General features: G+C 41.8%; 2 protein-coding genes across 3 annotated transcripts; one reads left to right on the top strand and one right to left on the bottom strand.

The window, feature by feature from the left end:
* Nucleotides 1–25,298: 25,298 nt before the first annotated feature.
* Nucleotides 25,299–43,191, bottom strand: FASTKD2 (FAST kinase domains 2). Its single transcript, XM_040476008.1, has 12 exons — nucleotides 43,033–43,191; nucleotides 41,418–42,239; nucleotides 37,905–38,008; nucleotides 37,102–37,210; nucleotides 36,682–36,805; nucleotides 36,272–36,411; nucleotides 34,962–35,134; nucleotides 30,609–30,772; nucleotides 29,173–29,382; nucleotides 28,686–28,773; nucleotides 26,860–26,974; nucleotides 25,299–25,500 (listed from the first exon to the last, which is right to left on the bottom strand). Exons 2-12 carry the CDS (start codon nucleotides 42,138–42,140, stop codon nucleotides 25,381–25,383), a joined length of 2,070 nt encoding a protein of 689 aa, XP_040331942.1. The 5' UTR covers nucleotides 42,141–42,239; nucleotides 43,033–43,191; the 3' UTR covers nucleotides 25,299–25,380.
* Nucleotides 43,192–43,277: 86 nt separating this feature from the next.
* On the top strand, nucleotides 43,278–68,411 carry MDH1B (malate dehydrogenase 1B). Of its 2 annotated transcripts, XM_040476009.1 has the most exons (11): nucleotides 43,278–43,417; nucleotides 47,237–47,349; nucleotides 50,608–50,742; nucleotides 50,938–51,080; nucleotides 52,682–53,178; nucleotides 56,480–56,621; nucleotides 57,938–58,101; nucleotides 60,531–60,670; nucleotides 61,212–61,263; nucleotides 63,809–63,889; nucleotides 67,710–68,411. In XM_040476009.1, exons 1-11 carry the CDS (start codon nucleotides 43,396–43,398, stop codon nucleotides 67,739–67,741), a joined length of 1,521 nt encoding a protein of 506 aa, XP_040331943.1. In that variant the 5' UTR covers nucleotides 43,278–43,395; the 3' UTR covers nucleotides 67,742–68,411. The 2 variants fall into 2 exon arrangements, with proteins under 2 accessions (XP_040331943.1, XP_040331944.1); XM_040476010.1 differs by lacking the exon at nucleotides 47,237–47,349 and having other exon boundaries at nucleotides 43,320–43,417.
* Nucleotides 68,412–72,089: the final 3,678 nt, after the last annotated feature.

The following is a 72,089-nucleotide window of genomic DNA, read 5'->3' as shown; positions in this document are numbered from 1 at the left end:
ACTTTATTCATTTTTGAGATGAAAAAACCAAACTGGCTAACTGATTTGGTGAGTCACACAACCAATGAGTTGTACCGCTGAGGAGAGAACTCAGGTCCCCAGGCCTTCATTATTTCTAGGCTCTCTTCTTCTGTGGCACCGCTCGGCTTTCCCAAATTTTGCAGCCAGTGGTCTAAGCCCTCTGCCACACCCTGATAACTTTTACTTGATGGAACTATTTTTACTGAGTAGATACAAGTCAGAGATTTTCAAAGCCCATTCTAAATTCCCTGGCATCCTTAAGGCGCTCCATGATTCTCCTAATGAGAATTCATTGTTCTTTGCTTTCCACTTAACTTACACTTCGAACCTCCATGTTAGCACTTAATTCCTTCTGATTTATATTAATTATTTATGCTGGTCCCCCATTCTGTATTATACACCCTTTAAGGACATGTTTTTTATGGCCTTTAAGCCGTTGGTTACTCTTTTGTCTATACTAGACGTTCAACGTGTTTTTATTGAATGAATGAATGAATGAATGAATGGAGTGAATGAATAATATAATCATTTTAACATTTATTTTTAGTTCTTATTTTCATTTATTTTTAAATTTTTTTTAATATTTATTTATTTTTGAGAGAGACAGAGACAGAGCACAAATGGTGGGAGGGGTGGAGAGGAAGGGAGACACAGAATCCGAGGCAGGTTCCAGGCTCTGAGCTGTCAGCACAGAGCCCAACATGCGGCTTGAACTCACAAACCCTGAAATCATGACCTTGAAATCAGATGCTTAACGGACTGAGCCACCCAGGCGCACACCACCCCCCTCCTTTTTTGTTAATTGAAGTATAGTTGATATCATGTTACCTTTGTTTCAGGTGTACAACATAGTGATTCAACAACTCTATACGTTATGCTACACTCACCAACTGTAGCTACCGTCTATCGCCATAGACTCTACCATAATATCATCGACAGATGCTCTAGGCTGTACCTTTCATCCCTGTGAATTATTCATTCTATAACTGGAAACCTGGTTTAGTAGGCTTAGTAGGGTGAGTATTTCTTTAAGTGTTTCTGTTTAAATGTGTGTCTCTCTAGATTTAAAAATAAACTAAGCTGCGCTCATTCCTCTATATTAATACTTTCCATGTTGAGCTCTTTGTTGTCCACTTACTTGTTTGGCGTATCCTCTAGCAGAACCAAGGTCTGCACAAATAGGCTTATTTACATGTGCTTCCCCACATTCCCTAATGCCCAGCACTGTGTGTGACAGAGCCAGCACTCAAGCGTCCAATAAATGGGAGATAAAGTGAGTGAATCTCTTCCATTTCACAGACACTCCTAGGATTTTTGCAGCTTCAGTCCAAATCTTTCTGAAGCATAGCCCCACAGAAGTAAATACCTCAAAACAGCTATGTTGTTCTTCCAAAGAAATTATTGTAGAATGTGTGAGAACATTCCGTGGGCAAACATGCAATGTGTCTCAGGAAAAATGGAAGTGTGGCTGTCAAGGAGAAAAGACATAAGGACAAAAGTCTTTGGCACTGTATCATTAAATATTCCCAGTAATGCCAGCTACTCACCAACCACAGTACTTTGGTGCCCACAGAACAATGAGAAATTCTTGCTCATGTCTCTGGGATGTCTGATTAGGCAGCTCTGCTAATCTTGGCTGGGCTTGGCTGGGTGGTTCTTCTGGTCTCAGTTAAACTATTTCACAAGTACAAGGAGACTTACCAACGTGTGGGGGGATCAGCTGGCTTGAAGCTGAGATAGAATACTCTTGGCTGGAATGATGAGGCTAACTCATCTCATTTCCAAGTATTTCTAATCACCTAACAGGTTAGCACAGATGTTCTCATGGTAAGGAAGAAGGCAAGAATGAGATTAAGCCTGACCGCACCAAGTGCTTTCAAGCCTCTGCTTACGTCGTGCTTGCCAACAACTCATTGGCCAAAGTGAGTTTCACGTCTGAGACCAGAGCCAAAATGGAAGATCACTATAAAGTTGTGTAGCCAACAGGGAGGGGTGGAGAAATGGAGCCAGTTTTGCAAACCTACCACAGAATAAAGACTGAATGTTGCTTGCTGAAATCTTTTGCCCCTAGCATGTAATAGTAGACTCCAGAAATATTTGTAAAATAGATGTGCAGATCAACGGATGGATAGGTGAATGGATAAATTAATGAAGCTAGTCTATGGGGTTCTGAACACAGACTAGTCATCCATAATTCTACTATTAACTAGATTATGCCAGCAAGAAAATATTTGTCCTGAGATTTCCACAAGATCCAATATAATATCTTACAAAAGTAGAAACAAGCACACACTTACTGGGTCCATCAAGCAGCTCCAGGGATGTGTTCTTCAGAATATGATGAGCATGAAGTACTTGTCCAAGGTATCTACCCTTCTTTAGTTATCACAAATCTTCCTGTGCAACTGTTTATCACAATCACTTTAAAGGCATTCTGATATCTCCAATTCTCGCTTTCTTACTACACAAAACGAAAGCATCGGAAAAGTATCTTTGGTCTCAATTACAAGTTTTTTATTGCAAGGGCAGCAACACTAAAAGCCTCCTGAACCACAGCTAACCTCTGACAAAGCCATGCAAAAATTCATGGAGTTTTTAAGTAGATCTCTACTCGGGAATGTTTAGTAGGGGAGAGAAATCTCCACTGGTGATTAGATTGCGATAGAAAAATTCTCCACTGAAACAGAGAGCTCCTATAGCCTCCTCCTTTATCTAAACCCTCAAACCGCATATAGCATTCTAGTAAAATGGATTTAATAGAAAATTGATTTACCAAGTCCAAGGGTTAGGATGATGAGACTTCTATGTCACAGGAAGAACAACATGCCAAGAAAAAAACTTAAATCTTTTGGGGAGTTCTGTATAATACACAAGTGACAAATATTAATTGTTGATAGTATTTAATGCTTTGGATTGCTCTGAGGAACATGAAAACTTGGGTATGTATAGTTAGCTCAATAACTAACATTTGTTGACCCTTAGTATAGGACAGTCTCTGTGCTAAGCACTCTTTATTCATCGTCTCATTTAATCCTTACAATATCCTATAACAGGGGTATTTTTCAAATGTTTACATTTTCCTGTACATATTACATTTCCTGTGCACATGTTGTCCTGGCACAATTTTGGATGACATTCTCTTTCACTCTTAACAAGTGACCTGGTTTGGATGATTGCTATGACCATCCTGGTTGAAAAAAAAAAAAAAAAACCCCACAACAACAAAAACAACAACTGCCTGCACAGCTAGTGAATGGCTGATCTAGGACTATCAAGTGGGTTAGTCTTATACCAGAGGCATCAGTTTTGCCTCATTGTCCTACAAGTTCAACCATAACGACAACTGACACTAGGCCACTCTTCTGGTATCTGTCAACCTAAGTACGGAAACCAAGAGTGTAGAGATCCTCAAGTGTAATAAGACTAGAACGTAGAACTTCAGTAAGTTCTAGTTATATTTCCAAAAGACGGGAAAACTGAATAGCCCCTGGAGTTGGAAAACAAGAAGGGAATAGATGCTTTCCAAAGCAAAGCCCCTGGGTAGAAATTAATTAATCCTTTGGATAGAAATTAAAACATTCTTTTATATGCTTACATATCAATTAATGTATTGGATTCCTATTGCATTTATTGAATATGCACATTGAAGAGACCACGATTTTGTCCTAGTTCTCAAGTAAAAGAGAAGACAAGTTTGCAGTTGGAATATCCTTCCTCTTTCCCATTTATCTTGCTACTGGTAAATAGCAACATTTATCTCCTTTTTTTTTTTTCCAGCAGGACAGATAATTTGTATTTTCAAAGAGGGTCAATTTGGGTAAAATGTAAATCAACAAAATCAAAATGCATTCTTTCAAAGTCCCACCCCTTCCCCCAGTAGTAAGGATTATGTACAGTAGCAGCACAGAAATGTAAAAGAACTAAGGAGGAAAACGGTAGAGGAAATGCAAATAAGTGCATTTCTTGTATTTATTCATGATACAAATAAATACATTCTTGTATTTATTCTTTCCTGCACAAAGAGACAATCACCCAGGTTCCTTAGATTACATTGACTGTTCTTTGCTAATGCATAACGCTAGGAATTCGTTCATAACACGTGTCCTGTAAGCAAGTCAAACTGGAAAAAAAGTTAACTTGGAGGAGTGGTTGTTTGCCCTTATAAAAGAACCCCCCCCCCCGAATTCTCTTGAGAAAATATATAGACCAAATCAAAGGAGGAGGAAATAATAAGTCCAGAAAATTGACAGGGGTAGAAGTCAGCCCAACTTACAAGAACAGAGACGAAATAAGGGTCAAGGAATTAAAAAAGCAACTAGGATAAACACCTAGAGATGTGAGAGGAGAGGAAGTATAGAAATAAGGCCTTCTTACAGAAGAATTAGAAAGCGTGGCGGTGGCTAAGAGATCGCTCCCCCAAACTACAATCTGCGTAGTGAAGCCAGAACACCTCTAACTCATGGGAAATAAACCCATTTTGACAGTGAGAACAGATGTTCCAGTGGCTTGATGGCTCTGGAGAGATCTGTGAGGCAGTCATGCAAACGCCACCTAGAAGACGCGCAGAGAGGGAAAGCAAGAGGAAGGAAAGGCACTGACTCATAAGGGAAGAAAGGAGCTGGGCAGTCGCTCTGCCAGCTGCCTGACCCTACCTAGAGCCCCACCTAAACCGTCCCAAGCTCATGAGACTGCCAGCCCTGTAGCTCCACGATCTCCCTTAGTCGCAGTGCTCTGGGTGGCACATGGGTCAAAATGATTTCCTTCTTACTAATATTGACACCCCTGCGCATGGAATTATTCTTCCATTCTGTTTGCAGGGCAGAGAGAGCGAGCAAGTGAGCCCCTCATCACTTGTTTTCTTGTAGGGCCAACAGGCGCTGACGTTACTTTCTAGTGTGGAGACCCTGTCTCCTGGAAGACTATTACCGAGAGCTCTCATTGTCTCCTCCAGACACGGTCATCCAGGTCCTCGAAGCCTTTCCTCCTGAGAGGCAATGACCAGGTTTTAAGAATTAGTGCAGTTGGAGAAGACAATTTTTTAAAAAATCGGTGTTAAGGAAATAAAGCTGCTCGTGATGAGAAACACGTAAAGGCAAGGCACTTGGGAAAGGAGACTCTGTCCCTCTGGCGGCTCTCCGGAGATGGGTTCCAAATGCAAGGACCCGCCCAAATCCATTAAAGGGTGATTATCAGAAAACAGAGAGGCCACAAAGAGCTCCACACAGGCCAACGTCTGATCCCGGCAGCTCTGGATTTTGACAGCTGTCTCTGTTCTACCAACTCTTGTTTGGGCCCTCTTTCATGTGCTAAGTGTTCTACTATCACTAACACTACAAATAGTAACAATGACACAAAAGTATGTAGTTGACACTTATTTGTGCTTGCTGTGTATGGTAAGCAGCATAATGGCCCCTGCCTCCACCCTCAAAGGTGTCCTCAGAGACCATGAATATTGAATGTGTTATGTGACATGGCAAGGGAGAATTAAGGTTGTTAATCAACTGACCTTTAAATAGGCAGATTATCCTGGATTACCTGGTGGGCATAATGTCATCACAAAGATACAAGGAGAAGGGGTCACAGTCAGTGTCAGAGCAAAGAGACGTGAGAAAGACCGGCCGTTGTTGACTTCGAAGACAGAGGAAGGGGCCGCGAGCCAAAGAATGCAGACAGGCCCCTAAAGCTGGAAGCACATCAAGGACAGCGAAAACCAGATTCGATTCCAGAGCGAGAAGAAAGGAAGGCGGTCCTGCCGACGCCTTGAATTGATCCTCCTAAGTCCCATTTTGGACTTGGAGCTCCAGCAATATAAGGTGCTAAATGTGTGCTGTTTTAAGACACCGGGTTTGCCCAAATGTGTCACAGCAACAATAGGCAACTAATACACTCTGCCAGACTTGGGGCCAAGCGTTTCCTGTCCAATGATCTCCGATTCTTACAACACTGCAATAAAAACATGATCATCGCATTCACGCAAATGAGGAAACTGAAGCTCCCAATGTTAAGTGACTTGCCTTAGGTGTTGGCTAGCAAGATGCTGAGCTAGAACGCCACGCGGGTCTGTTTGACTCCAAGGCCCATATCTCTTCTCTATTCAACACTAACCCACAGGAAAACACACCCGAAACGACCTTAGCACCACGTCCAGATAGGCACCACTCCACCCCAGCTGTTACACTGGCTCCCTCGAAGCTGAACAAAGCATGCGCGCGCGCTCATACACACACACACACACACACACACACACACACACACAGTCAATTACCATTTAAAAATAGCTCCCTATCCAAATGGCCACATGAAAGTAGTATTTTGGTCTAATTGGTCCTCATTTATTCACTGTATAGGACTCTTCTGAAAAAAAAAAAGATAGAAAGGGCAAGGGGAGACTTGTGAACGTAGCCTGAAAGCTTGGCTGAAAGCACTTTGAATCAATAAGCAAGCCAATGCTCTGGTCTGGGAAATTTACTATAGTCAAGTTTGAAATGCTTTTCACTTTTATAATTAATTACTGTGGGTAATGCTTCTTGTTATTATTTTTATAATTAATTACCAAGCATTGCTAGTAGCCAGCAACTTTTCACACATTGCTTAAGCATGCGGAGATAAAAAATCAGAACCGTAACTATAGTGCGTGTTCATGGATTACTAAAATACTCACATAAGAATTACACACTAATTCAACCACAATAAAAAAAATTACACTTGAAGAGCTTATTATATACTATTCCTTCCCCTTCTGAGAAACATTTGAGCAGAAGCCTAGCATGGTTACCATGGCAACTATAATGCAAAATTGTCAGTAACTTTATGAATTGCAAATTCCTCTAAGGGTGTTGGGGAATTTTTTTTTCCGACTTCCATTTTTAACCATCTCATATGCATTATTCCAGCAATATGTTAAACAAGGTTTTTGGGAACTCATGCATCATTTCAAAACAAGCCATGTTCTAAATGCTCAAATTCCATTATTCTAACAAGAGAAAGCTAAACAGGGAACACCCAATTTGCTGAATATTAAATCGTCCATTGTTTTTAACTGAGTTCTGAACACATTTACTACCCTCACCTTTCCTGAAGAGGATCCTATTAGTCAAATAAAAGGAATCACTATATTCTCCATCATTGTCTGCATCTCTCTGAGAATGGAAAAAGGGATAGTCCCAGTTTAAAACAAAACAAAACAAAAACGCACAATCCCATAATCCGCTTTTCCCTCCAAATAATTTCAGTTACATTGTATCTGGAACCTTTAATCAAGTGAATGGTCAATGTCCACTGTTGTCCCCTCTCAATCCTGTCTTCTGTGTTCTCAATAGACTATGAAAATGACCCAGAGAAGTTCCTTGAGTAGCCAGTTCCCCAACATGGATTGTTTGCGCTGGGAGGTTAGAGACATGGAAGGTAGCCAAAAACATTGTGTGACAATGTGAGTGCTTTCTCATTTACAAATACTGGTAATGAGGTGGGGGGCGGGTACACACAGAATCATAATTGGTTCTGGTGTTAGCACTGCCATTTCCTCGGTATCTGGCTTCGGACAAGGCATTTATGCTCTACGAGCTTCAGCTTCCTCGTCTTTAAAACAAGGATTTTAATTTTTGCCCTGTCCATTTCACAGGTCTGTTATAAGGATCACATGAGATCATGTATTTGAAAGCTACCATGCCCTTTTAAAATACTGGTAGCAATTCTTGTGAATTTTTATTTCACATAACCAGGACTAAGAATCTCTAAAATACGAATATTCTTTATTTTCAGAACCTGATCTCAAGAAGATAAATGCTGATTCATGTCTTGGGGGGGGGGGGCCTCAGGGCTTAGAAAATAGATGGAAATAAAGGTAAAAAAAAATATCAGAATGAAATCCTATTTTATACAGGAAGACCTAAATTATTGCCTCTGATGAGTTTCCAAGTTGCAAGACCTATTTGTTTGCAAGACTATACACAGAAAATGGCTGCATTCAAGGCACATCTCTAAGACAAGTGTGCGTCCATATGCTCACTGAGCTCAGGGAGCAACAGCATTTTGTGAAGACAAGTGAGTCTACTGATTTGTTCCTCTCTGTGCTGTTTGGCAGCGACTTCTCGAGGTCAGAGGAATGTTAGTTGTTTTCCTATTCTTGAACAGTAGCCTTCAAAAAAGATGTAAGTACGGCATAACCCCTGTCAGATATGAATTATTATATACAAGACGGAGAAATATGGTGGAGAGGTTTTAAAAGACTGAGACCCTGTTGGTTTCCGAGGACTTTGTGTTCATTCCTTCCTTTGTTCATTAAGCAGACACTTCCTGAGAGCCAATTCTACTCTATTGTAGACAATAAAGGGAAAAACCAAACATGTTTGCTCTCATGAAGAGCTCTCCAACTTATTGGTGGGGGGAGATTATACACTTCTTTTTCCTAGCCCTAACTGCATCTAAGGGCTATCAGGACCCAGAAATGACAAAGCCTACTGCACATGGGGCAGGAACGAATGAGGAGAGACATCACAGAGAATGTGTGTTTGAGCGGCATTGATATAGGAGTTTGCCAGGTGGAGAAGAGATAGCAGGGATTTTGAAGAGTAGGAGGCATATGGAAATGCTTGGAAAGATGAGATTGGAAAGTCAAAGACCCCCGTGGCTAGAGCACAGGATGCGAAGGGTGGAGAATAATGACCAAAGAATCTCAAATAGCAGGTTCAGCATGCATACAGCATGCACTGTGTGCATAAGCAAGGAGAAGTCCTGAAGATTTCATTTTGTTTATTTTATTTTATTATTTTATTTTATTTTATTTTATTTTATTTTATTTTATTTTATTTTATTTTCTGAAGATTTTAAATAAGAAAGAGGAACACACTGTCAGACCTGGGTTCTCAGCAGGGCTCTTTAGGAGTAGCAGAGTCAACCAAGGTAAGTACAAGTGGTCAAAGTCACTGCCATGTCCAACAGGAGAGTCTGCGTTCCTCAGAGCAGACTTAAAACCCAATGGCCCCGGGGACACGAAAAGCCTGGGAAAACTGCAGGAAGGAAGTCAGGAGTCACTCAACTCCCCAACTTCCCGAAGAGTGAGAAAAAGTTTGGAAGACTGTCGGCATTATCTCAGAAGGTGAGCATACAAACTACACAGTATCTCTGCCTTCCCGAGTTTGGCAATAATACAAAAATGCGGTCGATTCCCTTCACTTCAAGTAACTCACACCAGATGCTGATGCCCTTCGACTCCTCCACAGCGATGGTTCCCAAAATCATTTCTTTCCAGAGGTCAGGCATCTGGAGCTCATTAAATCCCACACGCCAACATTTTAACTGTGTAAAACTTTTTATGTGCAGTGCAATTTAGTGTTGAATTTGATTTACAAAGCACTGTGTATTCTTAGTTCTGGGATGACAGTTTGCTTGCCTAAGAGCTTAAATCGTGGTTTGGGGCAATGGGAAAGACCTTTGGCCAAAGCTGGAATTGGAAATCTAGGCTTATGCTCATCATTGGTAAAGAATGGAGAGCTTCGTGTCTTAGAGAAGATCTGTATGACCTCCTTGTTATACAGGTAAGGAAACCAAGACCCAAAGAATTAAATGACAGAGGTAGAGGCTGAAACTCAGGCCTCTTGATTATCAGCCCAATGGCCTTTCCTCTCATTCCCCTGCCTTTTTACAGTTCAACACATACACACACACACACACACACACACACACACACACACGGGAGAGAGAGAGAGAGAGAGAGAGAGAGGGAGGGAGAGAGAGAGAAAAGAGAAGAGGAAAAGAAAGAAAAGAATTGAAAAGAAAAGAAAAAAGAAAAAAGGAGGGGGTCCTATTCGTGATGAAATTTATTAAAAAATGAAAAAAAAAATTACCTATGTATAATGTACCGGCACTTTTGTATCTTAGTATAAAACTGAGAGAAAATTGATGAGATTTGTTTGAAAATGACCTGTCCTCTGATTGTATAAAGTTATGTAATACATGACATATGGTTCCTGAATCGAATCTGAAATGTTCAATAACTTGCTCAAAGTCACATGGCTCATGAATCTAGGTCTGGGTTTTTTCATCTGTAAAATGGGCATAATAACATATACATCAATGTTGGATTGTTTTATTTAATTACTTTTTGAGAAAAATGCTTAAAAGACAGTGGCTATTATTCTATTTTGTATATCATATATGTGGGTTTGAGTCTAAAATAGTTTCCCTGGGAACTCACCATATATTCATTCCCATGATGCTGTCATTGTTCAAAATATTTGGTACGTTTTTCCCTTGGGACTGCTGCCAGAGCTAGTTTTTACATCTTAAGAGAGAATTATCCCTTTAAGCCTACATTTTGGCCAAAAAGAGTTCTACTCAGTTTTATCAACTTCATTCAGCAATGTTAGCTGTGAAGGAGTTTTAACCATTTGTGAAAACCACAGCCAAATACAAAAGATGAAGATTCGCCACGACTGAAGATTCTCAAAAGAATCTGCTTCCTGAAGGGGAGGGGATGCATTTTGTATTTGCTGGGCCAGGTCCAGAAACCCCGGGAAAGTCACAAGCCGTGGAACCAAACCCTGTTCCAGAGTTGAGAAGGTGGGAAATGGGGGTGTTGATGATTCAAGGTCAGCCCTTGGGAAGCTGGAACTTTTGAGATAGAAATATTGCCTCTCAGAAACAATTACATGTGGATCTTCACAAGCAGGAAAGATCATTGTAGCTCTGGGAATGATTAATTCCAATTCTGTATGAGGGATAGAGGGAAGGAGAAGGCTTGTGAGGGCCACTCGTGACCTTGAATGCAAAGCGGCCTGTGGAAGACACAAAAGAACACCCAAGCCGCTCCTACCACATCCTTACTCAGGGTAAACTTATCCCCTCCCCTCTCCACTGAGACAGACAGACAGACAGACACACACACACACGTACACGCATGCGTGTGCCCACACATATACACGTGTGCACCTATACATGCGTGCACATGCATGCACGCACACGTAGGCACACATACATGCACATGCGTACTACATACGTGTACATACATGCGTGCGTGCATGCGTGCGCGCACACATGCACACATACACACGGTTACAAATAGACTCCCTGTCTCTGGTTAGGTTCTAGGGTTAGCATCTTGCCTGCAAATTGCACCTCAAACATTTTCATTCTTCATGTTGTTATCATTATAACCCTATCATTACACTGCTGGTTAATCATGAATAAAACAATAAACATAGAAAAAATCCTTTCCCTGGTGAGCATAAATAATTGCAGACGAATACCTCTCGTTTGGGCCCCGCACCATGGAACGTCATATGCAATTACAAGCAATATCAGAGGATGTTTTGTTGCAAGGAATAATTTTTTCTAATTGTAATGTTTATTCCCTTCAGATTCCAGCCTCCTCCTGAAGGCCCTACAAAGTTACTGAGAGGGAGTTTGCAGCTCTTGCCTGCAATTTATGGAAATATCCTTTCTCTCTGATAATAATCCTCATGTGAAAATGTGAAACCAAGCTGAAGAGGGCAGAAAATTTTTCTTTAACCAGAAGTTAAAAGGAAAAACACGTAGGATATGGATTCTAGAGTGAGCTTAGCTGCTGGGGGCGAAGGAGCAAGGAAAGGAAATCCAGCATTTCCTTTGAAAATATATCATGCACTTGAAAGGCTTTCCCAAGGTGAAACCAGCCTATCGTATGGGTGGATCGTAGTTAGGCTGGAAGCAGCTCAATTTTCTTCCCTCCCCTGCCCATTGTTCCCTCCCGGCCACCTCTCCCTCCTCGCCCAGCAAGGATACCTCGGACATACACTGGAGCATTTGGGGCCCCCTTGGATGTTAGAACAGCCTCATGTTCAAGTATTAAAAGTTATCTACTGACCTATTCTCTAAACATTCTAATCTCTCACGCACTTAAGCTTCCTCTTCTGAGCTTAGTAATGAGCAAGTCTCTGCTTCTGCTGTTGTCCATCTTGCTCTCTCTCCCAGTCCCACTGGCCCCCTGGCTGTGCTGCCAGAGTCAGGATCCTATCTCCGGCCTCCTCAACGTTCGAAAGACTCACATCAAGCTCTCCAGAGAATCCTGAGTCAAGATTTCGGGAGTGTCACTCCATGAGTCATGGCTGTCCCTCACCGAGTGAACAATGAGTCCAGGCACCAGACATGCCCTCCAGGACGAGAGCCATCCCCTCCCCCTTCCTCTCCGTACACTCAGCTCCCTGTGTGGCAGGTGGCTCTAGCTAGGATTACAGATCATGTTTCTCCGGAGGACGTATCAGCTTTTGACTTAACCAAACGTTTTAAGCATAATATCCTTCTCTATTATCATTTGAGGCAATGTATAGAGATAAATATGATTTCAAAGCTCTAACACATGAAGTATGGATTTTTAGATTAATTAGAGTATACAACCCTGACATATAAAAGTTCATACTCATAAATAGTATTTCCACAAGACTCAGGTCAAGGATGGTCTCATATTGATAGTAAAAATCATCCCTGATCAATTAGAAGTGAACCCAGAAAACCTTGCCAAACATACATAAGACGCTTAATTCCTTCATAAACTCCTATGAAATGGATGAATAGGTGGATGGATGGATAGATGGATCGATGAAATATTTCTAAAGCACCAAATCTAGGAGGTCAACATGGAATTAGAGATGAATTTGGTTTCTTATTCTTCAATAATAGTTGTGACCTTGGGAAATGCCATTTAACCTCTTCACATCTCAATGTCCTTGTCTGTAAATAGATACAAATGCTGTAATCATCACAAAGACTTACTATGAGCGCCAGATAAGATAACCTTGGGAGCTGGAAAGCTTCATGTGACAGAAAGGTATTAGTGAGATGGATGCAGAAGTTCTACAGCTGTTGCCTTGAACAATTTCCATGTTTCTGTGACTCACTTTGACTACCTGCAAAATAGACACGGAAAGACTTCTCTCCAGCTTTCCTTACGAGGCAGCGCACGTGGGGCCTATGGGAGGCCCTTGGATTTCAGGCCCCAGTAGATCTAACTAGCTGTACAGCCATGGACCAGACATCCAAATCTCTGTGCTACTGTTCTCTCAGCTGTTTGAAAGGATAATGTTGACTACGTCGGAGAGCGGCTGTGGGAGTCACGTCTTAAAGCAGCACAGTGGCTAGAACACAGACAACAGTACTCAGCCTATGCAACTATTAGAATCAACATTGTCCTGTGAATCTCTGGTGAAAATACCATGGGGTTGCCTCTCCCTTTATTGCCTAGATTCAGTCATTTCTGAATAAGCTCCGTTGCTATGGTTACCTTCCAAAGACACCACATTTGAAAATGTGTTGGGAGATAGGGATTGATGGCAGAAGGCTTCAGTGGAGGACACAAAGCAACTTCAGCAACTGAGACATGTTAATACACGTGAACCCTTTCTCTCGGAAACCGAAGTCACATTTTGCCAAAATGGAAATGAACTCAGGAAGTGGAGTTTCAGAAGTTCCGAATTTGGCCAGCCTCCTTCCCCCATCACCGGGACCTCAAGGACAGGTATATCTGGCCCTGAACCAACTCCTCAGCCTCTCAGTTTTCTCCCCCAGGATCTGGCAGTCTGAAGGATGTTGGTTGCCAGACAGAATTCATCAGATTCACTTCCCAGATGCTATCGCTTCTGATGCCGAATAAAAAATAGGTTGCCCAGAAATCGAGGTTGGAAAGGACAAGTGCGGCTGAGAAATGCACAGTGATATATATGCACAGAACGATAAAGGGCTACTCTCATTGAAAATTCATTAGCGTATATATTTGAATATTCCAGGGGTCTTCACATCCCTCGAATCCCATACTCAGTCCCTGCAGGGGCCAGCGCTAACCTCCTAGGCTAAACTATCTCCCACAGCAGTGTTATAAATGGTTTTCGATCTGTCAAAATCAGTCACGGCTCCAACAGGGAATGAATAAAAGTTGGCCTGACCGCGCTTCCTGTTTCTAACTACAGAACCCAAGACCTGATGGGCAAGAGTATTGTACACTCGGTCCTACTAAAAAGACTCTTTCTTCCTGGTCATTTTTCCCCAGACCTCCTAGGGAGCTGTCCTGCTCTTATTTGAAATTCAAACCAGAAGGAAGTCACCTCTAAAAATACCAAGTTTCCCCGCTTTCCTTTTCACGATGATGCAGCACCACCTAGGGGACATTTCCATTCATTTCTTGCTATTTGCACTATAAAATTCCTTTTAAAATGTTACAGTCCTCCTTATCTACATGAGAAACGCACAGGAGCTTCTCTGAACACAGTTTTCTAGATTCAGCTCCAGACTTAGGTCAGGTGGAAACCCTCGTGGACTAATTTATTACACGATGATCACTGCCACGGGTTGTGGTTCACATTTATAATCACCGAGGAAAATTGGCTTTATTATTACATAAACTACCAATTAGTAAGCACCTACCACATGAGAAGGTATATATATATTTATTTCTAATATACACAGTAGTTCTTCAAATTCGCCATTAGCATCCCCATTTTACATAGGAAGAAATCAAGGCTTGGAGAAGTTTTGAGAAACTTCCCCAGGATCCGAGACCAGGGTTGTCTTACTCTTTCCACTACAAAATGCTATCCCTTTATCTTAACGTGAGTTGCGCCTACATGGCAGTGAGGCTGCTCATTTTAATGATTATAAGGCAGAACATTCAAATAACTATTGTCTTCCAAAGGAGTCACCTTGAAGCCTGTACTGTCATTCTAACGACTAACACTCATAACACTGCTGAGTGTCTGTTGTGGAAACTGCCTACAGAGCTGTGAGTTGCACCACACAATCTCCTGTTATATGATGTCACATGTTTAATGAAAACCTGGCAGAGATTCCCTGAGGTCAAGTAGTGTACGTTTTTCAGGCCCATCCTCTGAAGATTTTGATTCAGTACATGTGGGAAATAGTCCAGGAGTTGGTATTTTCATGAGGAATTGAAGTAAATGTCATCTTCAGGAAAGTCTTAGAAATACAAGTGCAATACCTAATACCTGCACGAGCTTTGGGGTGACACGGACTTGGGTTGTGGATCTAGGTCAGTCTTTTTTCTAGTTGGGTACCCCTAAGAAAGTCACTAAAGTCCTGAAGTATCAAGTTCCTCATCTGTAAGATGATATTAATATTTATTAATAGCCACGAAACAGAGTGGTGGTATGGAATGAATGAGATTATGGATGTGAAGTGCTCATATGGCTTATAGGAGGCACTTCGTAAATGGTCATTGCTATTGTAACGTAAGCATCCTCTCGGCCATCAAATTTGTTCTATGTGACAAATATTTCCAAATATTAAATCCACGGTGAAAGGATATCAGGACGCATAAAATATACTACAGCAACATGTGCCTAGTTCTAAAATTAACAACTAAAGACTCATAGGAGAGAAGATGAAAGATAATAGATCGATAGGGACAGAAATATGTAATCTTTGGGGTATGCAAATGCTTAGGAAATGAGAAACCGACATTTAAAACAGTTTGACATTCAAGAGAATAACACGTTTCTGGGAAAAAAAGAAAAAGCCCACACACATTATACAAGAGATGGAAGCAACCCAAGTGTCCACGGATGGATGAATGAGTAAGTAAAATGTGGTACATACATACAATAGGATACCATTCAGACTTAAGCAGGAAGGAAATTCTGACTTATGCTACAGCCTAGATAAATGTGAAGGATGCTATGCTGAATGAAATAAGCCATCACCCAAAAGGACAAATACTGTATGATTCCACTCATGTGGGTGCATTTAAAAAATGGTTCCAGGGGTTGGCACAAAAACAGACACTCGGATCGATGGAACAGAATAGAGAACCCAGAAATGGACCCACAAACATAGGGCCAACTAATCTTTGGCAAAGCAGGAAAAGAATATCCAATGGAATCAAGACGGTCTCTTCAGCAAGTGGTGCTGGAAAACTGGACAGCGACATGCAAAATGAACCTGGACCACTTTCTTACACCAGACACAAAAATAAACTCAAAATGGATGAAAGACCTCAATGTAAGACAGGAAACCATCAAAATCCTCAAGGAGAAAGCAGGTGGAAACCTCTTCAGCCTTGCCCGCAGCAACTTCTTACTCAACACGTCTCTGGAGGCAAGGGAAACAAAAGCAAAAATGAACTGTTGGGACCTCATCAAAATAAAAAGCTTCTGCACAGCGAAGGAAACAATCAGAAAACCTAAAAGGCAACCGACAGAATGGGAGAAGATATTTACAAATGACCTATCAGATAAAGGGTTAGTATCCTAAATCTAGAAAGAACATATCAAACACCCAAAAAGCAAATAATCCAGTGAAGAAATGGGCAAAACACATGAATAGACACTTCCCAAAGAAGACATCCAGATGGCCAACCGACACATGAAAAAATGCTCAGCATCACACATCATCAGGGAAATACAAATCAAAACCACAATGAGATACCACCTCACACCTGTCAGAATGGCTAACATTAACAACTCAGGCAACAACAGATGTTGGCAAGGATGTGGAGAAAGAGGATCTCTTGCACTGTTGGTGGGAATGCAAGCTGGTGCAGCCACTCTGGAAAACAGTATGGAGGTTCCTCAAAAACACTAAAAATAGAACTACCCTACGACCCAGCAATTGCACTACTAGGCATTTATCCACGGGATACAGGTGTGCTGTTTCAAAGGGACACATGCACCCGCATATTTATAGCAGCACTATTAACAATAGCCAAAGTATGGAAAGAGCCCAAATGTCCATCGATGGATGAATGGATAAAGAAGATGTGGTATATATACAATGGAGTATTACTCAGCAGTCAAAAAGAATGAAATCTTGCCATTTGCAACTATGTGGATGGAAGTAGAGGGTATTACACTAAGCGAAATTAGTCAGAGAATGACAAATTATCATATACTTCACTCATATGAGGACTTTAAGAGACAAAACAGATGAACATAAGGGAAGGGAAGCAAAAATAATATAAAAACAGGGAGGGGGACAAAACATAAGAGACTCTTAAATATGGAGAACAAACCGAAGGTTACTGGAGGGGTTGTGGGAGGGAGGATGGGCTAAATGGGTAAGGGGCATTAAGGAATCTACTCCTGAAATCATTGTTGCACTATATGCTAACTAATTTGGATGTAAATTTAAAAAAATTTTTTTAAATTATAAAAAAATAAATGAAAAAAAAAAAAACAGTTTCAGGGGCGCCTGGGTGGCTCAGTTCATTAAGCATCCAACTTCAGCTCAGGTCATGATCTCACGGTTCATGAGTTTGAGCCCTGCATCAGGCTCTGTGCTGATGGTGCAGAGCCTGTTTGGGATTCTCTCTCTCTCTCTCCCTGTCTCTGGCTAACTCTCCCTCTCTCTCTCTCTCTCTCAAAATAAATAAACTTAAAAAAAAATTGGTTCCAAAATATGTGTATTCTACCACAATTAAGAATATTTTTAAATTTTAAAAAAACCACATGGGTGTCAAAATCAAAATTAAATGTGGCTTCTAGATTGTCTTGCTGGGTTTGTGTTTCTTTCAAGAGTGCCACGTGAGACACTCTGGCTTAGAAATGCATAGAGCACATTTATTTTTTTTTAAATGAGCAAGTAAATTCACAAGTACTTTTACGTCCACATTCTCCAAACTGTGACCAGCACCGCCTTGCTCGCCTCTGTTTTTCTTTAAAGCTACATGGTTACCCACGATCACCCAAGAAATATTACTGGGCAAGGTGGGAGGCTGAGCCTGGAAAACCTGTTCTGAGTTCACTGCCCTGGCTTGAGTCGGGGCTTCGAGAAAAATGGCTGAGGAGCGTGGTTCTCCCAGAGAACATTGAGGGAGTGTGCTCTCTTACAACACTGCAGCGTGCGCAGAGTCCTGCCCAGGGGCAGCTGGGTGAAGAGGAGGCACATCAAAGGCACAGCCCATCCAGGACTGGACTGTGTGAGCCCCTCTCGACTGCAGCCTGCAGCGGCAGAGTGGATGCAACTTGATTTGCACCGCAAGCTGGTGAAGAGGGCATTGCCTCATTTCAATTAACTGTGCTTTTCCTTGAGACCAGCATTTAATAAGATAGATGGGGTCTTTTCTGATGAGTCTACGTGACACCGAAGCTCTTCAAAGGTCCCCAAACTATGATGGCGTTGGCTTTTTGTCTAATTTAACTTAAAAGTCATGACTTTTAAGATGAAAGTACATATTTATCAAATTCCACGTCTTTCCCCATTTGTGGCACTTTTCACAAAAAAGACGAATGGATTTCCTGAAATAAGTGGGCAAAAGTTAGATGCCATTCTTTCCCTCTTCAGGGTGACGTGGGTCCTGGCGTACAGAGGTCACCTGAGATGGAACCGGTGGGCTTCCGGAGTTGAAAACCGGAGAAGTATGGTGACAGCTGGGTGCACGAGTAGAACATAAAGGCAGGAGGGCTGGTTTCACCTTTCAACTGCCAGGGAAAATTTATTGCTGTCTAAAAGAACCCCCTGAGGGTGAGGGACGTGTAAAACCAGCTGGCAGCATCCATGGATGGCCCTGGTGGCTCTTAGGAACGTAATGGATGTCTCTAGCCTTGAGTGAGATTCTTGAGAGCAAAATTCAGAAAGTGTTTTTAAAAGGTATCCCATTTTTGGCTCTGGGATAGATAGATAGGTAGATAGATAAGATAGATAGATAGATAGATAGATAGATAGATAGATAGATAGATAGATAGATATGTTATAGTACCTTTATCCATCAACACTCCGTAGCTGATAACAGAAAGCCCTCCATCTAGCTCCATCTAAGCTTAAACACCATGTGATTGGATGTTAACTTCTGGCCATCCACAGAGTTTGCTTCCTCTTTCTTACAAGATGATTGGGAGAGCTAACAGAGCAGCCTTTAGTCTGACTTCCGGGTGTGACTCTTGGACCACCAGCCCGGAGCTGGCTGTCCAGAAGAGCTCCTAGCCCTGCCCGACAGCACGGACATCGGAAAATCACGGTGCCGCTGCCTGCTTGTTAGTTCTAAGGCCACAGAACCTACCGGCAGAACGCTGCCCCACATCCCGCTGGAGCATGCCCTATTTGCTGTCCAGAAAAATCAAATGCTCCACAGTCGTGGCCAAAGAGAGCAGACATAATGGTTTCCATCTCATCTGGGCTTCCTAATCTCAAACAGGAACATCTGTTTGGAGGAAACCAGGTCACATCTGGAATTCAAGCCGTAAGGGGGTGCTTGGGAAATGTACAGACTTCAGTTCCCTGGGCCCCTCCGCGAGCCGTGGCGCATCCATGTGCCGCAAGTGGGTTAAAAGTGTATCACACACACGCGTTCAGAACTTCATCATTACTTGGAAATACCTGGTGTGAAAAAAATTCAATTGCAATTCAAACCCATTTGTATTAGCACACACACACAAAAAAACCCACTTCTCATTTGTCAATGGCAGAAGGAGAAGAGCTATTAGGCTTTAAATAGAATTTTCAATTTTTGAATGGATTTTAAAAAATGGTTTCAAATTGTTTCAGCAGCTACTTACATAAACCAAGTTTCTCGTCAATGGTGATTGCCAAGAATTCAAAGAGCTCGTCATGAAAATATCTTGATCAAGAATTGGATATAGCCATTTCAAGCATACAACTTGATATTTAACAGTCTGGAAAGCAAAATCAAGTTTCTCATTAAGGCGTTTTAAAAAATGTATTTGGGAATTTTGCACAAAATCAATATTCCTCTCAAATACTTTGGATTTTACTGATTTTAGTTCTTATAGCGTATGGAGAAAATACAATATTTTGTTCTACTAAACTCCAAATAAAAATCTCAAAATAATCTTTAGCTTTGTGCTATGAAAACACTATCAATTTCTTTTTTTTTTTAAGTTTCTTGTTTACCAAATCTCATTCTTTTTTAAATATATTTTAATGTTTATTTTTGAGAGAGAGAGAGAGAGAGAGAGAGAGACAGAGTGTGAGAGGGGCAGAGAGAGAGACACACACAGAATCCGAAGCAAGTTCGGGGATCTGAGCTGTCAGCACAGAGCCCAACACAGGGCTCGAACTCACGGACTGCGAGATCGTGACCTGAGCCGAAGTGGGACGCTCAACCCACTGAGCCACCCAGGTGCCCTGAGGATCCCCGTCTTAACTTCTTTATATCCCCCCATTATTCTAGGTATACACTAAGTAAGCTCTTGGTGGTTATCACTAATTGCTAAAATGCTGTTTGGAGAATCAAACATTAAGAACGGATGGAGATGAACTCATGATTTGTTTTCTGATTTTAAGTGTAATACATATTCATTCTTGCAAATATGAAAAATAAGGTATGAAGAAAATAAAAATCACAATTCTGTTTTTAATTTTTTTAAATGTTTATTTTTAAAGTTTAATTATTTATTTGGAGAGAGAGGCAGCACAAGTAGGGGAAGAGCAGAGAGAGAAGGAGGGAGAGAGAGAATCCCAAGCAGGCTCCGTGCTGTCAATGCAGAGCCTGACGCAGGGCTTGAACCCACAAAACTATGAGATCATGACCCGAGGCAAAGCCAAGAGTCAGACACTCAACTGACTGAGCCACCCAGGTGCCCCAAATGTTTATTTTCTAGAGAAAGAGATACAACGTGGGTGTCACGTTGGAGAGGGAGACAGGATCGGAAATGGGCTCTGCACTGACAGCAGAGAGCCTGATGTGGGGCTTCAACCCACAAACTGTGAGATCATGACTCCAGCTGAAGTAGGACACTCAACCTACTGAGCCACCTAGGCGCCCCCCATAATCACAATTCTATTCAGAACTATCATTCTCTCCAACTTTATCTCTTTCCTTCCTATCTTTTTTCTGTACTACTATGCATTATATAAGCTGCTAAGAAAAAATTTTTTTTTGTTTATTTATTTATTTAGAGAGAGAGAGAGGCAGAGTGAGAAGAAGAGAGAATCCCAAGCAGGCTCTGGACTGTCAATGAAGAGCCCGATGAAGGGCTCGAACTCATGAACTGTGAGATTATGATCTGGGCTGAAATCAAGAGTTGGACCCTGAACTGACTGAGCCACCCAGGCACCCCTAAGCTGCATGTTTTAAAAATAATATTTGGATCCCAATATGGAGTTGGTGTTTGCTTTTCCATTTAATATCATTGTAAACTTTCCCCGTCAAGTAAATTGCAGCACATCTAGATATTTTACAACTATTAAAATGATGTCTTAGAACAGTGCTTCTCAAATTTTAATGAGCATACATTAACCTGGGATATTGTCAAAATATGGGTTCTGGTTAGTAGGTCTTGAGATGGGTCCCAAGATTCTGCATTTCTATCAACCTTCCAGATGACGCCAACACCATGGGTCCATGGACCACACTGAGTAGCAAGAGCTTAGAGAGTATATATATTCCAGTAATGATGAACACACATAATTTTCAATGTCTGGCTCATATGTGGTGAAATATCACATCAATGGAGCGATAAGAATCCTTACACACAATGCAGGAGTAATACAAATATTTATCACGTATATACTCTGTATGATATAGGCACAAAGATCATTAAAAATCTAATGCTGGTCAATTTCAATCCATATCAATATTTCTAAGACTCTGGATGCATGCACCCAAAGGACATTCCACAGAGACAGAAAGCAGATCAGTGGTTTGCAGGGAACAAAGGGAAAGGCAAAGAAGGAAGAAGTTTTTAGGGGTGGTGGATATGTTCACGATCTTGATTGTGGTGATATTTCATATGTAAAATCTGATACAACTGATCAAATTGTACACTGTAAACATATGCAGTTCATCGTCAATTATGCTTCAATAAAGCTATTTCTTTTTTTAAATCCAGGAGGGAAGCCACAAAATGCATTCCACAAAGGTATTTACATTCCTCCAGCAGTATACGCAAGCGCGTGCCTCATTACACCTATGGCAGCATTGTAATTCTTAAGAGGAAAAAAAAAAAAACCACTGCTAATTTGAAAGGCAAACATACCTCATTTGTTTGAATGTGCATGTTCTTGATTAGTAGTCGACTGAAATTTGTTCATGTTGATCAGCTCTTTGCTCATTTTTCTTTTGTTATGTTAGTGTTTCTTACCAACTTACAGGAGCTCTTTCTTTAGCTAGCTGTCAAAAATATGTCATCTATATTTTCCCCTCAGCTTGATGTTCACCTTTGTGTATACTTGATAGAATGTAATATAAGTAGACATTTTAAAGAAGCCCAAGAATAAAATAATCATAATAATCATCTTGACACTGCTCCAAATACACAAAGCTCAGAGTCTGAACACAGAATCAGGTATAAAGAACATGGAAGTCTTTTCTAATCACCTAATTTCTTTCACGAGGTGAAAGACTGATTACCAGAGACTACATCAGAAGCAAGCCGTGTATATTAACACATCAACTTCTAACTTTCACATTCATGCTTTGGTTGGTTGTTACAGTAAAATAGGTTGGTTCATCCTTTCTAGAGTGGAGTTAGTGGTACTAAGATACAAAATGTTTTGTGACTTGATCAAGAGCAGTCAGAATTTGAATGTATAAACTCCCACCTTTTATTGAAACCTCTCAGTGTATGAGAAATGAGTCCATGAAATCAAACCGGGGTTGTGTGGTTTGGGTTTTTTCGCTTGTTTTGTTTTCTTTTGTTTTGATCAACTGAATACCAGAAAAGGAGAATATGTAAATATCCTCCTGGAATGGGAAGTAAATGTTTCTATCCTGAGAAGACTTATATATTATTACTTAAACGTATGACTTATACCTGGAGTCTCACAAGATTGTTTTTAGACCAAAAACCAATGAAGAATGCCGACACTGGTAATACCTATTTAAAGCGAAATGCCTTTTTATGTACCACGACAACTGGTACAAATGCAAGAAGACTACTTCCCCAAAAGGTAATTACAAGTATTCATAAAACTGTCCCATCCTGGGCACCTGGGTGACTCAAGTCAGTTGAGCGTCCAACTTTGGCTCAGGTCATGAGCTCGAGCTCCGCATTGGGCTCTCGGCTGTCAGCACAGAGCCCACTTCGGATCCTCTGTCCCCCTCTCTCTCAAAAAAAAAAAAAAAAAAATTGTCCAATCCTTTGACTATGAGCCATAATTACGCCACTAGAAGCAACAGATACACACAAAACATTTAAAGAATGCATTTTCGTTTCTTTAGTCAAAGATTTTCAAACTTCATTCTGAAGCTTATAAGGGTTAAAATCATTTGGCCGAGGCCACAAAGCTAAGTGCTGTCCAATCGGAAGCCAGAATCCAGATCTGCTGAGACCCAAGCTAAAGGGCAGTAGAGGATGAAATGAAGCAGCAATCAATGATGGGGCTTAGACTCCAGGAAAATCAAGTTCCTGGAGCTTTAACCCCCTCATCCATAAAATGAGGTGAGTTAAATGATTGCTAAACTTCCTTTCACCCCGAACCTTTTCTAAATGCTGGATAAGCAGGTAAAACCTCAAGAGTTGCAGTCCTGTGCTGGACCTTTATTGCCACTCCAGGGTTCCTCGACTCTCTCTTAAGCCCATGTCACCTCAGGCTCACACTCCAGCCCTGCCCTATGATCTGCATCGCCGTGGCAAATAATCTATCTTCGTTTTAGAGATAAGGAAACAGGGGCCCCAGGAGGATCATAAAGAGAGTTACGATACTGGGAAAGAATACATCTGAATACTTGGCCGGGTCTGGCAGAGAATAAGGTGTCCAATAATTGCATGTCTGTGTATTTGGGGTATCTTAGTCCATCCGGGCTGATATTAACAGAATGCCATTAGTTGCGTGGTTTATAAACAACAAAAATTCTCAACAGATCTGGAGGCTGAGAAGTCTTGAGATCAAGTCTCTGGCAGACTGTGTCTGGTGGAGGCCCTCTTCCTGGCTCACAGATGGTCATCTTCTGTGTCCTCAAATGGCAGAAGCACCAAGGGAGCTCTCTGGGGTCTCTTTAGGAGGACCAACACCACTCATGAGGGCTCCACCACATGGATTAATCACCTCCCAATGCTCTACCTCAAACACCATCATGCTTGGGTTAGGTTTCGACATAAGAATTAGGAGGGATGACAGAAACATCCAGTCTTTTGCATTGGGATAAAATACTTATCAAATTACATGGCACTCGGGTTTCATAAATGAAATTCACTATATCCACAGTGAGTCAAACACTAGGTAGACAGCTATACTGCAAATTTGAACAAATGTCGTTTGGTTGTGTTTTTTTTTTTTTTAACATTTATTCATTTTTGAGAAAGAGAGACAGAGCACAAGCAGGGGTGGGGCAGAGAGAGAGAGAGACACACACAGAATCTGAAGCAGGCCTTTAAGCTGTCAGCACAGAGCCCGATGAGGGGCTCGAATTCTACAACTGTGAGATCATGACCCGAGCCAAAGTTGGACACTTAACTGACTGAGCCACCCAGGCACCCCTTGAACAAATGTTTCAATGAAGGAATAAACAAGAAAAAGACAGGGGGGAGTGCACCTCCAGGTGGCTCAGCCGGTTAAGCATCCAACTCTTGATTTCGGCTCAGGTCATGTTCTCACAGTTGTGAGACTGAGCCCGTTGGGCTTCATGCTGATTGTGCAGCCTGCTTGGGATTCTCTCTCTTCCTCTCTGTCCCTCTCCGGCTCACACTCTCTCTCTGAGGGGGAAAAAAAAAAAGGAACAAACATAACTGAAAAATAGTCCTCAGCTCTGACTCACAACATAGCTCAGCTATATATTTAATTTAAAAGACTTCCTGAAATGGGTGGGGAGAGGGGAAGAAAGGGAAAAGGAACGACCTCAATAATGGCAACAGCAGTTACATGTCAGCAACCCACAGCCTAGCAGTTTTAATAAATTTGGACTCGTTGCCATGTCTGTACTATCTTCGCTGTGCAGTTCTTAGTGTGGCTCACGAGCCACTTCCACCTAGAATGCCTGTTACAAAAGCAGACGCCTGGCCTGCAGGTATTTGTCGCATCATTTCTTAAATTCTGTGATTTGAGCACCGGGTCCAATGGCCACGAAAAAGGCAATCCGTGCCTGAATTCTAGAACAGCGTATGCAGTAAGAGTGCAAATATGCAGGTCTCGAACGCAAGGACTGCCCGTGCCACCTTAGCTGCTGCCCTTCACAACTAAGAAGCCAGTGTTCAATGCATCAAAGCTCACAAGCCAAAATAAAACCTCATGAATCTGTCACATATCTGTGCACTGGAGGAAACAGGTTGGGTTGGAAAAGTGATCCCCGGAGTTTTCTTAGCACCTTCTAAAATGCCAATAACAACACTCTCCCACTCTTCAAATTAATTTTAACAGTGAACTGAAGTGATACTTTTTGTTATAGTGACTAGTCAGGTAGATTCCACTGACAACTGAATTGCAGTCTTTATTAAAGTTATTTTACAAATTTACGTCTCCCAATATGAAAAGGCGGCTTCCATTTTAACACGTGCTTTGCAGATTTACATCAGCAGTAGGAAAGGCTTCAGCTGAATAGAGTTCAGTCTTCAAAAACGTGACTACATCCTTCATCTGCAGTCTTTCTATCTCCCAGTTATGGACCTTACCAAAGAAAGGAGAAAATAATCAGTTTGCAAGAAGACAACACGTAAAATAAAAGCTAGTTTCGAGATCCAAGCATATCAACGTGATATCAAGCCAACTGCTCCTCAAAAGCAAGTGCTGGGGTGCCTGGGTGGCTCAGTCCAGAGTCCAACTTCGGCTCAGGTCATGATCTCACAGCTCGTGAGTTCAAGCCCTGCGTCGGGCACTGTGCTGACAGCTCAGAGCCTGGAGCCTGCTTCGGATTCTGTGTCTCCCTCTCTCTCTGCCCCTAACCCACTCGCATTCTGTCTCTGTCTCTCTCAAAAATAAATAAAAACATTAACAAGAAAAAATTTTAAAGCAAGTGCTATCTTATGATTACTCATATTTTAAAGGGTTAGTAAGAGAATGTGCTAGGTAGGGTTGAAGAAAGCTCTATCAGTGAAAATTCTAAAAAGTTTAAAGGTCTCTGGGGCACGTGGGTGGCCCAAATGGTTAAGCATCCAACTCTGGATTTAGGCTCAAGTCATGATCTCATGGTTTGTGGGATAGAGCCCCATGTCGGGGGCCCTGCTTGGGATTGTCTGTCTCCCTCTCTCTCTGCACCCCCCTCTCAAAAATAAATAAACATTTAAAAAACTAAGGTCCTCTAAAGGGTGAAAAAATCCCTTTCTTGGGATAATCTTCCTTAGAATACATAAAATATCCCTTATGGGGAAAAAGCTTAAACAGTAGCCCATTAAGAGAAATGTGGCATCTTAACCTCAGTAATATACATGTAATCCATTTTTGGATAGGAAAGTATCATAACGTAAATGTGAATGTTTACATTTCACATAATATGCAGGACCAAATGAGTGGCAATTAGATAGATCCCAATGCTAGCATACATATAAACTCATTCACAAGGTTCTTGCTCCATACAGAGACATCTGGAAAGGCTGGTCACGCAAAGCTGTGGAGTTGGAATCAAGATGAGATGTGAGCTCCCCTCTTACAAGCAGCTAGCTTTTCCTGGAGACATACTTTCTACAGAAGCCTCACAGCAGCCCATGAAACAAAGCTTAAATTCTCATCTTTCTTTCCCTTAAGGAACTGTGCGAAATGAATATGATGTCATGGGTCTTAAATAAGAAATTTTTCCTCTTACCAAAAAGGATTAAAGTTGACCAAATGTAGCATTTATAAAACTCCTAGTAAATGACAGCTATCAGCTGAGTAAAAACCAAATCCCATACAGAAATGTTCTTTTCCAAAGAATTACTGCAATACTGCTGATGATTCCCCTAGAGTCCTTGTGACCACCCTCAACCACAATATCCCCAGCAGAACAGACATCAGTCACTGAAGAGTATCTCGTGTGCATTTTCTTCTTACCAAGATTACACGAAAACCCATTACTTTCAAATGCCGCATTTTCATAGCAAGGAATCCTCTGGGGTGGGTTAAATCCAAACAGTAAGTAGATCTAGGAACACACAGCACAGCTACTCTGAAGACAAAAATGCACAAAAGGAGACCCGTTATTAATGAGATTGCACGTACAATCTGCTGTGCTCCTGTTCTTTGCAGATTTCATGGCTGAGCTCTCTGCCAACCATAGGCCTCACCGTTCCCCACTGCCCCTCCCGTCCTCCACCTCCTTGTTACTCGGCCTTTACAAACACTCCAGCACATGAAGGCTGCTTTAGAAACCAAAAGCTTGCAATAATGCTTTACGCAGCTATCCCTCAACCACCTTCAAGGATGGCTACATTCTTGATGAGGAAAATATCCAGATAGGAAAGCATTTCAAGGCTTTTCTGTGCAGTGTTCAATCTCTGACCCGAATATAATTATTTATGCTACTAGAAGTACTGATGTAGAAAAACGAAATGGCAAATGTTCTCCTTGTATACACATGGTCCAGAGAGAGCAGCATCTGAAAATCAGAGAGACCAAATACAAAACAGGAAGAGCTAAGAGAAAGGCCAAACTGTTAAAAAGATAAAATCTGTATGTGTAACAAAATATGGAAGGCGTAATTTGTTTTTTCATTGTTCTTGGCCTTTTGGAAAGATTAAGTTGGCTGGGGGGAAAATAAGACATTTGTATCCTTTCTCTCTTCTGTTATACTTTGGCTGTTATCTGAGATAACATAAGAGAAATTTTATCTTTTAAAGGAAGGCTCACATTCCTTACTTCTCCTCAGGACTTTAGGCTGAAAGCTTGTATATTATTAGGCCGAACAATGGAGTACCTGAAAAAGAACAATTAGCTTTCACAGAGGTCACAGAGAAAGCTATTCCTTCAGGGGAGATGGGTGACAGTACAGGGAAGATCACAGTGAAACAGATGGACAAGGAACAAGCTAGATGGATTCAGAAAAGGGTAAAGTTAAAGAGTCGTATGAGAATGGAGAGGGATGAGCAGGTTAAGAGTCTGAACGCCTACAGATCTGTTTCTATACCTCTCCCTACTGTATTTACGTGCATGTCCTATAAAGCAATCGAGAGACAGGTTCCTTGGGGTCGGGATCCACGTCTGCCTCTACTTCGTGCACCCCGCAGGGCCTAGCAGAGCCTTTGTACGAAGGCTGACCGAACACAGGGTGTCGCAACATGACCGGAAGCACCTGCTTCACTGGCTCGGCAGGACATCCTCTGGGGCACAGTATCACAATTCTCCAGAGACACACGGTTTGTAGTATGCGAGTCAAGGAAACGGCTTATGATTAACTTCAATACAGTCTGACCCATACACAATACAACTTCATTAAAAAGCTAAAGTTTCTCTATCTTTGGAAAGATCCTGGTGGTAGCACAAAATATTTACTGGGTATTTAATTTTCATAGATGCCTTCATTTTTTATGATGACTATTACACTATCTTGTCAAAAGTTTATATTGCACTGATAGTTTCAATTATGTTGACATTGTTTTATTGTAGTATTCAGCTTTAAAACCTGATTTTTAAAAACTTCTATTAAAACACACACACACACACACACACACACACACACACACACACTGCCTATTTAACAGCTCAACTCCAGTCCACTGTCTTTAATCAATGTCCACATTTACACCTAAGGAGTAGATTAATGGATGAGAAGTCTCTTGGTACATTATAAGTTCTACACAAATATAAGGTCTTAGTATTGTTACTGCTACTTATTATGAAGTCTTTGAGAATTAAGATTTAAATGAACATATGCAAGCAACCTTTGAATATCTGCAGCAGAAGTTACCGCATCCATATGGGAAAATGGAAGCACTTGTCTCCTGTTAATATCCATTCTGACTTCAAAATCTGAAAGAAAAGAATTAATTTTTCAAACATTGCTCAAAGTGATTTTCTGTTTCAAAATGTATACTACCACTACTAATAACGATAACGGCATCAGACAAAAACTATGTTGAGCTTACCACGTGCCAGACTCTAGTCTGGATTTCACACGTATAATCTCATTTATTCACCACAGGAACCCTAGGAGGTGGGCACCACGTTTATTGCCGCTTCACGGACAAGGGGCCGGGGGCTGGGGAGGGCCCGAAAACGCAGCACGAGTACGCACAGAGCAAGAGCCCAAATCAGGCATCCCAGTCTGGTGCCAACGCCGCACTAACCTGCTGCGGAAAACCCATCTTTGTCCAAAATAAAGGAAAATAAACAAAATACGATAGAGGAAAATCTCATAAAGCCCCATACCGATATGGTAATTATGTGGCAACTGTACATTTCTTAAGAAGTATCCTTCTCCCAGAAGGCTACTTAGTGCGTCTGCCACCTTCGCGTTTGGAGATAGCGGTGTGGAAGGCAGCGGCGGCAGCGCTAAGTCTACGGCCCTGGGACAAGAAGTATCAAGTTTTAGGCAAGCGGCCAAAATACGAAGCTTGTGAACGTTCCTCTCTATGTCACCTAAAAAAAAAGAGAAAGAAAATCTAGAGTTAAGAAAAAATATTTAGTTACCAAAAAACACTAGTGCCAGAGTTAAGACATTTGATTCACGTACGTATGTTTCTGATTATTTGTTTCCTATCGAGAGGAGTCTTTGTGTCTCCCTAGTTCCCAGAGTCTAGATCAGTGCCCCATATTTGATGACCTCTTACAGTTTAAAATCTCTCTCAAGGTGATTTAGTCTAAACTCTTCACTGAGTGATGAGGGAATGCCCGGGAATGTTCAAGTGCCTCATGATTACCGAAAGGCAAAGTCGGGATTAGAATCCAGGTTTCCTGGGTTCAAGGCTGCTTCCCCAACAGTAACCGCTTAAAAAAATCAGCATGTGGTGTTCCTCCTTCACAATTCAACTTCAGAATTTCCTAACATTGTTTTTTCAAAGAATTTAAACTTCTCTGTTCTCAGACACATGATCAAATTTTGTACATCCGGCCAGATATTGCTTTTCTTTGCTTAATATAAAAGACCAAAAGTCAACAATTAATTTCGTTTCAAGAGTAAATAAATTCACTACTTTGGGAACTATTTGATTGCTTGACCTAGGGGGTGTATCCTCGTTGTAGGCCACGAGTGACAAAGTGTTTAGAGCTGCAGAAGCTGACTGAACTTGGCTTCAAAAGTGACACCTAAGGATTGGGAATTACAAACATCTCCGATCAAGGCATAGAGAACACCTTGAACACTCGGCCTTTGTACAGGTGCAGACAGCGTAAATAAAAGGAACAAAGGGGGCGCCTGGGTGGTTCAGTCGGTTGAACGTCCGACTTCGGCTCAGGTCATGATCTCACGGTCTGTGAGTTCGAGCCCCGCATTGGGCTCTGTGCTGATGGCTCAGAGCCTGGAGCCTGCTTCCGATTCTGTGTCTCCCTGTCTCTCTGCCCCTTCCCTGCTCATGCTCTGTCTCTCTCTCTCTCTCAAAAATAAATAAAAAAATAAAAAAAAAAAACATTAAGAAAAAAAAATTAAAAAAAAAGGAACAACGATGATGTGTTTCTTATCCTTGCCTTCTGTATCTGGGATCTGTCATTAACGGAGGCTGGTTTGCTGGTTTAAAGCATTGGCCTTCAACTTCATCATTTGTGGTTCTGTCCTCAGTAGCATCTGCTCCACCTATGACCCCGTTCGGAATCACAAGGCAGCCAGGGTATTGCCTTATTTTAGTCACCATTGTACACCGACGCCATACCTGATGTCAGCAGCTCATTGATGATGTCCTTTTGGAGAAGCTGATTAATAAGGGCCAGGGGAAAATGGTTCATCAAGCAAAATGAAGACACAGCTTTCAAGAGGTTTTCAGAAGAGATGTGGTGAAGGTAACCAGTCAGAGAACGAGCCATAGCTTCCTGGAACCTTCAGGGGAACAAAGAAAAGTCAGCTTTCAAACATGAACAGAACACCAGGTCACGGTGAGGCGAGTTAGGTGCCAGAGAACCGATGGCTTTAAGGAGTCCAAAGGAAGGAAGTAAGAAAATCAGACTGGCAGGAAGTATTCACATGTCCCTCAGGTCAGGTGGCTACCTCATAATAAATATAGATTCTCAATAAATGCTAGGGAACTACTGTCATATGTCTTACATAGAGCAAATACTTCCTAGGCTTTAACACATTTAATCACTACTAAAGCTTTATGGAGTAGGTATTCTTATTATCCTCTTAAGAAAAGACAAGTAAACAGGTTCAATGAGGTTGAAGAACTTGTCCAAGAAAAAACAGCCAGGAAGTAGCAGAGACAGTGTTGGAACCCAAGTTGTCAGGCTCCAGAGCCTTTTAACCATGATACTGGATTTGTACGATGAGTATGTCTGTAAGGCCTGAAACACCAGTGTAGATTCTCCAGCTACCAATATTCTGAGTTAAAAGTAAAAGAACTGCAAGCCTAATCCTACCACCCAGAACCAGTGTTATACAGTGTAACAAAGCAGTTAAACATGCATGAAGAGAGGAAAGAGCACAGTAGGAGAGGTCACTTGCCCAGGGTGACACTGGTGATAAATAGCACAGGCAGGTTCTGAACCCAGGTCAGTCAGAATCTTAGACAGAAGCTATCTATCATTATGGGACATGCAAAGTACTGAGATAGCACACAGCAAAGTAAGTAGACAGAGCTTTGGGGCTAAGGAGAATTTCAACAAGTGGAAAAGACAGGAGAAGGGAAGATCATTTGAAACTGAGCAAAGAAATGGACCCCTGAGAGTGCGTGCTATCTGTGCTATTGTAAGGAGCTGGTGGGGCCACGCTGCGGAGCGAAGGCAAGCGCGCCCGTGAGCGAGCCCTTTGCACAGTGAGCCTGTAGAGGAAAAAGTCTCAGATCAGCTGGTAGGTCCCAGGGGCAGCAGGAGGGGGTGAGGGAGACAGTGGAGGCCAGGGCAGGCTGAGCAGGACTGTGGGAGTTACAATGGGATGGGAAGAAGGGGAAAGATCTCAGAGAAGGCAGTGAGGCGAGAAAGGGCGGGCTGCAGATGACCGCTTCTGGAGACTGGGTGCTGATCACCTCTCGAATCTTCTCATCCCATTCCTGCCGTTCCTCGTGTTTTAGCAGCACCCAACTGCGCGTCCTTCCCTGCACATGCTCTGCTGTTTCTTTCCTCCCAGACTGAATATGGAGTCCTTTCTGCTCAGAATCTTCCTTCTTGCTTATCTTCCTATGGTTACCTCCTACTGCTCCATCTTTTAAGATCTGCTTAGGAACCACCTCTCCAGGCAGCACTGCTTGGCATTCATCCTGAACCTCCAGGTCACCAGGCTGGCTAGTGTCCTGGCACAGTCTTCCTCTATTGCCATTTATCCTGCATAAAATTCTCTCACTCCAATTTCTATGCTGTATTCGATTGCCAAAATCTACCTTACCCATTACATAGAATCCTGGCAAAAAAGGATTGTGTCTTGGGGCGCCTGGCTGGCTCGGTGGGAAGGGCATGGGACTCTTGATCTTATGGTTATGAGTTCAAGTCCCACGTTGTATATAGAGAGTACTTAAAAATAAAATCTTAAAAAAAAAAAAAAAGGATGTCTCTCATTCATCTTTATCCTAAGTAGCCACGTGCTTAGTATATGTTTTCTGACTAAATAAACAAATTTAGATGAGGAAGACATGAGGAAGAGAAGGTTAGTAGAAAAGAATCAAGAATAATGAGTTAAAAACTCACCAAGTTGGGTGCATTAAACATGTAGTTTTTTACATGTTAATCAGACCTCAATAAAGTGGTTTAAAACATCACTTCACATAGTATTTAGTAAACAGTAAATAACTGCTGGAGGAGGAAGAGGAGGGGGGGGAGAAGAGGAGGAAGAAAAGAAAGAAAAAGAAGAGGAAGAAGATACATGGTGACCACATGCAAACCACAGAAGTCCTGGAGTCCAGAGGCACACTAAGGACCAGAGATGCAAATCTGGGATTATTTACAGGGTGGTAAGTACAGGTCAAGAAGAAACCAACGGACTGAAAGGACAGCTTTACCGTTACAATGTTTTCTTCCTTGGGTTTCAAACCCAGGAACATATTCTGGATTTAACACACCCTGTCTCCCAGAGGCCATCACATAAACAAAATGATTAACATACAACATGTGGATATACAATATGCTCAGCCAAATCTTCTACCGCTCATTTCCAGTCAACTTATTTCCCAAATGCTCTGAGCTGGCCTGCTTTTAAAATCTCTGCCGCTACAGGGGCGCCTGGGTGGCGCAGTCAGTTAAGCGTACGACTTCAACCAGGTCACGATCTCGCGGTCCGTGAGTTCGAGCCCCGCGTCAGGCTCTGGGCTGATGGCTCAGAGCCTGGAGCCTGTTTCCGATTCTGTGTCTCCCTCTCTCTCTGCCCCTCGCCCGTTCATGCTCTGTCTCTCTCTGTCCCAAAAATAAATAAACGTTGAAAAAAAAGAAAAAATCTCTGCCGCTACAGCCTAAGACCCCAGCATCCTTTCTCTCTCTTCCGGAGAGTGTTCATTTGGTACCTACCATTTACTTCCTTCCTCTGGATATCCACGCCCTGTCTCCTTAAGGGGAGTAGAAGAACAGGGAACACAATGTAACAATTTCGACCAAGTTGTCTCTTGCAATGCTTACAATAGGCTGAAAAACTCCCTAACCACCCAGTGCTTTTTCTCCTAATACCATGGAATCCGTGCAGCTGTTTCTGGAGTTTTAATTATCACTGCTTGACGGTGTTTGTCAAGAAAGTGCAGGAGGTACATGGGAGCCAGCGTCAAAGACAAGCGTGGGAGTAGAGAAAGACCAAATTTGGGGGTACTTTTAAACCTTTATTAGATGCCTATTCAGTGCCAGGTCTTGTACTCAGTTCAGAATAACAAGAACCTGGGTCTCACTCTAGAGAGCTTTCCAACTGAGAAGCAGAGACAGGCTTATTGATAAGTGATTACAACTCTGCGTCAGGGCTCCACCAGAGATTCATAGATACGACAAGCACAAGGGCTCTGAAGGGGACAAGTAGGGAAGGCATGGGAAATGCAGCACAGACTGAGTTTTTCAGTACGATGGAGGGTACAGTGGGCAGCTGCTTTTCAGTGGGCCAAGGATTCTTGGGTTACGTGCTCCAAAGTGATGGGCATGTGACCCAAACCCAGTCAACCAGACTTGCTGTTTTAGAAATCTGAATCCTGAGGGAAAACCACAGGGACAGAAAGCAGCTGCAGTCAAGTAACTTACCTGATGGCAAAGTGATGGCCTGTGACTCTTGCCACTGAGACCCTCAGAACTGCCCTAGTTTATTCCTGCCAGCCTGTGACCTACGCTGTAAGTTTTTTTGTAATCTAACAATTACTGTGTGCCGGGCACTGCTTTAAGAACCTAACACAGGTTAACTCGTTTAATCCTCATAACAACCCAATGTGATTAGAAATAATTCTCACTTCTGATCCCCATTTTAATAGATGATGAAACCAAGGCACAGACAAGTAACTTGCTGACAGTTAAGTAGCTAACGAATGGCAGAGCTGGGATTCAAACCTAAGCAGACTCCAGAGTCCGGGCTTTTAATCACTCTTCTAGCAAGTGACATTTTATATGCATTTTGGGTTTCATGAATCCAATCTGATCTAGAAAGGGAGAAAACATGTTCTGGGTGGAAAGCAGAGGTATGAAAGAGCCCAGCACGTCCGAGGAGCTGCTGTATTTAACAGAAGTGCATGGCTGTGGTTAAAAATGAAAATTACAGAAAGCAGTAGTCTGGGACCAATTGAATAGTCAGGGTGAAAACTGAACTATGAACTCAGGAGCTGAGGGAATAAGCTGGGAGAGTTTAAATTGAAGACTCCTGTGCTGAATTAACAACTATGTCATAATGAACAAAGAAACAAGCAAGGCAAGATAGAAAAAAGAACAGCAAAAATAAAATAAAATGAAGTTCTGTTTAACTTCTCAAATAAAGTATACTAATGTTTTATTTGTTGATATAGATAATGACCATGGATGTGTTCACTTGTAACAATCCATTAAGCTTATGATAATATGTAATCTTCTCTTGAAGTATGTTATGCAGCAATAAACAAACTAAAAAAAAAAAAAGAACAAGTACATACTCTTGGGTCTGGCATTTGTAGAAGTGATTGAGAGAAGAATACACGTGAAGAATAGAGATAATGCTTTTCATGTTTAGAGAAGCAGGATCATCTATCACTTTTTTCATGAACAAGTCCATCAAATCAGTATGTCGGAAGCCAAGGTCTTCAAGTAAAATGAGGAGAAAGAGAACCTTTAAAAGAGTGAATTGAGGAAAAACTTTTAATAATTATAGTATGCTACCAGTAATTGTTTTAGATCTCAAAAAATTTAAACAGCAATAGAACTGTCTGAAGAGAATATTCTCCACAAAGAAACAGTTCTCTCTTCCTCACAAAATCTGTTCCAGTAATTCTTGAATCAGATATTAATACTATCTTTTTATAAGCTGAGAACCAGAGCATACAATGGGTTCCATATTTCTAAATCATTTCCTATAGGTTTTTCATACAACAGATATGAAAACTACTTTAAATACACCTTTTCTGAGGTTTTTCAAAATGACCGAATCATCTTGAACTATTCCCTCTTCCAAACCCAGACACTTCCTACATCCAAAAGGAAGAGAGAACATGTAAGAGAGAACTCAAAAATTTCTCTATTCCACATTGAGCTGTACAAATGAGAACAGAGATGAAATACTATGATTAAATTAAAATTTCCAGTCCACTTCTCATTTCCCTCTTGGAACTTCTCACAATTAGTGCTTCTCTTTCCAAAGACAATTTCCAAGGCAATCTCAATATATACTTTACCCTCCAAGGTAAAGTGAATCTAGTGATCTAACGCAATTACCACTGCTTCGTCACAAAAAGAAATTTTTACCAGCTGTTTCTAGATATTTATATTGCTAACACAGCCCCCAAATTTAAAGGTTCTTACTCTGGAGGAAACAAGACAACTTTTCATAAATAGAAAATAGGCATGATCATTAAGTAATGGCATTTTATTCTTCCAAATGCATAAGCCTGCCACATTACCCATTTTTATTATTCTAAATCTAAAAAAGTAAAAGCAGAAACGGAAATAATCCTAATTATCCAGAGTACCACACAACTGGTTTTTTTTTTTTGAAAAACAAATAGAAGAGCAAACTTTGGACAATATAATTTTTATTTCAGAAAGATAGTCAAAAGATTGAATAGTATATTAACAGGTAACTCCTAGACATAAATGATAAGGAGCTGATTTTTCAAAAGTAAATCCAACATTGGAATATTTTGCTCTTTTAACTGCTATAAAGCTGATAGAGAAATACTCAGAATGGGAAATGAATTGATATGCTTCTCCCAAGTTTCTGAGGCTTATTCTAAACTGCTAACAAACTTACTTGTTTTAACTTCCAGATGTCAATAGTTGTAGCCACATAATCTGCTATTCCCTTAAAAAGATCTAAATTACGGTATCGGAGGTCTCTGCAAGACTGCAGTATGTTGATCAATACTTTAAAAGGACACCCATGGATATTACCTTTAAGAATGAGTTAAATAAACAAACAAAAATTACCACATGGCTTTGAACGTAACATCCAAGACACTCTACACTCGATACTTTTGTTTCTTTAGAAAAAAAAAAATAGCACTGTACTTTGTAAGAAACAAAGGCAAAAATAAAATTCAGATCTAATCATATCATCAGATAGTGTCTGTATAACAGCAAAGATCTTAAGACAAACAAAACAAATACAGTCCTCAACAGTAGGTCAGATGCTAAGAATCATGAAAGAAAAATTCCTCTTACCTATGACCATCTTACTGCATTCATTCAGAAGTGTAATAGAGCGGTGATTCATGGCAGCTAAAGCCTCAAACATGTGCTGGCTATTCAAATCGGAAAACCTGTCTAATTCTCTCAAGGCTTTCATCTAAAGAAAACAAACTTTAATTTACAACTTGTGGCAAAGTAAAGTAACTTTATCTTTAAGTAAAAAGGATAAAGTTTGAGCAGAATGACTCAAATAGATACACAGGTTAAATACATATATTTGTATATACAAAAAATATAAATCTGCATCTATTATTTCACTTTAGCAAAGTTATAACCCAAAAGCACAACAATGTCCTCCTAAAAAAACTGACTTCAGGAACTGATAGCAGGTCGTAAGAAATTTTTTTTTTTTTTTCAAATCCTGCCACTAGAGAAAATCCAAAATGTGTTTACCTCCAGTTTCCTTTTCAGAGCAATTGGTGCGTCTTTTCCAACACATTTCATCACAGCTTGTAATGTGAAGACACGTTCAATTTTCCAGACTTGCTGATCGGCTAGTATCCTGTAATTATACACAATAAACACCACAATTCTAGTATCTGAAAACCAAAGTTATCTTAGAAGTCATTTGGTCCTGCTCCTAATTCTAGGCAGGGAAGATGAAGCCCATAAAAATAACGTGCCTACCCACGGGGGAGTGTAAGTAGTTAAAGATGCAGGGCCAGCCCAGCACTGTCCTCTCACATTATTCTGCTATCATTATGAATAAACAAATCACATCAGGAGATTATAATAAGATATCCCAATGCACAGTCAATGAAAAAGGAAATTAAGTACTATCCTCACAGACCTATGACAACACATCAGTTGCAGCAATTTTATAAATTATAAAACTCAAGCCCCTTTTCAGGCCAAGTCAGCGACACGTAACCTCCCCATGGTGCCCAAATAACCGTGATGAGCGGAACACATGTCAATTCTCCCCCAGCCCACATCAGTACTGTGTTTTAAGATCAATTTAGAATTCACTATTGCCCACACTTTTTTTTTTTAATGGTAGACCCTAAAAGAAGTATTATTTCTAGCTTTTCCTGATCCAGAGTCAGGATTTGAAGTTTACTAAGGTACTGAAGACTATACTACAACAAAGTCTCCCCCCACCCAAAAAAGGCAGGTCAGCTTTCCTCTTGGTTTTTGATTGGAGATATAAAAGGGATAGAGAATGCCACATGAAGAAAGCGTAAGACAGGACTCACCACACTCCTGCTCGAAGAACATCCACATTCTTGCATGGCTCCATTGCCTCTAAAACAGTTGACAAAACTGAAAGACATTTCTCATCACACTCATTGATACGTTCCTATTGAAATATAATTACAAGAACACTGCAGATGATAAGCCCAGAGCAGACGATCTCACCAAAGCAAAACTGCTGAACTGATGCATTCAATTATATGACTAAGTATCAAACCCATAATTCATAGCCAGCCCACAAGAAACAACATCTTTGGGAAATGAACTGTATTATGAAGTGAATTTCCCAAATAACCAACACACGCTTTTGTGCACCAACACTTTTTACATTCATCATTACCACTGAAAATCCATTTGGTACTGATCATATTCAGAAGCTTCTGAAGTGACTTTTATCAAACATAATTTTGACTTCTTCTTAGGACTCAAGTTCAGCATGAAGACAACAAATGCAGTAACGTAAGAGCTACTGAGGTATACACGGTAATCTGTCCATCCCCAAAGAAACTCAGATAGCTGTTCTCTTACAATTTCTCTCTGTCCTTTCCCGGTTATCATATTGTAGCTTCAGTTGTGAATCTTCTGATCCACATCTGCTATCACATTTTACCAGTGGGTCCCAAGGGGGGGCTCCAGGCCCCCAGCTCCATCTCTCAGATCTCCTGGATTAGGGTACTAATCTAGATTCTAGAAATGGCAGTGGGCATAATTCGGAAAGTTAAAAGTGACAACACAGTGTATCTAGTACTCTACAACTTAATCACAACCAGTTCATACACCTCACAAAAGTAGTTGTGAACACATGTGAGAAAACTTAGGCTGCAAGAGGTATGCTCTTCTGCTAAAATGGCATGACTAACAAGGCACAAAGTCTTAGCTTAGAACCAGGTAATGAGAAGAAATGGAGAAGGCCGAAAGAAAAAGAAAGGTCTCATTCCCATGGGAGGGTTTCCATATCAATTTGCAACATTCCATCATTATCCGCTGTGAAATGAAAGATCAAGTAACTGAAGGACAAATTCAGCAATGACATACTGAGCTTTCATCTCTAGCCAAACTGTCTTTACAACATTCCAACAGGTCAGCAAGACACAATTGTACCTAAAGATATACTGACTCCAAATATCCACTGCTCATACCTCACCAATGCAGAGGCTATGCTGATGGGGATACTTGTCCAAAATCCAGTAAGAGCATTGCTAACCAGGTGGTGACTAACTGGAATCACTTTTAAATAACTGTGCAGAGAACACAGTCTACCAAATAAACAGAATAAAGATATATTCTGTGGTTTAAGCACACACACACACACAAATAAAAATTCATTCTTAATGAAGGATGGATGGAAATCAGAGTAACATAAAAAGTTAAAGTTAAATACAGTTATATGCCTATGAGCTTAATTCTTCAATTCTATAATAGGAAGGACTACACGTGAGATCATCCTCAAGAAATGTAAAAATTATTGGGACACCTGAGTGGCTCAGTCGGTTAAGTGTCTGACTTCAGCTCAGGTCATGATCTCACAGTCTGTGGGTTTGAGCTCCACATCAGGTTCTGTGCTGACAGCTCAGGGCCTGGAGCCTGCTTCGGATTCTGTGTCTCCCTCTCTCTCTCTGCCCCTCCCCTGCTCATGCTCTGTCTCGGTCTCTGTCTCTCTCTCTCTCAAAAATAAATAAACATGAAAAAAATTAAATAAAAAGGAAATTTAAAAATTATTTAATTCTGATCACTGAGTTTAAAAGACGAGATGTCCACCCTTAAAAGGTACACAATTAGTTGAATGGGCTATCATTTCATCATCACATCTGGTGGTGTTTCCACTCATACAGTGATCTAGAATATAAATTTGAACATGTTGACACTTTGCTTAAAATACTTAATGGATCCCCATTGCCTATAGGATAACTCCAAACTCCTTACCCAGACATAAAAGGCTCTTCATGATTGAGCTCCGCCCCCCTTTCCAGTCTCGGTCTTGCCTCTATACGCATAAGCCCTCTTCCTTGACCACAATTACACAATTTCCTCCGTACTACCTCAAACACACAACCCCAATATTCTATACTTCAGCACCACTGAACTACTTTCAGCTCCCCCAAACCTGCCAAACTTTTCTTCTGAATAGGCAATCTTCTCTGCTTCAAATACCATCCCTTTCACTATCAATCTCTCACAAGCTGCTGCTCATTCAACTTAGATATCATCTCCTACTGGGCTTGAATCCTTGTTCTACTATGAACTAGGTATTTGCTAATTTACTCAGCAAATCAAGACCTACAAAGAGTGACATTCACAGAAAGGTAACTTTGGTCAGGTTATTTAACCTCTCTAAGCCTCAATTTACTAATCATTAGTAAGATGATAGTATCTATTTAAAAAAATTTTTTTTAATGTTTATTTATTTTTAAGAGACAAAGCGTGAGTGGGGGAGGAGCAGAGAGAGAGGGAGACACAGAATCCAAAGTAGGCGCCAGGCTCTGAGCCGTCAGCACAGAGCCTGACGTGGGGCTTGAACCCACGAATCATGAGATCGTGACCCGAGCCGAAGTCTGGCGCTTAACCCACTGACTCACCCAGGCGCCCCAGTAGTACATATTTTAAAGGCTACACTGAGGATTATATGAGACAATTCTGTTTTCAAACTTTGTACGTGTGTCTCTGCCTCAAACACTAACCCTGTATCCTCCTCCCCTGTCTCTTCTTCCCATCATGAAAGCCATCTCCTGACTAAGCTGTTAAGTCTGTTACACACTCTTACAAGACTATAGTTTTCCTTCATTGCACTTAAAGCTCCATGCGGCCGTTATTTTGTTCACAATTATATCCCCTTGCACTCAGCACAGTGCCTATAATTTAGTAAATGTACGAGTTATTAAACGAATGTTGGTTATTTTTATAATTGCCTACGAAATATTTGTCTTCCCTTCCCTTTCCCTTTCCATAGGGAAAACAGGCATGAGGTCTCCTAAATCTTTCTCTCTAGTAGCAAGTGCAGTAACTGATACACTATTGATACGAAATAAATGTTACTTGTATGAATAAATGAATCCACTAGCTGTCTGACTTTAGCCAAGTTGTTTAACATCATCAACTCTGTTTTTTCATCTGCAAAACTGAGGTAAACATCGACCTTGCAGGACTATTGAGAGGATTAATTAAACTAGGAAAAAGTGCAGGTACTCAACAAATATCAGTTCTCCCCTCTTCCCTTCTCTTCTGCCTTCAACTAACCAACATTTCCTTGTATGTTTTGTATCTCTCCTCATTTTAGTCCTCACTATTGGTTAACTCTGGAGAAGAAAAAACGGCACAAGCTTTCATAAATGTCCATAGCAAAAGGAAGGAAAGGCCCAGTCAACTTAAGGTCTCTAAAGCACATATATGCAAAAACAAATATAAACTATCATTCCACTGATAATCTCTTCCAAGGAGGATACTTCTCTATTTCCCCTCAGTCTTTCAAAGTATGCCATGTCGAGAAAAATGATATTTAAGTCGCCTTTTGATTTTACCTGGACCACTCTCAGCAAAGTCTGTACCAGCAGACTGTTCTGAGGAATTCCCAGCTTCACTACAGCATGGAGACTGAACAGCAGGTGGTCACAGTGCATGATCTTGGCATCTCTCATCACTTGTTCACACAGTTGGCTAAATGCAGGGTGGTTAAACATCAGTTGTTTCTCAATGCGTTTCTGGTCATCAGACATCCTTTTGGCAATGGTCCACATTGCTGAAATATAGTTACTACTGGGAAAAGTAGATGCTTCTGAAAATTTATCTAACACATCACTCAGAGAACTACACTCCCGAGACAGTTTTCTATAGTTGACAGGGGTTGGTTTTGTTTCCTTGGTGAGAACATCTTCGTTGGAGGCCTCATGATGAAAGTTTATCTTCAATCCCTCGTCAGAGAAAAGAGAGTGTTTTGAATCAAAGGAGAGTCTTCTAGGACAAAGCACTCTGCTAACTGTAAGGACTGTTTCAGGGCTTACGCCCTTTGTTTGAAAGTCGTCTCTTGATTTAAAAATTAAGGCATCCTGAAAAAGGTACCTAATAGATGACTGCACTCTATTGCCAAAGTCACTTAAGAGAAGGTTTCTTAGGTTTGAATTGTATGAAAAAACAATTCTGGGTCTGGAAAATCCCAAAGGATACAGCCTCATAGTTCTGCTCGTTGGAACGAAAGTACTGAATTGTCTGAGGTTCCATAAAAAGGAACTTGCTCTGTTCATCATTTTGCTATCCACTCAAACACTTTCAACTCGCTTTAAAGTAGTCTATGTAACACAAATGCCACTTCTATGAGTGAAACAGAAGACATGCCGATTGTTTTCCTGTGGGGGAAAGGGTTATAAAAGGAATACAAATCAAAGCAAAACTTTTACTTAAAGAAACGAAATGAATTTAACAGAGACTAAAGTGAGAACCTATGGAGACATTAAAGATTAAAACGGTAAAAGTGCTTTACCAACATGGGCTTCCTCCGCATCCACCAATGTGTACACTGTCTCAGAGAAGCCAGGTTACTTTGGAAGTAGTCACCGGATAAATGAGTTTTAAAAATAAATAAGTAAAGTGGGGTTTCTGGTGGAAAGTGTTCCCACACAGTGTCCTTTTAAGAAAGGAATTTTATGTCACCATTGCCTGGAGAGATCTTCACTGAGAAAGTTTTAACGTTGGCGGATACTTTTTTTTTTTTAATGAAATTTATTGTCAAATTGGTTTCCATACAACACCCAGTGCTCATCCCAACAGGTGCCCTCCTCAATGCCCATCACCCACTTTCCCCTCCCTCCTACCCCCCATGACGGATACTTTTCAACATGAAGATCTAGCAACTGCCAAACCCGGACTTGTAAGAATAGGGACTGGGACAAGTAGAACCTCTGAGGAGAGGAAGCAATAAAGCAAAGTGACGCTTGCATGCGGCCTGCGCTTGGAAGATAGATACATGAGCCAATATCACCAGATCTCAGAAAATGTTAGGAGCCAGTGCTGAGCCACCCAATATTAACCCACCTCCCTAAACTTAATGCCCGAGCAACTCCTGAGACTTTTCTCCAAAAAGCAAGAAGTCTATGGTACAGGGCTGCCAACTGTTCCCGCCTATGCTCGTCGTCCACTCACCTGAGGTCAGAACCCCGTGGGTCTATACAGGCGCAGCCATGACAGCTTCCCCGCGAGCTCCGCGTATCGCGAGGTTTTACGGATCCCTCATAGGTCAAAAAGCTTCCGCTCGCGGTAGTGGGCGAGGTTAACTTCCTGAGAAGAAAGCCTACCAAAGAGAATGACTAGTTTTCTTGGGCTTAGGGATAGGGACAGGGGAGAGCATAAGGCTTTTAAATACAATGTGTGATCCTGTACCCCAACACCTCACGTCTGCGACAGGGCCTCAGACCCCGCGCTCAGCTTCAAAGTGCGCCTGCGCCACGCCGTGGTTGCTAGGGAACCGCTGAGCCGCCGTTCCTGGACCTAGGTCGCGGCTTTAACATGGCCAAATTCGTGCTTGCGGGTGAGTGATCCCCAAGTGCCCCTCCGTAGGTCTCTCAAAACACCCAAACTCTCACCTCCTTTGGTCAATTAGCAGTGATATTCTTAACTTTTGTTCTAGCGACTCCAGCATCTATATGGACCACCTCAAGCTTCTTACGCATTCATTCAAAGATGTTTATTGGGCAGCGCCCTGTGCAAACCACTCCCGCCCACTGGAGATAACAGTGGGGGAAAACAACACCCGGGCCTTCCAAGAGCTTTCGGTCTCACGGAGTACAGCAGCATGTAAACAAGAAATTTAGATCCACTGGAATTAATGAAATAAGGGAGATGTGCACAGGACTCTGGGAGATGTTCCAGGAGCTGATTTGTGAATATTTGCGATAGGGAGGCCATTCCAGATAAAAGCTAGAAGAGGCTAGAAGTCTCATGGCCTAATGGAGGAACAGTCTGGACCTGGGGCTAGAATGGGAGCAGCAGTCAGATCCTTGCACATAAAGTACACCAAACAAAGGTGTTTGAACTGTATCTTGAAAGCAATAAGGAGTCTTAATTTTTTTTTTAAGCAGGAGAGTATGTGTTTGCATTTTAGGAAGCCCACCTGTGTAGCAATGGAGGGGGAGGATTGAAAACGTCCACTGGCGTCCAGAAAAACAAACCACTAAAGGGTCTCAGGAAAAGCAGCAGGCTATTGTACCTGCCTCCTTCCCTTTTCTCGGCAAGTTTCTTGAAAGAGCAGACTGCTTTCTTGTCTTCAGGTCCTTCCATTCAATCTGGCTTCTGCTTCTACCTCCTTTCAGATATGGCCCTCACCAAAGTCACCAATGACTTTTACAGAAGCTGTCCAGTCCTTATTTGAAGTTTCTGATGCATTAACACAACTGGCATCTCCCATCTGCCTGGACACCGATTTTGCTTGCTTCTTTATTCATTCAGAAGAACATTTTTGATCACTGACTGACTATTTGCTGAGAAAGCAGTGATACAGAAACTTACAGAGAACGGTGCTTGTGTGTCAGTGACAGAGCAGGTTCTGTAGGAGCAGTGTGGCAGACCTCATTTAGTGGAGTCAAAGACCTCCCAGAGGGAGTGGTTTTTTAAGCAGAGATCTGAAAGATGGGGAGTTACCTAGCAGAAAGGAGGTAGGGAAGAAAAGAGGGATTAAGCATAGGAGTGGGGTTGGAATGAGGAAAGCTAGTTTGGTGATGATTGAGAGTGTACAATAAGCAGAAGATGGAAATAGATTTAGTAGGATTGGAGTAAAAGGTACAAAGGAGAGAGTATCGTAGGCTGAGGCCAGAATTAGTTAATATAGATTCTTGTGAGCCATGTTTAGTATTTTAAACATTATCCAAAGTACATGGAAGGCTTTGGAAGGAGAGAACATAATCAAGTTTTCATTTTACCTGAATGTTATTCTCCACTGGAAGAGAAAGACTAGATGCCAAGACCCCAGTTAGGTGCAATAGTCCAAGAAGGAGATAGTGGCCGGCCTGGTCTGGGATGGTGGGCAATGGAAATGGAAGGAAGTGAATGGACTGGAGGGATATTACAGAGACATAATTCACAGCACTAGATGTCTAATTAGGTTGAGGAAGAGAAGTAAGGGAGAAGAAATAGTTAAAATTATTTCCAACCAATGGTTTGGGAAAATGGGTAGATAAGGAGTCACTGAAAACAAAAATTGGAAAAGTAGGCTTAATACCCTGGATACTCTTAATTGTCTTAAGTAACTACGTAGTCAACATAAAGAACATAAGAGAAGGAGCAGATTCAGTGGGGGAGTTTGGGAAAAATCTTCCCTAGACATGCTGAGTGCCTATGAGACATTCAGAGGGAGATGGAAAACTACAGGAAGGTGTAAACATCTTGGATAGTTCTGAACTGGATGTGGAGATTTCTACCTGAAACCAAGAGAGTGGAGAAGATTAGCCAGAAAGAATGCATAGAGTATGAAGATAAGAGGCAGTGAAGAATGCTCCTTTTAGGGGATTGATAAAGGAATAAGAACCTACAAAGTATGGAGAGAAAGGCCAGAGAAGTAGGATGAAAACCCGAAGAGTGACCTGACCCTAGTGGGTGTTTCAGAAGGATAGAAGAGGGCAAATGCCAACAAGAAAATGTCAATGAGAGAAAGATCAAAAAGTATCCATTGGACATAATGACATGGAGGTTCCCTGATGTCCCTCCAGAGAGTCATGGTTAAAGCCAGATTGAAATGGGATAAGAAATAAATGGAAGTGAAAAACTGGAGATGGCAAATGTAGAGGACTCTTTCAAGAAATTTTCATAGAAAAGGGCAGGTAGAATGCGTTAGCTAAAGAGGGACATAGGCTTTTTGGTTTTCTTAGGACAGGAAAAACTTAAATATAACTGTACTATATTTAAATACGATGGAAAAGGAACATTAAGAACAGAGATAAAATGCTGAAAGAGAGGCAATTCTGAAAGCAGAAGAGGGTGGTATTCAGAGCATAAGTGGTGAGATTAGACCTGGAAAGGAGGTAGGAGCCACCTTCCATTGAATAGGAGGAAGAAGGAAAGGATGAGTCCAAATGCAGACAGGCTTATAGGAATGATGGTAGGAGGTTGGAGGATTTACCAGCTGATGCCTCTTTGTATGATTTGGGTTTGTTTTTGTAAAGTAGAAAGCAAGGTTTTCTGTCACCTTCCAATAGTAGTGGGAAAATGGAGACAAGACGTTTGCAAGAAGCGGGCCAAGTTTAGAAGGGTAATTGTGAAGAACAGAAAAGAGTGATGATAAAACAGAAGGAGTTCCAGGCAGAGTTGAAGGCCAGTTGAGGCTAGTGACCATGAATTTATAATGGCGCCTCTCTGTTTGGTTCTACCATGTTTCTCCAGGGGTGCCTAGCAAATGGAACCCAGAAACAGGAAAGGCAGGTACGCTTTTACCGGGCTGATTTGCCAGAAGCATAGTAGGGCAAGATAATTTACAACATGAGCCAGAGAGTGGTTGAATTCATGAACCATGGATTTGAACGAAACAGGGAGGCTAACAGACAGGGAGTGGGTGGGAAGTTTGATGATTGAGAAGTCACCCCGAAGTTGAAGAACTCATGATTGGGAGTAACTGGGAAAGATTGTTGCAGAGGGGGTTCTGCCCTTGGCTCCTGCCCCTCTCCTCCTACTCCCTCAGACACCTAATCCCATCTACTCTGGTGGCTTTAACTTCCTGTGTGTTGATGGCTACAAAATCTGTATCTTAACCCCTCACATGCATCCTGTACTTGAGACTTAACATGTGCAGCTACCTGCTGGTCATATTCGATTAGATATACTGCACATACCTCCAATGCACTTGTCTATAATTAAACTTCTTACCTGTGGTTTCTCTCTAGTAAGTGCAGGATCATCTGCCCAAGCCAGAAAGTAGAAGTTATCCCAGACTCGTCTCTCTCCCTTCGGCTTCTCCTCCCTTTAGCACCATGTGATTTTACCACCACTCCTCACTTCATACTTGGCCTTTTAGTGGATACTAATGAGTAGTTCATTACTAGTAATTCATGCTTAGTTAGTAGCACAGCAGTCCTTTAGAGAGAGTGAGATCTAGCTACTGCTGGAAGAGAGTAAATATCCAACAGTCTTTATTTTCTTTCCACATTTTATTACTTAAGATCCTGACCTTCTATGAAATAATTTTATGTTTACTGCTGTTATAAAAATCAAAAGTTTACATGGTGGCAGTTATGCAATAATTCTATGTAATAGAATATATCATAACTATATCATTATTTCTGTAATTATATGGCAAATACTTATAACTACATGACAATTTCTGTGTAATGTAAGAAAATGTTGCTATTTTGAACTCTTTTAGGTAGAGCAGATTGCCCATATTATGCTAAAGCAGAACTTCTGGCAGATTATTTACAAAAGAATCTTCCTAATTTTCGGATACATAAAATTACACAACATCCTCATGTTTGGGAGGTAAGAAGCCTTTCTAGTGTGTTAAACTCACACACTCACAAAATGTGTTCTAATTTAATGAAATATTAGCCAGTGTATCAGATAGGCTTCCAATAATAAACGTTCATGTACTACTGATATTTTAACACTAATAAAATAAATTTCTACTTACCAGTCTCAAAACATTATGTATTTTTTTCCCCAGTAGCTAGTAGAACAAATGAGGCCCTAACCAATCAGTGGAATAAATTTCGCTATTTTTTCTCCTAGAATCCAGGTAACTTATATTATCCTTTTTAACTTTTCATTGTCCTTCATCTGATTTCTAATGACACGAGACACTACCATACTGCTGCGTCAGAAGGCTCAGCCAGCCCTGAACTCTGAAGCTGGGTGGCCCTTCAGAGATACTCTAAATACAGGCGAGGGGGCTGGGCTTTTGTACTGGCACAACTAACAGTCCTTGGATGCAGGCTGCCCTTCGGGAAGGGACTTAATTCTAAGCAAGGGAACCTCTCTGAGGTCGGTTCCTATAGAGAGACTCAGCACTGAGCCATCAGCAGCCAGTGCGCTTGGTGGCCCAGGCAGTGCGTGTCTTGGTCATGAAGAGGAAATCTGAAAGACATATGACAGGATCTGCTGCAGTTCACCAGCTGTGCCTTTTGGATCCACATTCTCCAAATAATAATTTCATACCATCTGGGAACAGCTTTTCTGAGGTTCTGGTTGGCGTCTTTCCCTGAGGAAACTTTACAAGAAGATGGTTAGTCAAAAGAACCATAGTCTCCACTGCATATCATTTTAGGGCGGTAACTGACGCTCGTCACCTTTCTGTCTACGGCCCAATGTCGATCCCCCTCCCGCTCTGCTGGTCTAGGTGACTTATGAGGCATAATGAACTAGACCTGTATCCTTAGGGGTCTGAGTCCTAGTTTCTAGCACATGCACATTTGCTGTCAAAACTGAGCAAAGCAGTACCAAGGATTCCCCAATGGATCACCTAGATGCCAAATATTCTTTTCTGCCCACACGCCCCAGATCAGCAGTGGCATTTACTCCTTCCAGGATGGTAACTCCTTCCCTTGACTGCTGTCCCTTGGCACAGGAGCTCCAAGTGACCAAGCAGAAGCCATAACTTAAAGTTTAATGGAACTCTTCCTGATAGAACCACCCTTGCACCTCTGGAACTTAGAACCTCCAGACCCATAGAATCTAGAGTAAGTAGGTTAGGGGAAGCACGAATTCTCCAGGTGGGTCACTGGGAGTGATGGTAAGCAGGATCACTCTTAATTCCATCTCTTGGTTCCTGGATCCATATATGTCACCTATTGGGGAAAAAGCACTATATTGATTCATGGTATATATTGCATCCTGAAAGACAGTGCTTTATCCCTACAAGGTAGCAACCTCTAAGCACCTCCAGTGGGCTGTCCTATCCCTCTAGCAGGCTACCATGTGATGTGATTTATGATAGGGCCAGTGCATCCCATGGTTACATGCCCAGTTCTACACATGCTTTAATCCAAAGTGGTTCAGAGTGATGTTACACAGGATCCCGTGTTGCTAGGTTGAATATTTTGTAAGCTCTTGGGCAGGGTGCTGGCCAAAGCCCCACAAGCAGGAAAAGCAGTTCTTTACCCAGAATATTGATTGTGATTGTCGTTGCAAAGCCTGGTCTACACAAACCAGATTGTTGATTCCAGTCAGGATGAATCACTGCCCTTTCTAGGCTGAAAGGGGTGAAATGTAATCACCTTGCCACCAAGAAGCTGGTTAATGTCTTTGAGGGATAGTGTCATTATCACCGGGTCAGTGTTGGCCTGTATTACCATCACAGTGGACATTCAGCAGCAACAATGGCTAGATCAGCTTTAGTGAGTGGTGGCTCATTCTCTAGGGTCGTAGCGTAACCTCTGTCTCTTTTGTGAGCCCACTGTGCCTTCAGCTAAGTCACCTTATCTGCTGGTTGTCTCATGCTTTTATCACAATATAGATGTTCTCTGGTGGGCACTGTCCCCAGCCTCTTTTATTTCAGGATTCTATCATCCCAATCCCCAGGGGGTCCAGCTCTAGAACAGCATGTCCTTTAATAGCCCTGGCCAGTAATGGACATCCATACCAGGCTTCCCAGTGATGCTGAAAACATATCACCAGCACAGTTCTTATCATTTTGATGAAAGTAGTGTCCCCAGGCCCTTCCGGAGAACGTAACTGACTAGTAGGTTCCATGCTTCCATAGTAGCATATCCATACCAGCATGCCCACTTTTCTGAGCTTTTTGATTCCTTCTCCTATTGTCTTCCATGGACGTTCTGGCGTTTCCATTTCATTTCTTGTGAACCATCACTTTCTCCAAGCTTCAGAGAGCCATTCTAGAAACGTGTTACCACTGTCTTCTGAGGTTCTTGCCAGGATATATACCACTGAGTTGTAGAAGAGTGATTCATATTGATAAATTCTCCCCTATCCGACTGTATGTTCCATTCTTGATTCTGCACCCTCAGGGTCCAGACCTATACATTCGCTGCTCAGGCTGTATAATGACTAGGGGAACCATGGTAGAATCCTCCCAGCAGCATTATTTGCTTTAAGGGGTGATAAAGGCACAGAGATCCTCAGCAGAATCAGGATAAATTAGTTTCTAAGATTTTATGTGTAAGGTAGTCTCATTACACATGCCTCCAATGGCAAGGATGCTATCATGTACTTTACTCACAAGAAAATTGCTCTCTAGCTCTACTCAGCTCTTGTCATTGGAAAGCCTGGTCTACGCAAACCAGATAATTATGATTTAAACTTTTCCTAATGAATATTATTAACATCCATAGATGATTTTTAGCTCATTAATGCAGTCTGAATGACATAAACTATACCCACATATTTGGAAATCAGGGTCAAGTTTACGTGGCCCTAAGACTGGAAATATCTCATAGAGAAAAGCAAGGGAAGAACCAGTTGAATTTTTGGGATATCAGAGGAGTTGGGACACTTGGCTTTTCTTTTAAGCTCTCCACTTTCATTCACGGTCTCCTCGGCAAAGAGAGCAACTTTCATTAGGTCAGCAAATTTGAAGAACCATCTTTCTGATTTGATCAATTTGTTACTTAACTCACTACTATTTTCTGCATATACCTTTTACAGTGTAAAGATGTCTAAATTTTATTATGTATACTCAGTGGTAGTAAAAAAACAAGCTAGTTTGTGTTTGAATTCTGAAGTATTGAACTAAATTCTGACACCGATTCAATGGATGACGTGTCTTGGAATATCATTCAATAGGAGTGGCTAGAAGATTTGTGTGAAAAGAATAAGTGGAGTCACAGAAACTCCCCCATCATCTGGAGAGAGCTGTTGGATCGTGGAGGAGAGGGGTTGCTTTTAGGAGGCTATAACGAGTTCCTGGAGTATGCCCAGGTATGCGAATTAAGTTGGTTTATTTGCTCAAAACATTATCCTTCTCTCACGCTGTTCTTCAGATGTCTTGCTTTCCAAAGTATTCCCTCAGCTCTCCTTTTACGCTCTTCTGGCTTTAAATAAGAACTTCCCATTATAATTACTGTCAGCTAATTATGTATTCTCGGTGTTGACTTTTTCTTTCCTAATATTTAGCTTTACTACGGTGTCACCTCTAGCATGACTACTGAGCTGATGAAGAGAATTGCTCAAGAGAACCTGGAAGCACATATAGAAAAAGAACTGCAGGAAGAAGTCAGGAAAGAGCTTGTCAATCCCTTGCAGGTCTGGATCACCAGGTAGCACAGTCAAACTCCAGGATTCGTGAGATTGGGTGTTTATATTTAGAAAGAACAATAGCATGGGATTAAGTCCATGATGGAAGAACATCTGAATGTCAAGTTCGAGATTTGGATAGATAGAAAGATAGATAGATAGATAGATAGATAGATAGATAGATAGATAGATAGACAGATAGATGCATATATATATCCCTCAATATAGCGTCATATTTGTTTTATTTTTTTAAGATTTTTGATTTATTTATTTTGAGAGGGAGAGAGGGTACATGTGCATGGGCCAGGGAGGGGCAGAGAGAGGGAGAGAGAGAATCCCAAGGAGGCTCTGCACTGACAGTGTGGAGCCTGATATGGGGCTCGATCCCACCAACAGCAAGATTGTGACCTGAGTTGAGATCAAGAGGTGGATGCTCAACCAACAGAGCCACCCACGTGCCTCCATATTTAAGCTTTACGATATAGTGTGTATATGCACACACACACATGCAGTCGAAGAGCAAGGGTATAGCAAAGATAAGTACTTTGATAACCCCATCTCCAGCTCTTGTCCCCTCAGTCTGTGTCTCTCAGGTCCTCTGCTGCTCTCATTCTTGCTCTTTGCCTCGCTGTCCTTCCTGCCCTTTCCCTCACTTTCTGTCTCCTCCCCCACTCCCATCTCATTGCCCACTGCCTTCCCCTGTTCCCCACTTGCTAGAGCTGACGTTGACTCTTCCTTGGCTCTTCCTCTGTCACCTCCTGTTGTGTGCCTGCCTCACTAACCAGTGTTGTGGCTGGACCAGCCTGTGGTTCTTACCGTGACTGCAAGACACCCTCAGCAATAACTGCCAGGAAACTTTGGAAAAAGGGGTTTGTTACTTACACCTCCTGGAACTTACATGGCACACCTTGAGCCACACGGTGATGTCACTGTTACAGAAAGAGAGAGAGAGAACATGTAAGCATGCGTGGGCCTGGGGCTCTGCTTTTCTTGAGGCTGAGAGTGGGGGGCCTAGGGTTTTGTGGACTCACTCTGGACTGCCGAATTTAAAACCTAAGAGTGGAAATGTAAAGCTTGGAAAGAGAAAAAACTAGTGGCCCAGATGGTCAGCTACCCAGATACTTGCTGAATTGTGGACACCGACCCATGATGCCTAGCCTATGCTGATCCTAGCCTTCTTTGCAAGGATTTAGAAAAGATAGCCCTTTCCTCCAAAATGTCATTACTTTGTAGATAAGAATATAAAGTAGAAAATAGCTATGGCTAAATAAAACTTGTTATTTCTTTACCTTTTTAAGACAAAATGTAAACATGTAATCAGAGTGATATGACACCATTCTTTTAAATTCTGCTTTCTGCATAATCTATTTTATTTGAAACTTTTGAAACAGGTACATTTCTTATTTGGGGATTGTTTTCAGAGGGCCAGAATAAGGGATTAGTAGTGAGCATTTTTTTGTTCAACTTTTGCTTTCTAGTCTTAAAAAGTCTATGCAGCTATGGACACAGATTTAAGCTATTAGATCACCTGATTACTGCACATGCTGAAATATCTATTAAGAATAAAGGCTTAACAGGGGCAAAAGATTTAACTATTCATAATCTGGCTTTGCATTTTTATTAGTGCATCTGTCCCTGCCTGCTACAGCCTAATTCCCATTTTGGTAAGTGGCGAGGTGTTCGGAATGCATACGGAGATGAGCATAAATCTATTTGACAAAGAGCAGGCGGAAGAAGATCTCCACCTTCTCATGACTGAGACTCGGAACCTGGTGGCACCCTTGCTCCGGAGCGTCTCCGTCTGCACCAGAGTGGAGGAGGCCTTCCGCCAGGCCCACGTGATCATCATCCTGGACGACAGCGTTGACCGGGAGGTGTATACTCTAGAAGGCTGCATCCGAAGCAGGCTTCCTCTGTGTAGGCTGTTTGGACACCTGATTGAGAAAAACGCTCACGATTCCGTCAGAGTTATTGTGGGAGGAAAAACCTTCGTGAATCTGAAAACAGTTTTGCTTATGAGATACGCCCCAAATGTGGCACATAATATCATCGCCGTGGCGCTGGGGGTGGAAGGCCAAGCCAAAGCCATGCTGGCCAGAAAACTGAAAACAGCCCCATCCAGTGAGTGAGATTCCGTTTCTGTTTCTGGTTTTAAACAGGGCGATCTCAAAGCAGCTAGGAAGAACACCATACCCGTTAGGATTTTTCTGGGTAAACTTATTGTGTGATCTGACTATTGTGCAAACTGGTTTTTGGTTTTTGGTTTTTGGTTTTTTACTGTTTTTAATGACTGGCTGACTTTGTCCATCATTGTAAAAATTAGTAAACAGGGGCACTCGGGTGGCTCAGTCGGTTAAGCGTCCAACTTCGGCTCAGGTCATGATCTCACAGTTCGTGAGTTCGAGCCCCACGTCTGGCTCTGTGCTGACAGCTCAGAGCCTGGAGCCTGCTTCGGATTCCGTGTCTCATTCTCTCTCTTACCCTCCCCTGCTCACCTGCTCATGCTCTGTCTCTTTATCTCTTTATCTCTCGAAAATAAAGACTAAGTTTTTTTAAATAAAAATTAGTAAACAAACGTTTCATATAAGACATATTTTTCAAGCTATAATTTGAAACCTAATGTTCCAATTTTCCATTATAATAGTCAACTAAGGTAATCAGTGTTTTTTTAAAAAAATAATCAGGGGTGTATTGAAGTGGCTCTACCTCACTTCCCACCTGTGTGACCTTGGGCAATCACTTAACCTTGCCTCAGTTTCCTCATCTATAACATGAGGATGTTAATAGCACTTACCTCCTGGAACTGATGTGAGGATTCAAAAAATAATGTTTCCAAAGTGCTTGGAAGAGTGGCCAGCATGTGGTAGACATTTGCGAGGGTATTGCACTTGTCCACGGGATTATATCTGAGCTGTTTGTGCTTCTGTTGGTCTTTGGAATGGCAGGCATCAGAATCCTGTGAGGATGAGACCAGTTCAGAAAATGGATTGGTGTATTTTTTTAATTTTTTTTTAACATTTATTCATTTTTGAAAGGCAGAGAGAGACAGAGCGCGAGTGGGGGGAGGGGCAGAGAGAGAGGGAGACAGAATCCAATCAGAGCTGTCAGCACAGAGCCCGCCGCGGGTCTCAAACTCACAAACTATGAGATCATGACCTGAGCTGAAGTCAGCCGCTTAACTGACTGAGCCACCTAGGTGCCCCGGATTGGTGTATTTAAAAGCAGGGTGCTGTATTTAAAAATGTTTATGAGGCGCCTGGGTGGCGCAGTCGGTTAAGCGTCCGACTTCAGCCAGGTCACGATCTCGTGGTCCGGGAGTTCGAGCCCCGCGTCAGGCTCTGGGCTGATGGCTCAGAGCCTGGAGCCTGTTTCCGATTCTGTGTCTCCCTCTCTCTCTGCCCCTCCCCCATTCATGCTCTGTCTCTCTCTGTCCCCCCAAAAAATAAATAAAAGTTGAAAAAAAAAACTTTAAAAAAAATGTTTATTATATTTGACAAATTTCAGCTATTGGGTAAAGGGAAGAGAGACATGAGAGGGACGGCAGTCAATTGGAATTGTCAGCGGAGTAGCAACAAGAAACTCAGCACCAACAAAGACATTGAAGCAGAGGGACCTGAAATCTGAAAAGCATCAAGGAGAATCATTTGGGGGAAGATTCCAGATGCCAAGGGGGTAGCAGACCTTTTCAGGATATCCCTTGAGTTCAGTTCACACATAACCCTGTTTCTCAGACCATGTGCATTGGCTTAGTTGGAACTCTTTCTGTTGCAGGTGATAGAAAGTCCACTCAAAGCAACTGAAGTCAGATCATTTTTTGTGGGTTGTGGTTTTTTTTGTTTTTTTTTTCAGGCGTAGATGGATGCTGGGGCTTAAATGGTGATGTCAGGTCTAGCTGGTTCTCTCTCTTGACCTATCCCTCAGCCCTGCTTTCCTCAGCGTTGGTTTGATTCTCAGGCAGGCTCTTTGTAAAAAGTGGCAAAGTGGCCACGGGTGTCTCCAGACTCATACATTCATAGCTTAGCCACCCCAGTATAAAGAGGGTTTGCTTTCTCAAGTGTGCATAAGTAGCAGGATAATATCTCATTGGCCAGGCTTGGACCATTTGCCCATCTCCAAAACAATTGTTGTGGCCAGAAATCTGGAATCTGGGTCTCGTGCCTATTGATAGACCTGAGGGGTGAGGACAGCCCCACCCAAACCATATGGACTGAAATTGAGAAAGGGTAGTTATTTATAGGAAAACCAGGATGCTGTTAAAGCAAAACATTAGGAAGAAATGTTAGGAGAAAAAACAGCAGATGTCCACTATGATTTTCTCTAACAGAGCTATAAAGAGCCTTAAATCTGATAAGCAGAATTCTTCTTCCTACTGCCCGCCTTTGCACACAACTGTGTGAGAGTGTGATACTTGGAGCTGATGCAGCTGTTTTAGGACCACGTGGGGCAGGCCAAGAGAGTAGCATCTTCTGAGCCGCGGAGCAAACCCCCGTGTCACTGCCTACCTCAACCTGTTATTATAGAAGAAAAGCGAATTCCTTCTAGTTAAGCCAAGTCACAAGGATATTCTGTTACGTGAACCCAAACAGCAATCTTCCCTCATGCAGAACAGTAAAGAATGTAATCTCCACAGTAGGAAGTAGTGTGAACTTAGAATGAAGTCTTTAAGCAGATAAATAAGTGAATCAATCAACCAATCACATTACTAACTTTTCACTTTGGATACAATATCCTTAAAAGATCCACAGTTTTAGAATCATATTAAATCTTAATCACTATTTATCTCTGACCCCTATCCTCTTATTTTCCTTCATAGTACACATCACTTTGTATAGTAGTTTTGTCACCCGCTCCCCCCCACCCCCAGAATGTTGCAAGGATTTGGGCTCATTTGTTTTCTTCCAAACGTACCACCTAAAAACACCTCACACATAGAAGCCAATTCAATTATTTGTTGATTAGGACGTTCCTGGGGTCCTCTGGTTATAACACCCTCATTCTGCTGGAAATGAAACCAACTCAGGGGTTAAGTGATTTGCCAAAATTTTCTATTCCAGTGTAGAATCAAGGACTCTGTCAGAACCAAAGCAGAGGAAAAGTTCTCTTAATGGCAAGCAGAGTGGTAAAAGGATCACACCGGTGGTACAATTTTCAGTAGTAATTCTTTGAGGGAGCATTTCAGTATTTCTTGAATTCAATGATATGCCCGTGCCCTACACAGAGCACGATTAGGAATTGCCAAACCCCGGTGATCAAAGAACTTATCCACGCCATTTCCACATTTTGGGGGACCATAAACTAAGATCATCTTATAGCAAAAAGATCGATCCCTCCTAAGACAAACGCACAGTCAAAAAATAGACTGCAGGCAACTTTTTTGTATTAATGCTCATTATTATGTTAAACATTTCTTTTTTCTTCACAGGCATCAAAAATGTGATCGTTTGGGGCAATATTAGTGGAAATAACTACATTGATCTGAGAAAAGCCAGAGTTTACAGATATGAGAGTGCTATTTGGGGACCTCCTAACTATTCACGTCCTGTTTTGAGCTTGATTTTTGATAGGTATGGTATATTTTTAAGTCAAGTATACTAACAGTGTTGGGCAAATGTATAATCGTTGTTGTAATCCTTTAAATCATCTTAGAAATCATTGTACAAAAATAACTTGACATTATTCACACCCACCTTTGTTGATGTGCTCTATTGAAGAAACATAGAAAATTCCACAGAATATCAGTCAATCCCCATGCCCAACTTATTTGATTTTGCAATTATGAATTTTTGTGTTAGACTATCCTTCAAGTAGCCCACATACTCCTTTAAATTTGTCTCTAAAGCAAGCATACGGAAAGTGAGTCTTCATTTAACACAGAGACAGAGACGTGTATCCTAATTGAAATCGGTGGGAACATTTTCAAGAATAAGGAATTAAGGTGGTGAGCGGGCCCAGGCCCGTGCTGGGTGCTCTGTCCCAGGAGAGGCAGAACCCAGAAGTGGTGAAGAGCATGGTCTCAAGAACCAAGCCACTTGGATTGGAATTCTCAAGCAGCCACCTATTAGCTGTGTGACTTCAGAGAGGTTCCTTAACCACTCTAGGCCTCAGTTTTTTCATCTACAAAATGGAAATGCTCACACAGTATGAGCCTTATAGGGCTGTTGGGAAGATGAAAGGGATTAGCACAGGCAAAGCACTTAGACCCAAGCCTGCCACAGTCAGCACCCCCAATACGATGGGGTGGGGAAGGGGAGAGGAGGAGGAGTGACTCTGAAGTGTTTTTTTTCTAAGCTTTGCAGCCCTTTTCCAGTTGCGGCATTTCCTTCCCATTGCCCCTCCCTCAGATCAGAGGCACTTCACCCATGCCCAGAAATTATGTGCCCTGAGCCCACTCTCCTGGAGCATGCTTCCTCTGGGTAGGAGCAGTGTCTCATGGAGCTATCTCCAGCTGGCTTAGCAGGGACAGCCATTCAAGGCTTTGTTCTAGTCTAGGTGAACTACTCCCTCAATTTAAACTTTATAGATTCTAACAACTTAGTTATTTCCCCAGTCTCAATGTGAATAGCTCAAAGTCTTATGATATCATTTTATTTAGGATGAAAGATACCACTGGTTCCAAAGATAACGTCTACATGTAGAATAAATTCTTTGTAATGGAAGTAATCGTTCTTGCAGTTCTCTGACCATGTTTGTGTGTTTCATATTTGTTATCATGTTTTTCATTTGACACTTTGGGATTCCTTTCTGCTACAGTTCGTTACTTTTCCATTGACTTTTTAGGAGATCGAAGAAGCTTGAATACTTAGATACTTGACCCAAGGAACATTCTTTTTCACTTGCATTCCTCCCTCCCTTGTAAAATTGTTTCTTTGTCTCCTTATAGGGAGTGGGTAAACGGACAGTTTGTGGCAACTCTCAAAAAGCTGACTGAGACAGGAAAACAATTTGGAAGCATCTTAGCTGCACACAGTATAGCCACTACGTTGAAATACTGGTACCAGGGCTCACCTCCTGGGGAGATCGTATCTTTAGGAGTACTAAGTGAAGGTAAATCTGTTTTGTTTTGTTTTTAAACCTTGTATTATTTTCAAACTTCCAGGTATGCTCTGTGCTCCTACTTCCGTTTCCCCACCTCCTGCCTGACGTGAACTATAAACTGTCCGGACGTCCGGAGTTCTATTGCCATTTATTCACCATGCATCCATTCAGTTATCCATTCAGAGATCCAGGAGTGTTTGTGCGAATGCACAGGGAGCACACAGGGATCAGACCTGGGCTCTGCCTTCAGGAGATCTCGAGCAGAGTAAGAAGAGCCAGCTAACAACAACTAAACCATTCCATTAAGTTTTTCTCACTGCATCCCTGCTGAGGAAGGGAAAGAAAGGTTGATTTTAGGCAGATGGCAGGAAGAATCAGGACAGACTTCAATAAGGAGGTGACACTCCAGGAAGCCTTCAAGCTTGAGTAGTGTTGCTGTGGCAGACAAGTGTGGGAAGAACATCTTGCAGATGCCACAGGAGCAAAGGCACAGGGGCAGGATCCAGAGAGCACAGCAGGACACAGATCTCAGGTGCCAGTGGAAATGTGGAAAGCCTGCTCTCCAGCCACAAATACCAGACATGCATTTTTACAGCCTCACTGCTTTCATCTGCTAAAAACCATTTCAGAGGACTGCTACCATTTTTGCAAAGTAGGAAAGAGCGAACAGTTGGCGTTCTGTGTTCTGTGGGTTCTTCTATCGAAAGCACCTCTTTCCTTTGTGTTTTATTTTCTCCCTGTGCAAACTCATTCACGCCTAAAGCTTCAGGCCTCACTCTCTGCTGCGCTGCAGCCTATGCAAACATTGCCACCTAGATGTCGCTTCAAACCAAACCACACCAAACTGAACTGTCTTCCTCTCCCGTGTGATCTACCTCTTCTATTCCTTATGTTATCAGGAGAACCACCATCTTCCCTGTTATTCCAGTGGCTGTAGTGCAGCTCAAGGTAATCCCCCCCAAGCCCCCCAAGTCAGATCAATCTGTCTGTCCTCTATACACACATAGCATGTTATTCCTCTGTCAGCATATTCCAGCCTGCCCTCACTGGTGGCATGGTTGATTACATACCATTAGGGGGCATATACCCTGAGGGCAGGGCTGTGGCTGGGTCTCCTCCTTGCTGCTTGATGGTTAGACACTCAGTGTGGATCTTGTTTCAGTTGCAATTACGGTGAGAAGCACCCTTTTACTGAATGAGGTGAATTCAAATCAGCATGTGACCTTTTTTTATAGTTCTTTTTTTTTTTCAATGTTTATTTATTTTTGAGAGACAGAGAGAGACAGAGCATGAGCAGGGGAGGGGCAGAGAGAGGGGGAGACACAGAATCTGAAGCAGGCTCCAAGGCTCCGAGCCATCAGCGCAGAGCCCGACGTGGGGCTCAAACTCACAAACCGTGAGATCATGATCTGAGCTGAAGTCGGACGCCCAACCGACTGAGCCACCCAGGTGCCCCCAGCGTGTGACCTTTTTAGTGTAACAGGCATTTAAAACCTTGTCTTTATTTGTAAACAGTTTGATTAAGCTGTGTAGGAATTCACCAGCAATCAATATTGGAGGTGAGGAGCACATAATCATGATCTCCCTGAAATATATAGGTAAACTCTCATATGTTGTCCACCCGTAAGGCTGGCTTTTTACAGATAAAAAAGAGACTGAACAGAGAACCTGGGATGCTCTCTAAGGAAAGGCCTTTTAGATCCCAGTTTCTTGACTATCCTCCCATTTTGGTTCTACTGACACCATTTTTGATGACCAGATGGCAAGAATAACTTTCTCATTTGATTGACTCACAAAAAGAGGGGGAAGTTTTATCTGTATGTTGTTCAGTTAGTGGTAAGTATTGTTGATCTTTTTATTTGGAACACATCCAAACTGAGCCCTGGGAACTGTGGGGAAGTCATCCACTTTCCCATCCCTGGGGGGCCCCCCCCCCCCCCCCCCCCCCCCCCCCCCCCCCCCCAGCCACCCTGGCCCTCACACCAGAGCTACGGACCAGCCACATTCAGGCTAGCAGAGCAAGGCCAGGTGGACAGATGCCTTGGAGTCTTGGGCTACTGAGGTGTCAAGGAAAGGCCACAAGGAGCAGACAAAAGGAATCCAGAAAAAATGGAGGAGAAAGACTGCATTGGCCCCCGAAGCAGAGGCAGGGGGTTTGAACCAAGCCAGAGGCAACAGAAGGCGCAACAAGAGGAACAGTAGTTCTTCTTTCGGAGAGAAACACAGAGGAGAGAGTTGTCAGAACTTGGAGAGGTGCTCAGGCAATACTTCTGGAGTAAATGTTTCGATCTTCCCAGGAGAGGAATTGCCAGAAATATAGTTCCGCCATTATCATTACAAACCATATACGATGTCTGTCCTTTTCTACGGTGCTTAATGTGAAGGGTTTATTGTTCTGAGCACTTTGTTTTGCTTTGCTTTGTGTTTGCTCACTGCAGGCCAGTTTGGTATTCCTGAAGGGATCGTCTTTTCTATGCCTGTAAAATTTGAGAATGGAACTTGGGTGGTTCTTACGGATCTCAAAGATATTGAAATCAGTAATCAAATGATGACCAGAATGACAAGTGATCTAATTCAGGTAATGTCCAAATAAATACAGGAGGGCCGACTCTGATACTGACTATAAACTGATTTTCTCTGGGCCAGGGCAAATGCTGATCTTCTGTGGATTCAGTTGCATCTTATCCCTAAAAACAATAAGAAGGCAATAAGAGTTTGAAGAAATCAACAGAAGAGCACTACTCATTAGGTTATATAATTTCTGGCATGTTAAAAATATTTGTTGGTTACCGGGGCGCCTGGGTGGCTCAGTCAGTTAAGCGTCCGACTTCAGCTCAGGTCATGATCTCGCGGTCCATGAGTTCAAGCCCCGCATCGGGCTCTGTGCTGACAGCTCAGAGCCTGGAGCCTGTTTCAGATTCTGTGTCTCCCTCTCTTTCTGACCCTCCCCTGTTCATGCTCTGTCTCTCTCTGTCTCAAAAATAAACGTTAAAAAAAAAATTTTTTTTTAATGTTTGTTGGTTACCTAAAAATCAAGACTCAAGGTGCTTTTCTATTGAAAAATGATTAAGTTAGCAATTGCGGTCATTTACTTCTCTGATTATAAAATTTTTCAACAGGAAAAACTTGTTGCACTTGGAGATTTGATCAGCTTCCAGCCCTATCAATCAGGTAATCTTTTAGATGTGACATTTTATTGAGCTGTTATTAAAAGACTACTAAAATAGTTGTAGAAATGAAATATTACTCAGCCATCAAAAAGAATAGAATCTTACCATTTGCAATGATGTGGATGGAGCTAGAATGTATTATGCTAAACAAGTCAACCGGAGAAATACAAATACCACATGATTTCACTCATGTGGAATTTAAGAAACAAAACAGATGAACATATGGGAAGATGGGGAAAAAAAGAAAAGAGAAGAGAGAGAAACAAACCACAGAGAATCCTTTTGTTTATTTTAAGTGTATTTACTTAAGAGAGAGAAAGCATGCACATGCGAGCAGGGGAGGGGCTTAGAGAGAGAAAGAGAAAGAATCCCAAGCAGGTTTCTTGCTGTCAGCACAGAGCCTGACATGGGTCTTGAACCCACGAACCATGAGATCATGACCTGAGCCAAAACCAAGAGTCAGATGCTCACTGACTGAGCCACTCAGGTGCTCCACAAGAGACTCTTAATGACAGACAACAAACTATGGGTTGATGGAGGGAGGTGGGTGGGACACGGGCTAGATCGGCGATGAGTATTAAGAAGGGCACTTGTGATGAGCACTGGGTGTTGTATGTAAGTGGTGAATCACTGAATTCTACTTCTGAAACCAATATTGCACTGTATGTTAACTAACTAAAATTTAAATTAAAAAAAATAAGATCACCATAATCATCCATGAAAAAAATAAAATATTTGTTGAAACTGAATCACTATTTGATATTGGTAACTATAATCTACATTTTATCACATTTAAATGAAATTATTGACAAAATAAACTACCAAGTTCAGTGTGTCCTTTGAAATAAAATATCTCATAAGAATGCTAAAGAAATTACCTCTTAAAAACACTATGACCTTGGGGCACCTGGGTGGCTCAGTTGGTTGAGCATCTGACATCAGCTCAGGTCATGATCTCACAGTTCATGGGTTTGAGCCCCACATTGGGACTTTGCACTGACAGCGCAGAGCCTGCTTCAGATTCTCTGTCTCCCTCTCTCTCTTCCCTGCCTCCACTCAGGCTCTCTCTCAAAAATAAACATTTTTAAAAAGCTTTAAAAAAAAAGCACTATGACCTTATAAATGCGTATATCATAAGTATTCATTTCCCAGGGCTGCCATAACAAATTACCACAAACTGGGGGGCTTATACAAGGGAAACTTATTCCTTAGTGAATAAATGAGACTAGAAGACCTACAGCAAAGTGTTGACAGGGTCATGACCCCTTTGAAGGCTCTAGGGAAGCACCCTTTCCTGCCTCTTCGAGCTTCTGGTGGCAGTGTTTGGCGGTCTGGGCTATAGCCGCATCACTCCAATCTCTGGCTCTGTCTTCACATGTCAGTCTTCTCTGTGCGTGTGTCTGTGTTTCTTCTCAAATGGACACCAGTCGTTGCAATCCAGTATGACCCCCTGTGAACTTGATTGGATCTGCTAAACCTTATTTCTAAATAAGGTCACATTCACAAGTATCAGAGATTGGGACTTCAGCATGTCTTTTTGGGAACACAATCCAACCCACAACATCCCATTCACTTTTAGATCACTTAAAAAAAAATAAATTTTAATAAGCTTATTTTTCTCATGGGCAGTTTCTCGAATCCTAAACTGACAAGGAAATGTTATCATCTTTCTTTAATCTCTAAATATTGAAAATATTTAACAATCAGTGTGGCACAGATTTCACCCAATCTGCCTCTTAGAATGAATTAACAGGTAAAAAGAACTGGGCAGTGGACAGAGGACTTCCTTGGTCCAGACTAGAGAAGTTTTAGTGAGGTCAAAGCATTGCCATAGGGGGAGGGGCAGAGAGACTCGACCTCAAGGAAAAGAGATTCTGGGCAGAAAGGTGGGCTTTGGGAATTCAGACCTGGTTCTGCCTGGTAGTCAAGTCACCAGGAATGGGCCAAAGTCAATGAAGCCCAAAGACAGCATGGAATCCAAGGGTATGGACTCAGAAGTCCAAAGAGCAGTCGATTTTCACTGGAACTCTTTTATTCCCAGATTTTTGAGGCGCTCTGTGAGGTTTCCTGCTTTTGCAGGGTAGAGCTACAAATTCCTTTTCTGAGAATGGGGTATAAAGCAGTCATTCTAAATTTGACTCCTTTGACTGGTAGTTAGTCCTAAATTTTCCATAATACTTGCATTATAGAGGGTTTTGTGAAAAAAGAACAACCTGATTTTATGCTATTTTCATTAACAAAGGTCAAAGCATATATGTGTGTGTGTGTGTGTGTGTGTGTGTATGTGTGTGTGTATATAGATAGATAGATAGATATAGATATAGATATAGATAGATAGATAGATATATTTGATTATCTTGACTCTGTCACCTGAAGGTGACCTTGACCAAAACACTGTTCCAGAGATTCCAAGATCAGAGCATTAAAAATAATCAGAATTTTGCTGTTTGGAGATCTCTGCTTATTAACATATCAATGAGATGATTCATGTATGAGGTTTGTTTAATCTTTTCCATTAATTTAATACATAATTTCTTGACTTTTAGAAACTGACTTAGACGAAAGAGATGAAAAGACCACCTTACCCACCACATACACCAACCAGGAAAATCAAAGAGTCTCAGATGGTAGGTATATCAATTGAAAAAAAAAATGTCCTTTTTATCCAAGGTTTAACACTAAATTTTGAAGAAAGGAATTTGATCATCAATTAACCATGAAGGGGAGGTAAGCCTTTCATCACCCTTATCCTATATTCAAAAATCAGATCATATTTAAAATCTATTAAAACCTGTGAAGGAAATTACCAGCGATTCATTGAGCACCTTCTGTATGCTGGCCACTGTGAGAGACACTGGGGGACACAATAACAGAGTTATGGCCACACAAACATGTCTTGGGAAAGGAGCCATAAGAATATTAAAAAGTAAATGCAAAGATGCACAATGAATTAAAAAGCTCAATAAAGCAAAGCAAGACGGGTCAAAAGTAAAGAGAGTACATAATAACTAATCTGGAAACTCACAAGGAAACGAGAGGTCCTTGTAATATATGGAAGAAGTTTAGTCATATCTTCAAATTTAGTTGGGACTTACAGTAGCTAAAAATAACCAAATGGTCATATATTTAGTTAGAAACTGTGCTAGTTCTGTCACACATGGTGAAAATATTCTAGAGATTATTGTACAACAATGTGTACCTGGTTGATATGCTCGTGTACGCTGAAAAACATGTTAAAAAGGTAGATTTCACGTTACATGTTTTTAGCATAATAAAAAAAGAAGAAAGAAAGAAATACTAGGTTCTAGAGACATGAACATAAATCAAATGTTGTTCTTGCTCTCAAAGTGCTCACCATCTAGCGTGGGAAACAGCAAAGCTGACTTAAAACTACCCAATTGAGGGGCACCTGGGTGGCTCAGTTGGTTAAGCGTCCACCTTCTGCTCAGGTCGTGATCTATATAGCTCGTGAGTTCGAGCCCCACGTTGGGCTCTGTGCTGACAGCTCAGAGCCTGGAGCCTGCTTGGGATTCTGTGTCTCCCTCTCTCTCTGCCCCTCTCCTGCTCGCTCTCTCTCTCTCTCAAAAATAAATAAAATTTTTTTAAAAATTAAAAAAAACCTACCCAACTGAGAAGGCAGTGGTATGCAGAGAGAGGCTCAGGCATAATGGAACCACATTGGGGGTCTCCTGACATAGACAGGAGTGTTAGCAAAGGCTTTCAAGAAGAAACAAAATGGGAGTGGAGTCTAGAAGGATGAATAGGAATTACTCATGTCATGTAGTGAAAAAGAAGCATACTAAGAGGAAGAGTAGAAGAGGCTGTGGGAGGTGCACCACCAGAAGGAGACACATGAGCCAAGGAGACATGTCAGGTGACCGAGGCATGACCAGAAGTGTGAACCTGAGGCAGTGTGGAATTGTATTCAGAAGACATTAAATAGAGTAGCTGGGCTAGAGCAGAGGGTCCCAAGAGGATGAATGGAACTGGAAAAGGTGGATGGAGGACATCTCCAGTTTGGCTGAATGGTTGGCTGAGAGCTCAGCAAAACAGCCGGTGGATGGCCAGACAAATCACGGAATGGGTGGGTCAGGCTTAGAGAACTAATGTGGCTTTATCATCGGCCCCTAGAGGATGATCACGCAGCCCAAGTCAGTGTCCTCAGGATTGTGCTGAGCTCAGTCCCAGACAGAATAGGTACTTTAAGAGGCCCAGGGAGACAGTATCTGCAGGGATCAGAGTGTCAGCACTATTGTTCCAGTGAGCCTGCTGGTGCTAAGCAGTACTCAGGAAAGGAGTGAGGGCTCCAAGGCCCTTGTGAGGGAAATGAGAAAAACTGGAAGACCTGTCATGATGAAGGTGACTGGCAGCTTTCCAGAACAGACGGAGAAAAGCCAAATTGTAGAGGATCTACTCCTGAGTTTCGACATCAGAACAATCTAAGTGGTTAATTAAAATGGTAGATTCTTAGGGGGCACCTGGGGGGTTCAGTCAGTTAATCAAGCATCCAACTCTTGATTTCAGCTCAGGTCATGATCTCAAGTTCATGAGTTTGAGCCCTGAATTGGGGTCTGCACTGGCAGTGAGGAGCCTGCTTGGGATTCTTTCTCTCCTTCTCTTGCTGCCCCTCCCCTGCGCTTGCTCTCTCTCTCTCTCTCAAAAAATAAACAAACTAAAAAAATTTCTTAATGGTAGATTCTTAGACCCTCTACTAAGTCATAATCTTACGTAGACTGAAGAATGTTAGTGGTGATAACATAAAGAAAATGGGATTGATCTCAGGTTGTTTCGGGGCTAGCTGTTGAATGAGCATCAAGAATCAAATATCACTCGATAGAGCTTTCCAGTGTGAGTTCGGTGAGTTGTCAAAAAGTTTTATGGGTAACAAAATCAGTATAACAACTGGCATTTTTTCCCTAAACTGGAATAAAATTGATAAGAAAAGAACAGTGAGAAGACCAGAATTTTCTTCCCGGTGCACTTGAATAGAATAGAAAAACAAAGATGAGTAGTAAAGATTAGAAAAGGGTAAGTACTGTTTCCTGTAACTTTTTTGTTTTATTATATGCACACAAGTGCACGTACTGGACTATAATGTAAAATACATTTTTAACTGTAAGTCCTGGTCAACAAAGATGGAAAAACACTGACCTAGAACATTTCAGAGGTTGTTATAGTCTACAGCCAATATTTTTTATTTAATTTTGGTTTCAGAATACAAAGATAGAATGTATTCTGATCTAATCCAAGATGAGGAAAAAGATCTAGTTATGCCAGACAGTAAGTCAGTCGAGTAAGAAACAATCTCTGTAGTGCTAATGGTCATGACTCACATTGTCCAGTCTTAGACAATAACGTTGCAGTCAGAAGAACATAGTCCAGCTCTTGAGATGCCATATGAAAGTGATCTGGCATCTGGCAGCTCCTAAAGAGCAAGGCTTTCAGAGAAACTTGGATTGGAAGAAACAACATAGGAGAAAATGAGAAGATCTGCAAAAGTCAATGTGTTTTAGATACTAAAATCTCTGTTCTTTTCATTCTTATTTACTATGGTGGGTTTTTCAGATGTGACTCCTCTAACCATCTCTGAAAAGCCATACAGTCAAGCACCCATAAATGGTCGGTGGGAAACAAAACATTAACTAGTCTGTTTCTTATTCTATAAGTAGAACTGGGTAGAAGAGATCAAGTTTCCCCCAGATACAGTTCTTTTCAAACCCTTTCCCCATCCCACATCCCCAGGTCCTCAACTTTGCTCACTGATGCTTCTGGAACCTACCTTCCTACATTTATAACCAGGGCTGTGTCAATGACAACTGAATCATTCCCTTAGAATGAATATGTAAGGAAATGGACACAGATAGATCTGTGAGTCCAGATTTTCAAAGTCTATAACCTAGTTGTCACGGTATTGTACGAAAACAAGGCTGATGCAGGCTTCTTTGTGGTTGACCAGTCAGGATATTCACCCACGCCTCCACACTTTTATTTAAATGTCCAATAAAATGAACAAATCAATTGTACCTTCCATTATGAAAATGTACAGTATGATGGGCTTTGAAGTGGGGCTCACCACAGGGAATTGGAATTGGTGCATAGATGAGAAGCAGGGCCAAGAGAATAAATGGAACTGACAACATAGCTGCAAACAAAATCGAGAATGGGAAGCAAAGGAGCCAAGGGACACTGCACATAGAAATAGATTGAGGTGAGGAGGGAGGCCAGAATTTAGTTTTGCTGTATAAAAATACCTAGCAATGGTCTCGTGGTTCAATGTCCCTCCTAGATAGAATCCCTCTCACACACACACATGCTCCCTCAATTGAATCACATGGAATACAGGAATCCAGGGAACAGAAGAAAGAGGAGAGCAACAAAAGCTAATACAAATATAGGTTATTAATAGATTTTTAAATAGTTACACCTTTTATCCTCTTCCTTTTACAGATTCTGAAGGCAAAACTATGGAAGAGCAATAGAGCATATTAGACCAACTATAAAGTTCTTTAGTAATGTAATAAATACGGAAAGACCCATGAACGTCTGTATTTAGGGAAGAATAATTTGAAAAGATTGGCTTTCATCTTAGATGATGTTATGCTAGACAACGACAGTGACAGCACACACCCACGAAAAAGTGAGTCCAGTCATTTTGTGTTACCCGAATCCACCCATAGGTTTCCTTACTGTCCCATTTTCTCATACAGTTCGGTGTCAGTTGCTATTTTGTAAACCACATTAAAATACAGTTGTCAGTCATTGCGTCCTTGCCCATATATCCTTCTAGGAGAATCTGCTTCCTCCCACAGGCCACACCGAAGGCATGGACATAAGCAGCCATGTTTGCTCAGCTGGTCTCACCACCTTTGGCTTCATCTGATTGTACCAGAATAAACATACTTTACTCAGAGAGAACCAACTAGATTTTTTCTCTGTGTCCAAAAATTTGCACTGAGAAAAATGGATAAGTAACTTGGTGTCTGGATGATGGTAATGACAATAAACTAGAGAAGGCCACACATTTCTGCTGTGAGGTCTTCCGAGCTAGTCAGGTTCACCACCTTCATTAGGTCTGGCTGTGTATCCTTTCTCCTTGGGTTTGCTTGGGATAATTATATTTACAATAAATCGCACTTTTACTTTAGCTTAGATTGAATGGGTCTCTGTTTCTTGACACTGAAAATAAATAGAATGTTGAAAGGAAAGCCTAATATTTTTACCATATAATTGCATGGTTTAAGTAAAAATTACAGTCTTTATTAAAGCAGTAGTAGTCAAACCAATATGCTCGTATATTTTCAAGCTAATAGAACCCTTTACAAATGCCAATTAGGAGCTTTTGAAAGCCCAGGAGTCATGTTAGAAACTGCTGATATCTGTGCTTTCCGTGTAGTTTCAATAGATCTTACGGTACAAATTACTTTCTGAAAATTCAGGGAAATTTTGGATACTTCTTCATTGCTTCTACACCCTTATGATTCAAGGCTGTGACCAACTTCAGCTTGTTTCCAAAGTCAGCACCTCATTTGATGTTATTGTAAAGAAAACTTAATGTCTGTCAACGTTGACATTGGGTGAGGTGTCGTTCCCTGATCCTACCATTTCCCCTGCCTCTCCTTGTGCTATTCTCAACTGAAGCAGTGTGACCACAAAGAACAATAACTGAACGGGAAATCACGTGGTGCTCTACGCATCACAAGGCCGGTATGTGGCGGCTATTCCTCAATATACAGGGCTTCTTTATGGGAAAACCACACTAGATTGGAAAATGTGGCTCAGACCAAGAAACCTAAGTAAGGCTTCCTATTCCATTTTCCTTGAATCAGGTATGCTAGTCACTTATCAACAGGAACCAGCCAGAAAACCTGGAATAGAGAATATAACCATGAAGATCCATCACCTTTCAAGGCAGTGGCCCTGCCCCTTAGTGATAGGCTTTCCAGTGGGTGAAGCCCTGACCATTCAGATATTCAGCTGCTGCTCTAATAGGTGGACATCTACAAGGGGCTATAGAGAGACAGGGCAGAGTTTCTCCTTTTTAGAGATGCTGTAGGACACATCCAGTCCCATCCCCAGCAGGCTATTCTTTCTAGCATGAACATAAGCTATTATATGTTTGAAACACTATAGGATGACCAGGATAGTCTAGGATAGGCTCCCATCGGAGCACAGACCAAAGTGATATTAATCATTACACATAGTATCACACATTTGTCCCAGATTGATAGAAGATATGGAATTACACCAGAAGGAAAATATTAGCGTTTGCTGTTTGTTTGACAATAATGCCGGGACCATTCCAAAAACATCTCTCAGAGAGTTTTGTTTTGTTTCAGCTAAGGCACTAGCTGTCACAGTAGCCTGATAGGTATGGTCGACCAACTTGGGAAATCTCAAGTCTGGTTTTCCCATTAGAAGTAACTTTAATAGGAGGTTATAAAAATGATTTCTCTATGTTATCACAACTGTCATGATAAAGTCATGCGGGAGAAATATTCAGTAGAAAATTTAGAATATTACTCGAACAGAGGCATTATGTGAATAAAGTAATTATTGGTCCCAGAAATATAGGTTAAGTGTATATGTTCTTATACACTATATATGTTCAAGCACTGTTACTTGCTCCCCCTACAGCCCTGTCCCCATTACCTTGACTAACAGAACTCCAATTTAATTGGGATGTACAAAGGCCCAACCCTAGGGATGCATCTTGCTAGATGTCATCTACTCTCATGTCCTGGTGATTGGTCCGGGGGCAGGCATGGGATCCAGTTTTGTGCATTGACACATAAGAAGTCTTCTGGAGGTGTGTGGGAAGCAGACAGGGTTGGAAATGAATAAACGGCATATGGAAAGAAAGCACTTGGGCTTCCACCTACTTCCTTCCTGCTTAAAAACTTGCTCTTCTACCAGGATAGAATGCTTGCAGCTTGGGCAGCCATTTTGTGGCCATGAGGAGACACATCACCAGTATGGTGCCACCAGGAAGGTGGTTGTGTGGAAAGAGAAAAAGCCTGGCACCTGGGACCGAGACCTTGATGAATTAAAAGAGCCTCTGAACCAACTCTGGGCCAACTTCAGAATTTCTGTCAAATGAACAATGAACAACTTTATGGCTTAGGCCCCTGTTAGTTGTTAGCCAATGAATATATACATATATATATGACCATATACACTTACGGCCAACAGCTATGTAACCTGATAGAGAAATATCTTTCAATTTATTATTTGTCTCAGAGGAACGAATAAGAAATGGATTTATATAATTTAAACAACTGACTTCTCCCACTCGGCCAAGCTCAAAACCTTTATTGACTCCTATATTTGTAATATTCTTCCTAATTCCAGTTAGTAAATGCCTCGTTTGGTACTAGACCTGTGTTTTCCAACATTAGCATGTATCATAATCATCTTTTTAAACAGATTGCTGGGCTTTACCTCCAGAGTCTCTGATTCAGTAGGTCTCAGGTAGAGCCTAAGAATTTGCATTTTTAGCAAATTCTCAGGTGATGCTGCTGATCTGGGGAAGCACACTTGGACGGACACTGCCTAGCTTACAGGCAGTCACATCCTAAGTCAGCCACATCCCCAGTTCCCTCCACTCACACCTACACCCCAGACAGTTGAGTCTGAATTTCATTTTCTGACCACAAGATTCCTCTCCATACTCACCAGTAAATTGTTTTCGGTCTCCTTGAGGCTCTCCAAACTGGTCCGCCACAATCCTGTGAGCCTTAGGTTTGTGGCCTGCCTGCTTTTACTATATACCATTTGCCCTGCCTGGAGTGTCCCCAAACCTGACCTCATTGAAGCCTCTTTGGGTCTCACACAGGGGGTGGCCTTCCCTCTCTTGACCAAATCCTTCTTTCTTTCTTTTTATCTCAGAGAGAAAAAAATGGTGGGACTTCAACACCTAGAAAGAGGTTAAAGAGCCTTTTTCCTCCCTCTGTACTCCCTACCAGGTTCAAATGGGGGATAACATCCCACATAACTGTCACTTGCTCCTTTGCTGGCCTTAACACAAACATTTTTAACTCTAAAATTGCCTTGGCCCAGAGCCGAACGTTCACTCATTCTGCAGAGGACACAGAAACGTTATTCAGGCTTATGGCTGAGCTACTGGAAGCTAAACCAGTAACCCTCCCAGGAGTAAGTGCTTGCTGCATCCTTCACATTAATTTCCTCCGGGCAGAAACTATGAGCCCACGGACACATCTGACCACCACTTTCCCCCTTCACTGGTACAAAGAAGAGTGATTTCTACACAAAGGGTCCATAAGCAAGGTTTTTGCAGAATGCACGCAGTCTCCTCCCTTCTCACAGGTGTGCTACCTATCCCCGGGACAGTGGCCACAAACTGGAATGTGTCTTGCTCAAGAACAACATGCAATGGTCACACTCAAGTAATGCTACCAGGCAAGTTTTCATCCTCGGTGCCCAACAACTACCCATTGTGAGCTCTCAGTCCCCGTGCTGACTTGACCTATCAGCGGTATCTGACATGGTTGATAATTTACCTCTCTCTGGTACCTTTCACTTGCCTTCAGGGCATGACTCTCTCTTGGCTTTCTTCCTATGTAATCTCCATGAAGCGCCTCACTTTTTCCTCAGTATCCTTTGCTGACTCTTCCTCTTATCCCTTCACAAGGTTGGAGAGACTCTGAGGACCTGCCCTCGGTTGTCTTCTCTACCTACACTCATCTATTAGTGATCCTCACCAGTCCCATGACTTTAGAAGCCATCTTTATGTAAGTAACTCCCAAGACTGTATCAGCAGGGTGTCATTGCTTCCAAACCTCAGGTTCATCTATGCTGCTTAATATTTCC

This window comes from Herpailurus yagouaroundi, unplaced genomic scaffold (genome assembly GCF_014898765.1).
Source record: "Herpailurus yagouaroundi ecotype Mexico unplaced genomic scaffold, PumYag 140, whole genome shotgun sequence".
NCBI lineage: Eukaryota > Metazoa > Chordata > Mammalia > Carnivora > Felidae > Herpailurus > Herpailurus yagouaroundi.
This window is presented reverse-complemented; position numbering and strand designations above follow the sequence as displayed.

Coding starts and splice junctions, on each gene's coding strand:
- MDH1B (XM_040476009.1), top strand. CDS start 43,396: ATGGCCAAATTCGTGCTTGCGG. Junction 53,179..56,479: donor ACTGAAAACAGCCCCATCCA/GTGAGTGAGATT, acceptor TTTTCTTCACAG/GCATCAAAAATGTGATCGTT. Junction 56,622..57,937: donor TTGAGCTTGATTTTTGATAG/GTATGGTATATT, acceptor GTCTCCTTATAG/GGAGTGGGTAAACGGACAGT.
- FASTKD2 (XM_040476008.1), bottom strand. CDS start 42,140: ATGATGAACAGAGCAAGTTCCTTTTTATGGAACCTCAGACAATTCAGT. Junction 29,383..30,608: donor CAATGAGCTGCTGACATCAG/GTATGGCGTCGG, acceptor CTTTTTTTTTAG/GTGACATAGAGAGGAACGTT. Junction 25,501..26,859: donor TGGGTTTTCGTGTAATCTTG/GTAAGAAGAAAA, acceptor TTCTTTGGTAAG/GTCCATAACTGGGAGATAGA.